At 40.6% G+C, this 72,089-nt stretch overlaps 1 long non-coding RNA gene and 1 pseudogene across 1 annotated transcript; both read right to left on the bottom strand.

The window, feature by feature from the left end:
* Positions 1 to 8,190: 8,190 nt before the first annotated feature.
* LOC105075200 (U6 snRNA-associated Sm-like protein LSm3 pseudogene) lies at positions 8,191 to 11,591 on the bottom strand (annotated as a pseudogene).
* A 23,955-nt stretch (positions 11,592 to 35,546) lies between these two features.
* Positions 35,547 to 47,592, bottom strand: LOC141575266 (uncharacterized). Its single transcript, XR_012502732.1, has 4 exons — positions 47,394 to 47,592; positions 44,342 to 44,491; positions 42,431 to 43,631; positions 35,547 to 42,006 (listed from the first exon to the last, which is right to left on the bottom strand). It is a non-coding gene; the product is annotated as an uncharacterized LOC141575266 (long non-coding RNA).
* Positions 47,593 to 72,089: the final 24,497 nt, after the last annotated feature.

Here is a 72,089-nt window from a genome sequence, read left to right as displayed (position 1 = left end):
TTTCCTGTGAACTGGCCCATTTCATCCTTATGGTTCTCAGACAGAAAGGCTGTGATTAACCCCCTTTTACCAACGAGGAAGCTGAGAAATAAAGATAGTAACTGGTCAAGTTCTGAGAGCTGGGAAGAAAGTGCAGAGAACATAGCTCTAGACTCTAAGGTGTGATCTGAAGGTCCGAGCTCCCTGCCTGGGTGGGAGCAGAGAGGAGGGAAAGTTGCCACAGCACAGGTCCGAGGTTCTCTCTCTTGATTCTGAGAAACCAAGTAGGATGTGTGTGCATGTGTGTGTGTGTAGTAACTGCGATATCCTGATCCTTAAGGAACATGGAGAATGCCAGCTTCCAAGGGCCATTTAACTGAACTCACCTACTCCTTTTAATCCCTGAGAATTTCTCCCCAGAGCTTTTGAAATAGGTTGCTGAGCACTTCCCACGTTGAATCTGCGCATACGCTGGTTTCTGACAAGGTCACGTGGAGGATAAGACCCAGAGCGTCCCAGGGAGATTATGCTCAAATTGCAAAAACCTGAAAATGCATTGATAAAGGCTTAGCCACATTACTCTGAAGACTGTGATGCTGTGGGAGATTCATACACAGCAAACCTCACAAGGTTCTGAGGCTTATATCATTTTCTATGCCCCTCTTTTCCCCCTGGAGATTCTGAATCCCTCCTGGAGATTAAAATGTAATGATACAGTGAATCGAAAGAGAAAAGCATCAAAAAAAATCATACTTGGAAGCATTATGGGATATTTATGACATTAAGCACCAAAGTGGAAGGGGATTTAAGTTCAGGAAACAACTCTGACTCACACATGTATTTGTATTTGTATACATTTAAAAATAACAGGATTGGAGGCAGCAGCTTTGCAAATTTCTAGCCAGAGCAGTTGAGGGGACAGCCCCTCGGGGAGGGGGCACAGGCTGGCCTTAAGGGGGGTGACTGCAAGGGAGAAGGCGGTGGGCAAGAAGGTCTGGGTTATCAACCGCAGCAAGTACAGGATTATCATAAATGGTTAAAGTTGCATAAAAGACATCATTTCATCACTGGGGACTTTCAGTAGTTCATTCATTCTGCACATGCTGAGCTTGATTCTAACCACTGGGGTACACTTGGCCACAAAACCTGCAAAGTCAGCTAGCTCCGAGCAGCTTCTCTCCTGAAAGTTAGTAATTTAGTCACGTTCACAATCTTATTAGCTTTTGCATTTGGTCCCAAACAACAACAATAACCAATGTGGAGGTGTCAAATGATGATAAAGACACACACAGAAAACAATTTAAAGAATTCGCTTGGGATGCAAGAGATAAACATCGTATCTAACAGGAACGCAGGGCAGTGACTCCACCAGGGCAGTTTTTCTCTAAGGAGAAAGACCTTGCCTCCTGAGGTTGGTTTAAAGCTTATTCAGTATCTTTAAAAGTGAAGCTTATTTCACTTAATATGACAATTTCTAGGTCCGTCCATGTTGCTGCAAATGACATTATTTCATTCCTTTTTATAGCTGAGCAGTGTTCAGATATATATAGATATAGATATCTATATCTATATATATACACCACAACTTGTTTATCTAGTCATCTGTCGATGGACATTTAGGTTGTTTCCATGTCTTGGCTATTGCAAATAGTGCTGCTATGAACATTGGGTGCATGTGTCCTTTCAAATTAGAGCTTTCTCTGGATATATTCCCAGGAGTGGGATTGCTGGATTGTACAGTAGCTCTATTTTTAGTTTTTTAAGGAACCTCCATTCCATCCTCCATAGTGGCTGCACCAATTTACATTCCCACCAACAGCGTAGAAGGGTTCCCTTTTCTCCACACCGTCTCCAGCATTTATTATTTGTAGTATTTTTAATGAAGCGTAACTGAATTGCTTTGCTGTACATCTGAAACTGACATTGTAAACTGACTATATGTCAATAAAAATAAGAATTTTAAAAATATGATAATAGAACACACACACACACACAAAACAAAACACCAAACAAAACTAAGTTTGTTCATGGGAAGAGTAAGGCTGCCTGGGGCAGGCGCAGCTGCCCAGGAGAAGGCACTCCAGGAGCAGAAGGACACCTGGGATCCGCCCCCAACCCATACCACAGCACACACAGGGGACCCACCCATGAAGTGAGCCTTCTTAAAAGTCTTGGATGGCAGCTTTATGGGGCACCGACACCCGATGACATTCCTCATGAATTCTAGTTTATCTGTTTATTTTTTGTCTCAAGTCAATATGCTATTGTGCTGTCTACTTTGAAAATTGTAACCTTACAGCCTAATTGTTGAGAAATATTCCTGCGAAAGGCGAGGTGGGGAAGTGTTGTCTAAGTGTGTGGGCTCCATCCTGACTTTCCTGGGCTTGTAAGCACTTCAAGAAAGATGATGTTTCCCAGTGCATCCCAATGGACTGATGTGTTACTTCTAATGTTGTGCACCCACCATTCAGTCTCCAGGCAGGGAGCTCGCCAGCCCCGAGTAAAAGCATTCGCCTTTGTCATAACCAGTTGGGAACTGGTATTGATTGAACTACATCTTTGGGAAAGAAAAAGCGAGGATGACACCCGGGTCTGTCATGCCTGATTTACTTGAGAAGTGAGAAAAATGCTGACCTGGGAAAGTGGTGACCTCAGAACTAAATACATGTGTGTCAGATAAACTGCGAGCTGCTCATTGCACGGGGGAATCGGCACATCTGGTGATGGGAATATCGCTCGGCGGGATGACCCAGCTGGGCAGGGGAGGGAGGACATAATTGAGCTTGTTTACGAACACTGCTTGCTAACTCAGCTCTTGGCAACTTTGGGGATGACCTTTTCCCCTCAGGCCTTCATGTTCTTCTTTCTTGTCTTGGCAGCTACCAAAATGGAGGTACTAGTTGTGAGATTAAGTCTGTCGGTCAGCAACGCTCCATGTGATTCCTCTTCTCTGAGGAGATACAGTTTTAGGAAACCCATGACTGCAGAGTTCCCAGCTTAATCTTAATTTCCCTACATAGAGGGAAAAAAAGAAAGAAAGAAAAAGAAAAAGACCAGACAGTACCAGATTTGAATGGGAGAGTAAACATAAGTAGTTTGCATTCTCCAAATGAAAATACTTGCATGCATGTTTACTTTTAAAACCTATTTCTGGGGCAGATTCCCTGCAGTGCCACTGGGGAAAACAAACCATCAATGGCTGTTTGGGGAGCCTTCTGTCCAGATGAAGTGGTTGTGATAATTCTGAGAGAGATGGCAAGGTGGAGGAGAACGAATAGGCGTCTATAGTTGAACATGCCTCTGCTTGAACCCCGATTCTGCTGCTTCTTGTGGGACATTTGACAGATTCCCAAACTTCAGCTTTCTAAGCTGTAATATGACACAGTAATACGTGTCTCAAACAACGGCCGCGAGGAGGAAGTGATGTGATACACGGAAAATGCCAAGCAGACTTGCTGCCCAGTAAGTGATGACCATCATTCCTGCTTTTGAAAGTGGAGGGATGGATTGAAATCCACAGAGCCATGAGCTGCAATCTCAGTATTTACCTTAATTCCAGACAATACATTAAATGTATCGGTAAAGAAGAAACTTGTTTCAGAGCGTACTTTGTGGTTTAGAAATTGAGATGTGTGCTGCTTGTCTGTCTTAACTGAAGGCAAACAAGTGTCACAGTGGCAGGTACAAAGCAGGTGGCTTAAACAGGTCAGAACTTGAAGCTCTGCTCCATATGTCAGTGGTGGTCTAACACATTATCAAAATAACACGCATTCCTCCATTGTCAAAGATTCCAAAAATACTGTTTCGTGACAACCTCCCTGGATTCTCAGTAGATTTTACGCAAAAAGGCTCTACCAACTCACTATGATTCAACAAAAGTTTAATTCCATTTTTTAATCAAATGATTCCTTTTTTATAATTATAATTGAAGGCTTGTATAAGATGCCTTAATTTGTGATCATATGCCATCCTCACACTCTTCTTTGATCTTGTCATATTTGTAATACCATGACAATTTGGCCAACAGCAACCTCTTTTTAGAAAGGTAAATAAGAATAATTGGTCTCATGGGACAAACAGGATGCATCTGGACTACGGAGCAATTTTCAGACATGCTGGAGAAATGCTGTATTAGAGAAATAACCCGGAATATTTTCCTCTCATCCCAGCAGAGAAAATCCCACCATCAGGAAGGGACCCAGTCGAGATACGTACCCTGCTTATCCTCAGATAGCTTTGATTTTCCGCTTCCATGTTTTATAAATATTGATGACACTTGCAAAGTTCTGTGCCTTTGTGAATTACATTTAATATCGTCTCCATTACTGTTGTTATTTTGCTACCATGGTGAAACAATTTTCTTGAAATTAAGTATCATGAAAAATTTGAGACTAGGTCTCAGCTGAGCAATTGAGAAAGACAGATGTGATGAAATTAAAGGATGATGAATAAACACACTTGTGCGATGATTTAGAGGACACCCGTTTCTTCAATGAAAGAAGGAGACTCGATGCAAAGCATTTGCTTTTTGTTTAGCGATCTCTCTTACCTCTTCACTCATTGTTGCTTCCTGACACAAGAGCCATATCCAGGCAACAGTCTGACTGTGTTCTGAATAAGCCGTATGAGATACCAGCAAGCCACGATTTTTCCTTTTGTTACTAATTGGTCATAAATTCTTGGAATGTTTATGAACTAAAGTAGCAAGCTCCTTTGGCATTATACGAACCTCATCCGGAAGAAAGAAGAAATTAAGCACCATGTGTTTAAAACCTATTATATGGCAGGGATGGGACAAAGCCCTGTAAAACCATTGTCTCCCTCATCTTCACTGCAGTGGTGGGAACCAGTATTATTTCCCCCTTTTATAAAGGAGAAAGTGAAGACAGCAGGGGCTTCGTCAAAGTCTCATGTATAAGATTTGAATTCTGGTTCCTCTGATCTTAAACATCATGACCTTTGCCAAAACTGTTATTGAAACATCAGTAAAAGTGGATGTAGGGTGTAGATTTGGTTACCATGAACTTGCACATCTGGGAAGGTATGGGGCAATTTGTAATGTGAATGAAATACTTTTCATCAAGAAATAGGACACGATTACCTAGTTTCTTGGAGTTACACACATTGACCTTAATACTAAATTGGATTGCCTCTATCTTAAGGTAGCAAGTTCCTGGCTTGCCACACTGGGAAACCTCTCATGGCCAGGGTGCTGCCAGCAGCCTCTGGGAAGGCAAAGTGAATGGACATGTGGGAACTAGAGACTGGCCCTTCACGAGGCAAACTGTCCATGCATCTAAATCTTCAACAGCCAACCGATGCTAACATGAGTCTCTGAAACATGAGGTCATTGTGGGAAACTTGCAGGTAGCTAAAGAGTTAAAAGCAAAGAGGCCGAGACTGAAATCCCATGCTCTCTCATAATTCCTGCATTTCTTTTTAAGACAGGTAAGAAGGGGACAGGATTCGTTTGCAAAGTCAGTGGAACTTTCCAATCACCTTTCTCCCTATACAAGGATCCCAGCGTCTTGCTCAGTTTAAGATTTTCAGCACAATGAAAATTCATTCCACTGGACGGGCAGGTAATGCAACTTCTTTTCACAACAACAGCCTTCTTTCTTTGGAGGCATTTCAGCCCGGCCATTCAGGTTCAGGAAGTATGCGAAGCAGGTTGGTAGGATTTCAAGTTTCAGCAGTAAACTCTGCAGGCAGACATTGCATTAAGCAGAGAAAGTCAATGCACCATCCATCAGGCAGCAGATTCTGGCATACGCCATTTCCTCACTGGACCACAATGTATCAGAAGTATAAAATAAGTTTTCACATGAAGTGGGATGACATAAATGAAGAGTGAGCCATATGCTCAGCAAGACCTTCTGATTACAAGAAGGCTGGTTTTTATTTTTTTCCCCAAAAGTCATTCAAAAAGAAGAAGTAGCTCCCAGTTATGGTATCAAGTGATGTAACTGAACCGCAGTCCCCAGTGGAACCTGAAATGTCACATACTCAGCCCATTCGCTAGTCAGAGCAGGTACATGCCTGTGCAGACACGGCCACCTTGGAAGAAACCTTGCGAGGGCTTGGTTTGTGGGCTCTGAGTTGACTTGCATTGTGCATGCACGTTGAATAATGATTGCAATCTGATTTCATTCCGAAGAATTACCCTTTGTAAGTTCCAGGAGGTGATAATACCATGACAGCTTCCTTCAGCATCCTGCATGTGCAGAGCACATCAGGTGTGCAAATGCCATGAGGTCCAGGGCCCTGGTCCTCACAGTGTACAGTCAAGTAGAGTCTGAGTCCCACAGAGGATGCCTCATAGGAAAAGGCAGTTGGGGAAAGTGTTTTAGATCTTAAATGCCAATCAAGTTCCAAAAGGAAGTCATGACAAGGCTAGGGAAATCTAGAAAGGCTGGCAGATGAGGTGGGATTCTGATTTTGCTTTGTAAAATGGGTAGGTTTAATTAGGAAGAGAAGGAAGAGAGGACAGAATGAAGTCAGGCAAGAAAGCACAGGTATGCTGGGCAAGTGGAGAAGCAGAATTTTCTGGAATCTTGAGTTACTTTTGAAGAGTGGTTAGAGACTGGACTGGAAGGGTTAACCAGGGCCAGCTTGTGAGTGGCTTCGGATGGAAGGCTATGGAATTTAAGCTTTATTCTGTCTATAAAGGTGGTTGAATTTACATTTGTGTGCAGGACAGATAGCAGGGCATAGGAGAAGCTGTTCATCCCCCAAGTGTCACTGAGAGCTTAGCGAGGGATAGACACTTGGGATGCAGAGAGGAACACATCGGTGATCATCTGTAAGAGCTCACAGAATAATAAGATGGATGCATATGAACACAGTTTTGCCATACTTAGCATGGGCTTTAAGAAGGAACCAGAAATGAAGGGCTATTAAGGGACCACCATGGTCCAGGTGGGATGGAATTCGAACTTGAACTAAACTGGAGAAACAGGAATGTGTACCAAAGAGGGCTCCCAGGAGTGACTCAAAGTCAGAACTGACATTTCAGAAAGTCCGGAGCAAGAGGTCAAGCAGGAAGAGAGGGTTGGAGGTCGCCTGGGTGGAGCTGAATGGAGGCGATGCTGGAGGTCGCTGAGTCAGCAGGCTGCGCCTGAACTTGGGCTTGGAGACCCCAAAGGGGAGAGGAAGGAGAAGCAGGAAAAAAGGCCGCAGTGAGGGAAGCGACAGCCACAGAGGCCACCACGAAGAGAGAGCTCAGAAGGGAGTGGTCAGCACGGATGCATATTTGTCCCCTGTCCAGGGGTTGCTCCACTGGCCTGGGTCTGGGCGAGGAGAGACGTGCTTGCTCTCAGTAGCTTCTTTTCTGCATTAAGAAAAACAAAGGCTGGGCACAGAGAGGGTCGCTGTTGTCCACGCAGAGCAGCTTCACCTTTGCCTTGTCCTCAGAGCCCACCTAAGGTTTGCTTTTCGATGCTGTTCCTCTTCCCAGTCAGTTCCTCTCCACTTCCTGGAAGAAGCTCTTTCTGCGCACGCCCACCTCCTGCCCACCTCCCACCCACACCCCATCCCCTTCTTTCTCACTCAGCGGTAACCCGGTTATGTGAGTTTGGATTTTGATATCGCATTACATTACCAAGATGTCTTTGAGTCCCAGGTTTCTTACCTGGAGGAGGAAAAAAAAAAAAAACAAAAAGAAAGAGATAAGAATATTGACAAGAATGAAATTGAGAAAAATCTTGATTAGATGCTTAATATATTGTCTGGACAATTGCAGGTTCTCACTAAATATTGATGACTCTCTTGCTTCTTTGCTTATTAGCTTTTCTTTTCTTTTTCGCTTTCTTTTTCTTTTTTTTTTCTTTTTCTTTTTCTCTTTTCTTTTCTCTTCTTTTCTCTTCTTTTCTCTTCTTTTCTCTTCTTTTCTTTCCTTCCTTCCTTCCTTCCTTCCTTCCTTCCTTCCTTCCTTCCTTCCTTCCTTCCTTTCTCTCTCTCTCTCTCTTTCTCTCTTTCTGAGTGCTGCATTTTGGTGATCACATTTACTGGAAGGGTTGGAGAAAAATTAAAATGCCATTTAGCTTAAGAATTTGTGCATTATCTGAAAATTAACTTCTTTCAGGAATGGAAGAATTCTTGGTTATTTCTTAATATCAAAATGGACACAGGTATCTCTCTTGAATATCTTCTCCATTTAAAGGGGCCATCATAGAAGTTCTCCTATTTTCCACACAGGATAAATTCTTTGTTTCAGCCAACACTCAATGGCGGGGCAACTAGCACAGTGCCATCTCCCCAGACAGAGAGGGTTGGAATATTCCATTTTGTTGATTTACGTGTCTCTGCATGTTTCTTCATCGATTCCTATAGTTGTCACAGAGTCCTCCACATCTCCCAATATCACATTTAAATGTTGATCATCATGTAACCTGCCTCTCTCTGTCATTTCTCATTTTCACATAGACTCGCTCATCCAGGCTGAGCCTGCTGGGGTCCAGGGGCTCTTCTGCAGTGTTGGTACTTTGTGGCTTGTCCACGTCGCCTGCTGTGTTTCAACCGCTGTGCCCCGAGGTTTTCAATAGCTAGTGAGTTAGCATACAGAAGACACTCAATGCTCTTTGAATTAATCCTCCTTCTTGTCTCTATTAAAAATTAAACATTTTAGGGCAGGGTCCTCTCTGGGTCTGGTATGTAGAAGCTTGTGCATGGTGCCCACTGATAAAATCTTTGTTGAATAATTGAGAAATATTGTTAGGAAAGCAAGGGAACTTCCAAATGAGAGCTGATTGCAATTTTACACTGTGCGTGTCTGGAGAGGAATTGAGTTTGAAACCCTACGTCTCTCCCAGCACAGGCTCTGGACCCAGATTCTCTCCCAATCTCCAAACAAGTCCCTGCTTTTATAGTTTAACGAACCGTTGCAGTGGCCTCAGGAACACAGAAGGAATCATTAATCAGAGACACATATGCCACATCTTTGGAATCTGTCAAACCCGTACCTAAAAAATCATCTGTGTATATTCCACAGTGACAAAAGCAATACATCCTAATCTCCTACAGAATATTAAATCCCACCACCAAAACAAATGCCTTGTGACAGGTGATTGATAGGTGTTTCCCCTGACAGCTGCTGGCACAGAAATCCCCCCTCAAACCCGTCTCTGAAAAAAAGTAGAAGAGCAGTTTGAATTCCCCAGCTAGCGCCCACCCCACACCACGTGGTGCGGCGTCTAACTGCCTCACCATAAAAGACGTAACATTCAATTGACCTTTTACTTATCTATAAATGCAGAGTGAGCTGCGTGGACCCCGATCCACCAAGGAACCATTTCAGGAAAATTTATTTCCTTTTACTATCCATAAAAATAAATCGCTCCTCACAAAGGAGAGACAAAAAATCCACTCTCTTGTCCTAATACGATTATTATGAAAGGGATGTTTTCTCTGAGCAATCATAACGAGGTGGCATGCTGTCAATTTTTTATCAAGCTTTGTTGCCACACTCAGATTGTCTGGGGCTCCAGGGAGAGAGCATGCAGTGGGCTGGCTTTGTTTTATTTTTGCTGATGTTGTGATGGATCAAATGTTTCTAATGCAGGTAAATTTTTATCATTGGCCTCCCAACTTTTCCCCTGATGCAGGATGAAAGATGAGGGGAAGTGTGGAAGCAGCTTTAGACGAGGGAGAGTGATGCTGGGGTAAAAATGTGCATATGCACAAGTGCACATGTGAGTGCACACACTCGCGCTGGATGGTGCTCCGTGCTCTTCTGGCCCGCAACAGTGGGAAAGAAGTTCTGCCATTGTGATAAGAAAAAAAAACTATGTCCTCCAGCTTTGGTATTTCTCAATAGTCTTCACTTTAAGGGTCTCTGTGACACTTTGCTCAGCTCACAGTTGGTCAGGGTGGCTGTGCTGCACGCTGTGTTGTGCTCCTTTGAAGCCAAGGATGAAATTAACCGTGAGTATAGTCAGTATCCACTTCGTACCAGGAAAGACACTCTTTGCTTTACAGAAAACCCCATCTTCATGAGAGGTTGCTGTCTCTTTTTGAAAATGAAGAAACAGGTTTGGGCAACCGAGGAACTGGGCTAAGGTCCCACAACAAATGAAGAACAGAGGGGAGAGAGCCACCTTCTCCAGGGTTAGTGGGGTGATTACTCCCTGGTAAGGTGTGAACTGGAAGACAGGCAGGATGGTGTTCTCAGCACCTAAGGCAGGTGGAGACACGGGACCCACCGGATGAAGTGGGACAGTCTTGCCAGACAGAAGTTTAAATGTGGTTGAGGCTCCAGGAGAAACAAATAATTGTCTTTCTCATTGGATAGGCTGTTGTGAGCAGAACCATAGAGGTACAGTAATATAAGCTAAGAACAGACAAGGAACAAAATTAAATTAAAAAAATCTTTAAAAATTACTTTCATATATAAAATAGATTTAAAAAAACAAGGACTTACTGTATTGCACAAGAAACTATTTGAAATTTTCTAATAACCTGTAATGAAAAAGAATCTGAAAGACAATAGATAGAGATGTTATAACTGAATCACTTTGCTGTACACGAGAAACTAACACTACAATGTAAATCAACTACACTTCAATTTAAAAAAGTAATAAAAATTAAATTAAATTAAAAATTACTTCTATTATTGTGGTTTACTTATTCTTGACATTATACTTGTAATAAGTTAGAAAAAATTTTATGTAATATATATTTTAAAATGCCTCTAAGCAAAGAGAAGCATATAAAACCACGTGTCGGTTAATTATCCACATTTTAAAGTATATCCTTATATATATATATATATATATATATATATATATATATATATATATATATATATATCCATCCTTATAGCCTTATCGTTTTGAATTAAATGGCTGAGCTTTGACGGCATGAAATGTATTTTTTAGTCTATTCAAGTTTTTATTTTTAAATTACAGTTAATTCTGGTAAAGTATAATTTACTAAAATATTATGGGCGTACATTAAGAATATTCTTTCATGGTATTTTAAAAAATATCTTTTATACCTGTAATCATGTCTCCTTTCTCTTTCTAATATTGTGTGTGTGTGTGTACACCTCTTAGGTTTGGTTATTCTTAATCAGTTGTTCATCCTAGGAGCCCTGGTTTTTTAGTTAAGAGACCACATTTGAAGATTTGAAAACCCTTTGCTATGGGGTCGGTCATAGCTTTCTGTTGTTTTTCAGTGAACTGAGCTATGAGATGCTTTTAAAATAAAATACTTGATGGGTTCATACCGATGGATATTGCCAATTCACATTCAGAACCACCAGCAATCTTCTTAACCTCACCAATATGCCAATGTCACCCACACTGACAATCCCACTGATCAACGAAACTGACATCATCTCTCATCTGTTTTGTCCAAAGAGGCACACACCACGGTCTCAAAACTGTGATATAAATGCTGCCATCACCAATGTTTTCTGAAAACATGTCAAGACTCTTTATTTAAAATCAGTTTTTAGGAAATATCCCACTAGGAACAAATAGTCAAATAATGAAATTTCTCTGGGTGGTTAGGTCACCAGCTGACTCTTGGCAAGTCCTAAACAGAAATGACAGCCTCACTCACAAACTTAAATGTGCTCATCCCTTCTCCGGTTCCTCACCTCGGTACACCATGGTCTGGTCCCACCTCCCTCTACAGGTGCCCTCCCTGCAACTTGCTGGGCCATTCCACCCTGTGGACTTGCTGAAATGTTGGCTATTCCCAGAATAGGCCACGGTGATAAAGACACCTGCACTTATGCCTGGGAGTTTGGGACTTGTCAAGGGTCAGATGACTTGGTGCCATGAGCTGTGCTTTTGGGAGTATGTCTGGGGTTCCTGAGAAGGGTGTACCTCACCGCAGCATTTAAGCAGAGGGAATGAGGGCTTTCCAGACTGACTGCTCCAGGACAGGGAAAGGAGTGTCTGAGGAACCACAGATGTGGGCATGGAGGTGTCCCATCCACCAGCTGATGAGGGTCAAGCCTGAAAAAGCTTGTGGGCTGCATCTGGAAGCATCTTTGGTATCCTCAGAGCCTACACTTGATTGTGAACAGCCTAACCTGAAAACCTTGAATAACCCTGGGGTTAGCAATAAACTTTGGGGGGTGGTGGTGGTAATTATGCTTATTTATCATTTTTTAATGGAGGTACTGGGGATTGAACCCAGGACCTCGTGCATACTAGGCATGCACTCTACCACTGAGATATACCCTCTCTGCCAGCAATGAACTTAAAAAAAATCTTACTCAGCTTATCTTGTAGAATGTGTAAGAGTCAACCATATATCTATACTTTCTAAGTCAACGTCAAGTAATGATAAAGGACTGAGTGTCTATGTGTGTTTGAGTGCGCATGCCTGTGTGTATGTGTGTGTGAGAGAGAGACAGAGAGAGAGAGAGAGAGAGACAGTTCCAGAGCCGCCTTGAGCCCTGTGGACGGGAAGCAAGGATAGACACTATCTTCAAATGCTAGAAACATTATTTACAGATCCCTTTCCAAGAGCAAAGAGCTCTCCCAAACATAGAAGTAAATAATGTATTCTTAACGGAGAACCTGCCATAGAATAAACATTTTTTAAAAAGGAGAAAGATTTTTAAGAAGAATACAAGTAAATCTTTTTTGCAAAAATCCTGTCAATTAGGAGCACATTTCCTTATTTTTTCCAAAACCGGACTGCCCTGTCATTACAGGTGCAGCATGTTGGTTTCTCAGCGCTTACGCTCTATTTGTTTTTCTGTTAATCAGTGTCAGGCGTCTATAAGTCAAATATGACTACTTTAATCTAGGCTTTCAATGTGTCTCTGGGGTTCTTCTCACACTTCAGTTGGACACTTAAGCAAGGGCACCACACGCTGTTCATCCTGCCACACATCCCAGTGAGCCCACTGACTGACACTGTGCCCAGCCTGGCCCACACTCAACGACCAGTGTAGAATCTGAATGACCTGTCTACCACGTGGATAACTTACTGACCACAGCTGTCATGCCACCATGTTTTTTTTTTTAATTAAAGTTGTATTTTATAAAACGTGTGGACGTAGGATTGCAGAGAAAGAAAACCATCCAGCTTCGTAGCATTTCATGGTGTATTACCTAGAGTCGTGAGGAAATTAATCACCCCGTCTGAAACTGTGAGACACCCCATTAAGCAAACCTCCAGAATGTGCATTCTCTGCCCATGGCTCCCAGCCATGCACTCCACATCTGGTTCATTTTAAACGTGGCTTGTGCATGTTAGTGTGAGATGAGTGAACAGGCACCATGCCTTACAGGAATATTAGAGCCAAGGTGCCTCTGGGTTGACCAGTTATCAACAGGTCTTTAGCACAAGAGGGGCGACCAGGAAATTGAGTTAATATTTATTGCTCGATCCCATCACTCGCATGACCTTTAGCCCAAAATGGACTCCAACTACAAAGCTACGTCCCTAGAGAACTGAAACTCGGCATTGACTTGGTATTGCTATGACTGTGATTTGTGTATTTATACATAGAATATATATATATGGCTTAATACATGTCAGAGCTAAAACTCAAGTGGCGATTGGTATACACAGTAGGAAAAGATAACTTGCAAATTCTCACACATGTGGCTTTGATTAAAATGTCAATTTCTAAAGATAATTGTTTCCTTAAACGATGGTCACAATGACTTAATGTACTTAGTAGTAGGTATAACTTTTTTCTGGTAAATATGTTGGAATTTCGTATAAGTTTTTTTTAAAATATTAAATCTTGAATATTAAACAATCAAATGTTTGAGTTCTAATACCATTAATTAATGTAAGATTATTTATAATAAATTTTTATAATAGACAGAAATAAAATCAAACATAAATGTTTTAAAATTTTTTCTAATACAGTCAAATAATAGCATTAAAAAGTTTTGGTCATAATAATTTATTTAGACAGATTCCATGTAACTGGAAAAAATTAAGTTTTTAGTATCTATGATGTAAAGATAAGGAAAACACAATATTTCATAAATTGCATAAATTGATACAACCTTTATCTTTATGCAGGGCAATTTGACAATGTGTTTTGAATACTCTAACTCTGTGAATACTGTCTCAGTAAGTCTATTTCTAGAAATTTAACCTAAGAAAATAATGAAGAGTGGGAGAAAACTTTCAGATACGTGAGAATTAGTAACAGCCTCATCTGTAACAGGGAAAATTTGGGCACAACCTAAGTGTATAGCAATCTGAATTGGCTAAATAAAAAATACATATATTCTTCACATACATTGTCTATATAAAAATATGTAGGTTACATATATACCATATATAGTAGTATATATATATTAAATATATCAGTGATTTTTGTCCTAGTTGTGGTTTATAGATCTTTATAAAAAAATATTTTGTGTTGTCTAAAGATGCACTTGCAACATATTTTTAATTAGAAAAATAAAAGTTTTATATTATGAAAGAGAGTCTAATTTAAAATTATTTTAGATAACTATTTTATACAGTGGTTAATTGGTGGGGTTCCATTTAAATTAGTCGTTCAAGAAATACTTGAGCTTATAACTGTGTATGGTCAAAAGAAGACAAAATTTATAAAGGAAATGAGTCTGATTTCAGAAGGCATGGCTCAGCAAGTGAAAAATGCTGCCAAAAATTAAAAGAGAAAAACCCAAAATATTATGTTCCCGAGTTACACTTATCTGTTAAAGGCAAAAACAAACAAACAAACACCAAAACCCACAACAGTTTTCTTGCGCGGTTATCGTGTTAACAAATGTCAGGACATATCCTCAGACATCCTCACTGCAAGCATCAGGAATGAAAATGCTTTTGTAAAGGAGTTCAGACTCATGGGACATAGTGAAGGTTTTATTATCTGTGGTCCAGACCGGGTCAGGGTGACCCTGCTATGTTTGATTTATCCCAGGTACAAAATGCCTTATTTTTTGCCTACCTGTGGTTTATAAATTTCTTAGTCATATTGGAAGCAGTTCAGGTATTGTGTTTTCCTTCTACAGTCCCTTCTCACAGTCAATTTCCTGCCATCAACTTTTGTGGATTTGACCACAAAAGTTGCTTAGAAATTTTATAATTTTGTATTATTAATTTGATAGTGTGAATCTTGAAGAGGTTTTAAAAATACAGTGTAAAGAGAAATGCTGATTGACGCTTACACATTTTTGTGTCAGTAACAAACTAGGGATATATGATATTAAACTTAAAAGTTAATTTTGATCTGGAAGTTTAAAAAGGTTCTGGATTTATCATTTCCTTTTTTTTTTTTTTTTTTGTATCAGAAGTATTGTACTGTCCACATCAGTTTGGTTGAGATTAGGAATCAAGAAGGTTATTTCATCAACCTCTGTCGGTTACACCTGCGGACCCCTCCATGCAGGGGTGTCCTTTTTCTCTGGGTACCCCAAGTTCATTTTCCTGGAGTGCCAGGGAGTGACATTCTTTACCACCTACGAGTAGATTTTATAAGCATGGGGCTCCTGTTAATTGACTCTTCCTGGAGTACATTGTAAATACAATTTCTTCATGTGAAGCATGTCCCTTATTCCTTAATATTGAGCATGCTTGACTTATTTAAATAAAATCTGGGGCTTATATCCAATAATACTCTGAGAGGAAAGAGGATAAATTATTCCTGCTTGCACTCGGGTAGACTTTATCTCAGTAGATTCTCCAGAAGTCACTGCAAAAGGGAGTCTCAGAGTCAGAAATTTTAAGAGAGTTTATTTTCAGTGTGTTCAAGAAAGTAAGATTTTGGAAAGACTAAAATCTTGCATCACCAAGTTTTTTAAAAAAAGTATTTAGAGTAAAAGCAGTTAGATTTCCAAGATTATTATATTTGTTTTAGTCTGTTCATAGTCAAAAAAGAGCAACTGATTCATATGATTGATTGAATTTGGGTTAATGGGAGATACTCAGAGGTTTATTATTTGGGGAAACAGAACTGGTCAGAGTGACCCTGTTATTTTTAGTTTATTTCAGAGTTCTCAGAGGACAAAATGTTTTTGGTGTTTTGTTTTGTTTTGTTTTGTTTTGTTTTGTTTTGTTTTGTTTTGTTTTTCCTAATTGTGACACGTGTAGGATTTAATGATATTGAAAACAGGGCATAGTATTTTTTCCTGCAATATAAAATGATTGCTCTGAGTCTCTTAGAGCAAAAATACTATATGCGTATTAGATATGGCGTAGAGATTTTCAGCACCTAGTCACACACATTTTCCTCCACTTGCACTGCTGGGAACGCGTTTCTATCTCAGTACTAACAGTAATCTCCTCAAATGTACTTTATTGAGAAAAAGGAAAGGTGCCTTTCAAATCTCCTAGGATTTACTTAGAGCTAACTTGTCAGCCTTGGGTAAGTTCAAGGGTTTGAGCAATAGATTCAGTTCCTACTCCTTTTTGAGAAAATTTGGCTTTTATCTCCTTGAGTGATATGAAACAATAAATACAATCATGTCATCATGAAGAAGGGCATACATGGCCACCGAGCAGCGCAGCCTTCTGGGAAGGGCTCTTGGCCAGTTACATAGGAGATGGGAACCCTCTGGAACTGATCAGTTCGTTACACAGGAGATGAGAACCCTCTTGAACAGGTCAGTGGGCTTAAGGAGTGGCTGTAGGAATAAGTGAGTAAAACTGTAGTGGTCTCAGTGGGCACAGCGAACTTTACGCCTGGAACTAAAGAAACAAAGTAAGTACATCAACCCTCAAGACCAGACACCTAGATCTTCTCCCCAATGTAGGTTGTTTTAAGATTAGGAAGTAAGAAAGGGTGTTCCATAAACATCTAACTGTAATGATCGCTAACCCTCATGTGCTAATTTTCTATAAATGGCAAAAGCCATTAAATCCTAAATGACTCTGGAACTGTTGGCCTTTGGCTGGGACTGTGGCTGCAACATGGCTTACGATGCCTGAATCTTGTGCACGTCGTGAAGAAATACCATTGAATGGGTTGACAGAGCAGCTGCAAAATCAGATGAAGGAATCCTCTGAGCCTGTAATTCTATACTGCAGGCATGGCTTCCCCCACCTCCTCCACTTCTGGCCATTAGCTGAGGAATTTGCAAGTAAGAAAACAATTCATTTAGACCCCAAAGCTAATTGGAATCAATAGTTAATGTTTCTGCTCAATTCTCCAAATTAATTACAAAATGATGTATGTTCACTTTGATGCCAGATTATAGATTTCTATCTAAAATTTCCCTCCAGGGGCACCTTTTCTGCAAGATGTCAGCTCTGGGTAGTTTGTCATGTCATCCCTTCCCCCATTCACCTTCTTAGCTTTCTCCCCTTGAAATTTTGTGTCGAGGGCAATGTTAAAATGGAGGTAGTGAATCAGCTGCCCTTGAGATGAAGAGAATGTGCCTGGAGACACGCTCAAGCAAGCACCGGGAGGTCATGAGGAAGGTGAAGGCAATCAGAGCAGCAGGAGGAAACCTTCTCCTCAAGGCGCTGCCATTCCAGCCTGAATCTTTCTCCTACAACATCAGCTAGGGAGGCTCCCTCAGATCAGCACAAGTCAAAGGCATCATAAAAGGTGGACTGCAGCCAATAGTTCTGGTTCTGACCTCTCAGTGAGAAGTCTGGATTTCAAGGAGTAGAGGAACCTCTGCTTGTCATCTGGAGGCCTTAATGTGGGATGTCCGAGAAATTTCAGGCAAAGACGGCAAAATACCTGTTAGATGGTATCATTGGCAAGGCAACTGGTACCCACAGGACACTCAACACACTTGCATTTTTATGACACTGTGATGTTTAATAAGACATATAGATTTGATCTTCATCTCTGTTTCTGGGGCAGAGCTGCTGAAGAGCTTGGATCCCTCCTAAGGATGGGGGCTGGTTGCCAGGCAAACTAACCATGTGATTCGGGGGTTTGAACTTTCAGTTCCACCCACCACCTCCAGGGAGGGGTGAGGGGAGAGGGGCTGGAGGTTGAGTTAACTGCCAATGGCCAGTGATTGAATCAGTCGTGCTTAGGTAATGGAGCCTTCATAAAAACCCCAAAGGGCCGGGTATAGAGAGCTTCTGGGTTGGTGAACACTTGGAGATTTGGAGAGCTAAGGAGAGTAGCACTGGGAGATGGCATGAGAGCTCCACACCCTCGCTCCACACCTTGTCTTATGCATCTCTTCCACCTGGCTGTTCCTACGTTATACCCTTTTCTAATAAACTGTTAATCTAGTAAGTAAAATGTGTCTCTGAGTTCTGTGAGTTGCTCCAGCAAACTAATGGAACCTGATAAGGAGGTCCTTGGAAACTTCAGTTTGTAGCCCGTAGGTAGGTCAGAATCACAGATGACAATCTGGGCTTAAGACTAGTGTCTGAAGTGAAGGAAGTGGGGTCAGACAGATGGTGCTCAGCCCTTAACCTGTGGCATCTGATGCTACCTTTGTGTAGACAGTGTCAGAACTGAATTGGATTTTTGCTGGTATCTGAGAATTGCTTGTTGTTGAAGGGGAACCATGCCCCCACTATACACACACATGTCGGAATTGGGTTCAAGAACCCCAAAGAGTTTTACATGTCTTTTACTTGGTTTTCCAATACAGGAGCCCTACATTAAATCTGGTTGTCTCTAAGCCTGTACATGTAGTAATGTAGTAATGTAGAGAAGAAATAAAGAAAAATAAATTTGTCACAGTGGGCTTTTCTTGTGGGAGAGTAGGGATTTGAAGTGGAGATAAAGTCTTGTCTATTCTGATACCGCTCAGAAACTGAAATGTTAGGGGATGGTGGGATGCACAGAAAGTCCTCGGATAACAATAGTGTTGACAAATACTAATGGCTGATGCAAGGTGGTGGTCCAGGGTCTTGGGTCAGAAGACCAAACTGTTCCTCTGCTGACAACATCTTCAGGACTCTAGGTATATCACAGGTACAAGAAATAAAACTACTGAGTGACTTCTTCATGCTGATACTTTACATATTACCTCATTTAATTCATCTATCAGTTCTTAGAGGCAAGTAGTATTACTCACACTTTCCACAAGAAGTAATTGGGAAACAGAGGAGTTCACTGACTTGCAGCAATGACATAAAGGAGGAGGTGCATCTAGCTCCAAATCTTAGGCTCCTTCTGCCCTTCTGAATTCCCAGAGGGGCCCTCCCTGCATGATGCAGCAGATCCCCCTCTTAGATTTCATCGAGGCAACGTTTGCTTGTAAGCACAACACTATATTAAGAGATGCGTAAGGCTTACTCCACTTAGACGATCTCCAGGTGCATCCATGTTGCTGCAAATGGCATTATTTTATTCCTTTTTTATGGCTGAGTAGTATTCCATTGTATATGTATATCATAACTTCTTTATTGAGTCATCTATCGATGGACATTTAGGTTGCTTGCATGTCTTGGCTATTGTAACTAGTGCTGCCATGAATGTTGAAGTAAGCCAGAAAGAGAAAGAAAAATACCATGTGATATCACTTACATGTGGAATCTAAAAAAAAAAAAAAAATGTACGCAAATGAAAAGGAATGGAGGAGGGATAAATTAGGAGTTTGGAATTAGCAGATACAAACTACTACATATAAAACAGATAAACAACAAGGTCATATAGTATAGAACAGAGAACTATACTCAATATCCTGTAATAAACCATATTGGAAAAGAATTTGAAAAAGAATACACACCTATATGTATAAGTGAATCACTTTGACGTACACTGAAAACGAACACAGTATTGTAAATTGACATACTTCAATAAAAAAAATAAAATTTTTCTTGATGGAAAAAGAAGAGATAGTAATGAACTAGGGCTCTACCTCTCTTTATTTTTTGCAGTAGAAATCAGTCTTTCTCACCATCTTCCTAAAATAAAAGAAAGCAGTGCCTCCCTTCCACCATTCCCTACAGGGTTTGGAATTTTCACTTTCCTAATTTGTGAAATCAAACCCTTGGTCACATTTAAAACTGATGAGACCCATGTTAAACCCACCACCTTAGTGAGTAATACTTCCATGAAGGGAGCAAGGGGAATTGGAGCCACACTGACAGGGGTCCCCTCTTCCACACTGTGGCATCTGTGGGTAATTGGCAGTGCACTGAATCTCTGAGCCTCAATTTTCTAATTAATAGAATGGGAATAAATGGAACATCATATAATTTTTGTAACTGTTCATTCAGAGCCTCACGGGAACAATGGTTTGTTTGTTTGTTTGTTTGCATGAAATATTTCTGATACATTCTATTTATATATCACAAATATATTCTGTTATCTTTGCATGTCCTGGGCAGTGTTTATCAGCCACATGAAGCTTGAGTTCATCCATTTAAAGGAAACCATCCTGAGGGGAGTGATGGTAGGTGGCCCCATGGGTCTCCGGCAGACTTCCTGTGTACAGAATCATGTCATGCACCAGGGACTAGAAAGTCAAAGGGTAAATCTGGAACAAATGTCATAGAACCAGGAGGGAAAAGGTCAATAAAGGAAGAGAAGTTAAAGATTAGAAATGGTCATTGAGAGATGAAGGCCACACTGATGTCTATGATTATTGCCAGGAAGGATGGACTGAACGATTATACCAGGCTAGTGTCCCTTTGAAATGGCACCTGTGACATCCAGGTGGAGTACTGAACACTGTGGCCAGCAAACAGTTTGATTTTACCAGGATTGACCTTGCTTCGGAAAGGCATGCAAATGTGTGCTCCAAACAAACAAAATGTTATTTAAATTGCCAAGACACAAGAAGAATAACTACACACCCATCCCAGTGAGACAGATGTTGCAGTGGTGAAAATTATAATCTGAATACAACTTGTTTGTTGTTGTTTTCCTCGCCAACTTGGAAATAACACAGGATTCCAGGGTTCATTTACAGAAGGTGAAGTCAGAGAGAAGAGTGGCGTAGACTAGCATGACGCCCATAGGATGTGAATTCAGGCAGAATGCCTATGAATTCAGCGGGGCTCCTAGTTTAAGACATGGGGTCAATCCAAGATTCAGTGTTCTTATGGCTGAAAAGAAGGATGCAAATGGCAACTTGGAGTGCTGACTGAATAGGATAAAACAGCAACAGAGAACATTTGGGAAATATTTACTGTTACAGGCACGGCTTTAAGCACTGTATGTGTATTCTTTTGATCCGCCTAATAATCCTCGCAACTCTCATGTTACAGTTGAGGAAAAAGAGCACCGATAGGTTAGCTTAGCTTCCTGAGATCACTCAGCTAGGGGACACTGGGGCAGCAATAAAACCCGACAGCCTTCAGCAAATTCTGTGATCCTTTCCCAAGGACGTTTCTAAAAAAAAAAAAAAGAATTATTGAAGTACAGTTGATTTACAATCAGGTGTACAGGAAAGTGATTCAGTTATACACATATATTCTTTTTCTGATTCTTTTTCATTTTAGGTTGTAAAAGCTATTGAATACAGTTCCCTGTGCTATGCAGCAGGTCCTTGTTGTTTATCTATTTTATATATAGTACTGTGTATCTATCTGTTCGTCCCAAACTCCTGATTTATCCCTCCCTCTTTCCCCCTTTGGTGACCATAAATTCGTTTTCTGTGTCTGTGAGTCTGTTTCTGTTTTGTAAATAAGTTCATTTGTGTCATATTTTTAGATTCCACATTTAAGTGATATCATGTGATATTTGTCTTTCTGTGTGTGATTTACTTCACTTAGTATGATCATCTCTAGGTCCATCCACATTGCTGCAAACGACATTATTTTCACCCAAGTACATTTACTAGAGAGGAGGCCAGGATGCTGAGTAACACCGAGCATCTTCTTGACGTTGGTCCTGACAGATTACACGTAAACGACGTGTGCGAAGGGCCTGGCGGCGCCCGGCACACAGTAGGTACAACAACGGGAGGTGGGGGGAAAGCCCGTTCTTGAAGGTCTCAGGATAAAAATAAAGAATGATCTTAAAAACTTCAGAAGTTCCTTTTCAGTCTTTAAAGAGGTCTTCCACAGGCGAGCAAGAGGAAACTACAAATCTTACACGTTAAACATGACATGCTGACTTTGTAAAGGTAAATTCAGTTTTAGCTTGGAAGCATGAAAGTGAAGTATGTAAAGTTCATGCCGCCAGAGCGCAGAGGGCCTCAGACAGCAGCACACCGGGGAGCTGGGGCGGCGGGGTCGGGGGGAGGGGAGGTGGCCGGACGGCGGCTTCCAAGGAGCCTGGGGGGCCAGGAGTCAGTCTGGAGTCAGATCCTGAGTCAGATCCGGCCGCATGGACTGTTGCGTCTCCAAGAAACAAAGCCCCGCGGACCTGGGAATCCGCTCGTGGCTGCACATCTGGAAAACGAAGCCCCGGGATGAATTATGCACGGATTATCTTGCACTTGCCCAGGAATTTCTGTTTATTCACAGTCGAGGAGCATAAAGAAGAAAACCTGCTTCACACCTGGCGTTTAATTTAGAAGGGATTGCTTCTCGAGCCAGAGGAAAAGCCATCTGAACTGCGCTGTCTGGCTCGGCTTCAGGGCTCCAGCGGCCAAGCCCAGCGCTTTATTTCGCAATGCGCCCTGTAAGTGTGCGCTCCGGTGGGAGGGGCGGGTGTGCCCAGGACCACCCGTGTGTGTGCAGGCACCAAACAGCCCAAGTGGCAGGGACCCGGGGCACGTCCAGCCCGATAGATCGCTAAGCTTCTCCCTTTTCCCAGATAGCGCCACCAGTGTCACCAGGATCAAAGGCACAGCCCAGATCTACACCGCCGAGGAACTCCCCAAGCATCCCTTTAATTTTGTTTGAAATTCATCTTACTCTTTGGGGTTGCTAAGTGTGGAAAGTTCTTGCAGAAACCAATCCATTCTGTTGGCCCCAAAGCAACCGTTAGTTGTGTATGTCCAAGCACGCATCTCGTCAAGCACTGCTTTGGGGGTTTTAAGTCAAGTTCTTCCTGCTAAAGAACCCTCTTTTCCTCCAATGAAGTCCCACCTCCTCGTTAAATATAAAACCCCTCGTCGTTTGTAGCTCACCAATGTCCAAGCCGCTTAAAGATACTCCTTCAATCAAACCAGACGTCTGTTGTCTGCACAGACGCTTTCCAGGAGGCACAGGGCACTTATGTCACTAGGAAAGGGACTTCTTCCAGAGCAGGCAAGCATGGGAATTATTTTCTTGATTAGAGAATTGGTTCAACCTTGCCAAAGATTTATTAAAATATTGGTTTTAAATCAGTGTTTTCTCTTAGCATGTCTGTAGGAAGTGTCCTTTTAAAAAAACATTTATTGAGTTATAGTCAGTTTGCAATGTTGTGTCAATTTCCAGTGTAGAGCGCAATTTTTCAATTATACATGAACATATGTATATTCATTGTTGCCTTCATTTTCACCATGAGCTACCACAAGATCTTGTATATATTTCCCTGTGCTGTACAGTTTATTTATTCTATATATACCTGCCAGTAACTACAGATTTCAAACTTCCAGTCTGTCCTTTCCCACCCCACTCCCCCCGGCAACCACAAGTTTGTATTCTATGTCTATGAGTTTGTTTCTGTTTTGAATTTATGTTCATTTGTATTTTTCTTTTCTCTTTTTTTTTTTAATAGGAAGTGTCCAGAACAAAATGAAATTAAAACCTTTTTTTCTTGTTAACAGGACAGGTGTTGGCTAAGTTCATAGTTGCCTTCCTTTATAAGACACCTCTCTAGGAGTCCAGTAACAGTACATCTAGCAAATACTGACTAAAATCTACCATATTCTTACACACCTGTTCACTCTCCCATTTGGTGCTCACTGCTTTGCACTTTTAGCCTAGTCAAGTAATGTAACAGTGGCTAAGAAGTTATTACTTGTAAACACAGTAGTCTCAATGAGTGACGTACGATATCATTTTTATCAGTGGGAAACTCTACTTTTTTAAAAATCACTCTTCCATGTACAAGACTGGGGAAGGCATGAGGAAGGGAAGGTTGCATTCAGCATCCTTGCTTCTGTGTTGTGAGCTGGTGGAGGTAACAGAAAAACCCCTTGCGCAGCAAAATTCACAATTGTGCCTCTGAGGATGCACAGTGGGGCATTAGTGCAGAGCAGGTAGGGAAGTAAAATGCTCTAATTGATGGAGTGGGGGAGATTGACTGTCTAGTGGCATCTGGAAGAAGGGAACCTGGGCAATCCCATGGAGAGAGAGTTGAGAGATGGACAAGGTGCCTGGAGGCAGCAGAGGACGGGTCCAGTCCGTTCACATCAGGGAGGCCGCTGGGCTTGTAAAGAACAAGACCAAATCTCTAGTTCTAAGTTATTTGCTTTCCTGCTAGGTGAACTCCAAATCTTCAGTACAAATCCCTATATTTACAGATGCCATGAGTGTGTTGTTTTGGGGGGAGAAAAGGAAGAGGATGGAATTCCTTGTGTGTCCTTGTGGGGCAGGCATGTCAAAGGCCAAGGCCCTGGGGAGTTTATAAGGCAGAGTAGGTCATTGGATTTCGCACCGTATATAGGATAACAAGTTTGGTACAACTGGGTTTTACTTGCTTTAGAGACAATGATCTTTGTCTCAATGGTGAGCAAACAATTGGAGCCCAAATCAAGAGATGATGGTTAAATATGCAGAAATTTTGCAAGGCAGTTGTCAAACCACAGGTAGCTTGAAATTGGTCCCGGTGGGAGGATTTGCCCTGGGATACCAGCAAACGCTGCAAATCAAGGCTTTTTATTTCAGAAAGACCGTTTGCCAGCACATGGCTGGTTTGTGCCCTAGTAATATCAACTTAATTTCAGTTCCAGATCATACCAGCCTCATTCCCTGAGGCCTCCTGTCTGTGCACGCGATGCTTGTTCTGCCGGAAACATTTTCTTCCATATTGTGTTCCTGAAAAATACCTATTTCTGTACAAAATGCAAGGCTCTCTTGATGAGATGTTAGCAGCTCTCCCAGTGTCTTCAAGACATATTTTCGCTCTGCATAGAGTCTGTTTGATTAGAGAGCCTGTTTTTCTATTCATGGCTGTACCAAATTGTCATCAGATTGAGGTCAGGATCCTAGTCTCCTCTTAATCCATGTGTGTTCAGTATCTCCCATAGTACCCGGCGTGTAGCAGACTCTCAAAATTTGTATGTTGAATGAATAAGTGAATGAATAAACAGCTGCTCTCTCTGTGCTGGGCAGGAGAGAAAAACATGTGACTGAAAGACACATTCTGAGTGAGCTCACAGTCTAGTGTTTCCAGAGGAGGAAAGGCAGTAACAAAATAAAACAAACAACCCCAGGACCAATTATTTTACAATGAAACCTCATGTACCAGGAATTCCTCATCTATGAATCTAATTTATTCAGAGCATCAGGGAATGGAAATAGCTGATTGAGCCTCCTTGACGAAGGGTCTGAGAAAGTTCATGTCTTGTGCACTTTATTCCAGGAGAAACCCTGGAACCCCTGCCTCTCAAATCTACCACTTTTCACACGCTTCTAACAGTCTTTGTCAGTTTTTAAAGCCACAGTAGTTTTAAAAGAAGATTAGAGAGAGGTGACTGTTAGAGGTAGGCATATTGATAGCAAAGAGAAATGACAGTTGTCACTGTGACAGGAAGGAAGAAACATATAAAAATTATAAAAACAAACAAATCCAGACCTGAGAACCCTTCATCCGCAGCAGCTTCTTAAAACTACAAGATGTTCTTAAGCAAACAGTCTCAGAAGGTTGATTTCCAGGCACATTTGGTAGAGAAGAAAGAATTTCAGTCTGATTATACGCATCCATGTCCTTGCTCTGTTTCTCATTTCCTGTGTGACCTTGGGCAAGCTACTTAACCTCTCTGAGTCTCAAGTTTCCTTATGTAAAACAAGTGGAGATTGTAAACACTTCCCTACAGGGTTTTTGTGGACAATAAATAAGATTAAAACTGTAAAGATAAATAAAAACATTTATATATTTTGACAACAGAGTAATTATATATAAATAAATATATATAATTTTATATATTTATATAAATATATGAATACATATTAATTTATTTATAAATATGTATTTGAAACCTCTATATATTTTATATATATAAATTTATTTTATACTTATAAATATATATAAAAACTGGGGAAGAAAAGGACTTGAACATAGCTCTCTTCTGGAGATTTATATTTATGTAATCTGGAGATTTATGTATGTATATCTTGTCCATATAAAATGTGGTTCAGAGAATTAGATGTAGAAGTGTGTTTGGGCACCCATTTGACTGTACTTCCCATTTTACAGATAAGAAAATAGAGGCCAAATGTGACAATGAATATATATATGTTCATGTAAAACTGAAAAATTGTGTTCTACACTGGAATTTGACACAACACTGTAAAATGATTATAAATCAATAAAAAAAATGTTTAAAAAAAATGAAAATGGAGGCCAAAGATTCAGATCTTCCCAGCAGAATGAGGAGCTGTTTGTCTAGATTTGTTATTCCATCTTATGTCGCTTCTCAGAGGTAGGTCAGAAAGAATGGATTTACAAAAGAAACTCGTCACCAATGTTTAAATCAAAAAGAGAGAAAATGATTAAAACAAAACTTTAATCTTGACAGAATCCTTAAAGATCATCTGATTGTGGTTGATGTAAGTGGCTCAGATAGGAGTTACAACTCATAGCTTTGCTTGGCCTTGGAATCAGGGATCACGAACCAGTCAACTTCTATTGTCTGCCCACCCTCTACAGCCTGAGATCGGGATTGGCTCTTTCATATGTTCCATCTGATATCATTCTTTCATCATTCTTATGAAGCAGGGATTATAATTCTTCTTTTTTTAATTGAGGAATTGAAGCTTAGAGATTTGTTTTTCAAGCCTTGCCTGAAGGCACTCAGTCAGTTGGTGATAAGGATGTCCCGGGACTGCTAGATCAGGATTAAAATCAAGTTTATCTCAAAAAAAAAAAAAAATTACTGAAACACATTGTATGTGCCAGTTCCTGGTCTGTGTTAGTCCAATACTTGTTCTGGTCCATATTGTTTTCTCAAATATGCCCCAGAGTAGCCAGCTTTGTAAAAAAAAAAAAAAGAACAACCTTGAGGTGAGATGACCATCATTGATGGAGGTTTTCAGCTCCTAAGCTCATGGGAAGAGGACCTGAAACACAGTCCCTTGCTACAAAATAGATTTGCTCAACCCTAAATAATGGCATGCCATTTTCTTAGGCAAATTGAAATCCCCAAGTATGAATTTTCATAGCATAAAGAAAAAAATGATTTTGGAATATTCCATATATTGTCAGAATTTTAAAAAACTACTCACCATCATAATATATAGTTTGAGTCGATTGCTTTATTGCAAGAGACATTTTCTTCACAAATTACCTCCAACCTGTTTTACCAGAATTGCTTCTCACGAGATTTCTAGATGCATTCCATTACATAATACTTCCTGCTGGTCTCTGCTTACTGCCATAATATTCGAACTTGCTTATTACTGTCCCAACGTGGAATCCCTTCCATCCTCAACTTCTCCATCTATGCAAACTCTTCTTTCTTTCAAGTTTCCATGAAAATGCCCTTTCCTGCATGAAATTCTTCTTGATTCTCTGTCTTTGAGAAAGAGGAGAGGAAGGCAACATTTATTGACCTCCAACTTTGTACCAGGACCTATGCCAAGAGCGTGGTATCTTTTATCTCATTGAATTCATCCCAGTTACTAACTGGTACATATTATAAGTATGGAAGGAAAAGAAAGGAATGTCTTAATGAGTTTGTGTTCAGAATCCCAAGTGTTCTAATTACAAAGGTTCTGATGTAATAACGTAAAGACATATCCTTTTTGTGGGTGATGGGGCATCTATATATAATTGATTTAAACACGTTTGCTAATTATCTTTGTTCCACATGGCACTGCTGATGGAGAATTGTCACAAATAGGTGGACAGCTAGATACTCAGAAACAATTAAGACTCAAGCTCTGCTGTGTGTATTTCAAGGATGAGTTTATCTTCTATTTTGGAATATAGACATTTCCTCATATTTTATCTCAATATTATGCCCACATTCCCAGCTCAAGACCATTCATTCTTACAAATCCAAAGAAATGCTATCATTTTGGCAAGCAATATGTTCTACAGCTGAACAAAGACTATTTTTTGAAAGCATCAGAGATCTACTGAAAATTACTGTCTGCAGAGATTTGGAGAGTTAGGTTAGGAAATGGTGGATGCAGAAGGGACAATTCTGATTTTTCTCACAGAGCAGGTTTTGAAGGCTGGAAAGGGCAGAACAGATCTGTTGATTAGCTCGCTGACTTTGGAAATTTATGTTTCTTACCAGGGCTGTCTATGCTGGAGAAGGCTGTCTAAAGGAGCCTAGCCCATAGTTTGAAAGGGGAAATGTTTTCAGCCTAAGCATTTTTCCCCCACCCTCATTGGTCTTTTCCCCAAGAGTTCATACAGGTCATTCCCTCATTATTCATTTCAGAGCAAGCAGGGGCTCTCTGCCACTGTCCAGATGGGTGCATGCCCTGTGCTCTCAGTCCCAGCCATCCACCCTGGACCTTCACACACATAACGCAGGGTAGTTCCTCCCGAGCCAAAGGCATGGTGGGAAAAAGATGTCTGTTTCTCCAAAGACATGGAATATCTCTGAGCCTGTGAGTCTCCCCCAGAACACTGCTCTTAAAATAAGTGATGTAAAGGCAAAGATTTTTAATTTTAAGGGTCTCCGTTTAAGAATACAACTTTTGCTGAGTTCCAAGCAAATCAGATGGCCACAGTTCCTCCTGTGCAGAGTTGCTGCTGCCGAGATCCTGTGATGATCCGCAGTCTGGATGCACTTAGCCTGGACTGTGCGTCTCAGACCTTCATACGCACACACGTGGCCCCAGGTCTTGTTAAAACACAGGTTCTGATTCTGTAGGTGTGGCTTAGAAAATAGCACAGTCAAACTGAGGTTTATTCTATTACTGAACCAAAACTTTTCCTTGAAATGGATATAACGGACTAGAAGGGGAAAGCCAACAAAAATTATTGTTTTTAAGTATTTTGCTTCAGTATGAGCTGAATATACAGACAACTGCTTTGTTAGGCTCACCAGGGGAGAGGGGTGGCATTCAGACTGAAATAACCTGGGCAGAATTGTCGACACCTTTATGGTTTAGCAGAGACTTGGGTGAGTTTCATGTGCAGTGATTGAGGTCACTGGGTCAATGATACGGTTCTAAGCATCTGTAAGCATTTGGCAAACATTTACTGTACTGGATCCATGCCTGGCCGGGCTAGGCTTGGGAAATCCAAAGGGCTTTGCCCTAAAGGATACCATTGTCTTTTGGCCAAGATTTCAGCATTTTGACTTTTGCTTCTATTGTTCCCTCAGACATCCAGACATCCTACCTTTATGTTAAGGAATCTCAGGCTATGGGTTTGCATTCCGTTATTAGCCTGTGCATGAAAGTTAAGTGTATCCACCTGTTTCACTGAGTAGCCATGGGAAACGTTTTGTGCATGTGCTTTGGGAGGGAAGAAAGAGGAAAGACATTTATCTTAGTTCTCTGCTTCCTATGATGACCTGAGGCTTTCATTTTAATAAGGAATTCCTCTCTTGGCAGAGAAGGAAAGCAGATGGTGTATCTTTAAGTACATAATGTATGCTTCCTCCACATATTTTTTTTTTTTTGAAGAGCATGAAGTCTGATTGAGGGAAGTGAACTCATGCTGTGATTAACAGGCATTGCAGTTGGGGTGCCTGGGACAGCTTCCATATGCACCAAGGTGATGGCTTTTCCTGATCCCCACTGCCATCTGCATCCTCACAGGATTTGTAAGAACAACTGTTACTCAAAGAGAGACCATATGATTCCAGTCAGCACAATGACCATTTCATATAACCTGCAAGGGCTTTCTGAGAACTGTAAGTAAAGATTAAATCTCTGCTAATATAGTTTTAGGTAATTCTGGCAAACTCATTATCAAAGTTCTTATATAAGCTGCTGAAGAAGTAATTCTCCCATTTTTTTTTTCCTTTGCTTACTCTGAACGTAAGGTTATTGTTGTTTAAATATATTCGTTTAAAAATACACCTTTCTGTATACACGCTACTCTATATAAAATAAACAACAAGGTCCTACTGTGCAGCACAGGGACCTGTATTCAAAGGCTTGTAATAACCCGTAATGAAGAAGAATATGAAAAATTGTATATACGTGTACCTGAATCACTATGTGGTACAGCAGAAACTAACACAATATTGTAAATCAATTACACTTCAATTTAAAAAATACCTTTCTGCAGACAATATACGGGAGAGCATCTTTATAGCCTTATGTGGCAGGATCAACCTTTTCCAAAAGGTGATTGTGAATTTTCAGGAAAATGCCGTACATGATTGCAACAAATACTTATTCAGAGGATGTCAGGTAGAGTCCTTTGGCCTCTAGAAAGCAAAATCCCAGCTCAGAATTGTGTAAACAACGAGGGACCGTCTGGGCTCACAGGATTGGAGACACAGAAGAGTCGGCTCTCGGGGGAACGTGATCTAACCGTCCGGTCCTGTTTCTCTGTGCTTCTCTTGGCTCTGCCATTTCCTCGTGAATCGGCATCAGTCTCAAGCTGAGCGCAAAGGCTGGGGCAGTTCCAGCTCGTATATGTGCGTTTGGATGCTCATAGTGTTGGAGAAAGGGCTACTCCTGGAAAAATCTCTCAGACAAAAAACATTCCCACTAAATGTCTCCTCAGCTCCTGCCCGACCACTGTTCTTTCCCCTTCAGGCCATGTGGAATTCCGTGAAGTTTTGTTTGAGAGTCTGAAAACCCAAGTTCATACTCAACCTCATGTCAAAGGATTAAGGAAGATTGATTACACATATGGGCCACTTTTCACAGAGGAAATAGTGTATCTGTCAACCACAGCAAGTCCAGCCTGGCTGTTCAAGCAGGCACACAAAGGCCACTGATGACTTCTTTCTGGCCCTTTCTGTTTGCTGTTCCCAGGTCTCACCTCCGGAAGGCTCCGAGGAGAGAAAATCAGAGCCTCTAGTTCTACTGATCAGGAAACATCCAACCTTTATCTCTAAAGCCTGTTTCATTACGTGCATCAGATTTAGAGTTTTTACAGAGCAAGAGGGTATCCCTGGGCCTTTGGTTTATCTGAGATTGTAATGACGTTGCCCCTTTAATCAAGATGCTGGGGTGTGGGGAAGTCAACTCTTAGCTGAATTTTAAAAGTAATGAAAATCTCCTACCCTTTGCATCTTGCTTGCCATCATGGATACCTAGGGAAGTGCCCAGCCTTTCCTGTATCTGTGGTTCTGGAACTGGCAGCACTGGCCTTGTCACACTGGTCCACTCCATGGAGAGTATGGGGTCAGAAACGTCGCAATGGGATGTCAGACCAGAAAGGCTATGTGTGCGTGCATCTGTGTGTGTCTGTGTGTTTTGGTATATCTGACAAGTATAACAGGCCTTTTGCAACACTACAAAAGATCTTATGAGAAATATGTTTAATTAACTTAGAGGATATTGTAAATCTAAGGAAAAGTTAAAGATTTTCAAATATATTTTTTAAATTATGGTATAATTTACTTACAGTGAAATGTACAAATATTAATCACACAGTTTGATATATTTCTGGGTATTTGTTTTAACTGAGGCAAAATGGACATAACGTGACATGCATGGACCTTAAGAACAATTTGATCCATTTTGATAAATTAAACCCCTCAAAATATTAAAACATTCTGTCAACCCAGAAAGTTCCTCAGGTCTCCTTGTCCATCCCCATGAAACACAGGCAGCCACTCACCTGATTTCTGTCAACATAAAGGAGTTTTATCTGTTTCTGAATTTCATAAAAATAGAATTATACCCAAGGTACTCTTTTGTGTCTGACGTCTCTCGCTCAGTGTAGTGAATCTGAGATTCATCCATATTTTTACATGCATCAGTAATTCACTTTTTGATGCTGAATGACATTCTGTGGTGTGATCATATTACAATGTGTTTACACTTTCTCTTCCAATAGGCGTTTGAGTTGGTTTCAGTTTTTGGCTAGAGCACATCAGAATGTTGCACCAAGTGATGGCAAATGTTACATGTTTCTCTTGCCTGAGAAAGGTTTGTCCTCTGGAATCCTTGAGACTCCCTTTCGTCCTCATTCAATTGTCCCATAGAAAACTGACTATTTTTCTCATCCTGTTACCTGTTGCTACCATGGAAGTAAAGGCTCTTTGCATTCTTTGCATCCTGACTGTAAAATGAATTTTTCTCTAGGGATTGTTTGTTGAAGGTGTGTGTCGTTACAATGCATCTGCATTGTTGTGTATGTGTGCGTAGTTGTGTGTGTGAGATTTCCAGGAATTAGCAAGAGGAACCCATACATGTGTGTGCATAGCCGTGTGTGTGTACACAGGTGTGTGTATTCCTTCCAGAAATTAAAGGGAGGAGACTGCAGGAGTTGCTGAAGAAGACATGAAGTGTGTACCACAGAGGAGAAAAACGTAACCATAGAATATGAACATTTTCCTGGAAAATGCTGCTGGACTTGGAGTGCTAATGCATTTATCATGGCCAGCCCTCTGCACATTTTATTAAAACAAGCTGAATAATTTGCAGTGGGGGAAAATGTATGTTAGGGAATTTTACTACTCTATATTCTTTGATTGGAAGAGTAAAATGGATCTTAGGGGAAAAAAAAAACTCTCCAGATAGGGGCTGGAACTTTTCTAAAGAGGGTAAGAAATCTTACAGTTAAAATATGAAAAGCATGGTTCTCTATTAGCACGTAAGGGTAAATTTCAACTCCACAGAGATGCAATGCTCATATTTGAGGGAGCTGAATGTGAACAGGTTTCTAATAAAATGCTTAAGTGTCCATCTTGCTCAATCTTTCTAGCCATTCCCAGTCTTACAATAAATTATGTAAGCTGCATACAGTTTTGGCTTAGTGGCATTTGGGAGAAAGGATCCAAGGAGCAAGGACGCAAGTACTGTCCAGGGAAAGATGAGTGATGTTTCATTGGAAGATGAAGGGGAAGGTATAGAAGCCTAGGATGTGGAGCCAGCACAGCCAGAAGGGTAAGAAGAAGGAATGAGACACTTCCCATCCCCGATGTGTGACAGGGAGAGTGCCCTCGGGGAATAGAAATGCTGATGTGTGGGCTACGTATTTGGTGGGGGAGTTTATTTTCAAAACAAGTCAGTTGATTCTTTTCCATTATATGTTATTACAAGAAATTGAACATATTTCCCTGTACTATCCAGTAGATCCTTGTTGTTTATCTATTTTTTTAATTTTTATTTATTTTTTATTGAAGTATAGTCAGTTTACAATGTTTTGATTTCTGGCATACAGCATAATAGTTCAGTCATACATATACATATATACATTCATTTTCATATTCTTTTCCATTACAGGTTACTACAAGATATTGAATATAGTTCCCTGTGCTCTACAGTAGGTCCCTTTTGTTTATCTATTTTATATATAGTAGTTAGTATCTGCAAATCTTGAGCTCCCAGTTTATCCCTCCCCACCCACTTCCCATCCTGGTAACCATACGTTTGTTTTCTATGTCTGTGAGTCTGTTTCTGTTTTGTAAATAAGTTCCACATATAAGTGATATCGTATGATATTTTTCTTTCTCTTTCTGGCTTACTTCACTTAGAATGGCAATCTCCAGGGCTGTCCATTTTACTGCAAATGGCATTATTCTATTCTTTTTTCTGGCTGATTAGTATTCCACTGTATAAATATACCACAACTTCTTTATCCAGTCATCTGTCAGTGGACATTTAGGTTGTTTCAATGTCTTGGCTATTGTAAACAGTGCTGCTACGAACATTGGGGTTCATGTATCTTTTCAGATTAAAGTTCTCTCTGTAGTGGGATAGCTGGATCAAATGGTAAGTCTGTTTTTAGTCTTTTGATGAATCTCCATACTGTTTCCCATAATAGCTGCACCAAACTGCATTCCCACCAACAGTGTACACGGGCTCCCTTTTCTCCACATCGTCTCCAGCATTTATCATTTGTAGACTTTTTAATGATGGCCATTCAGACTGGTGTGAGGTGATACCTCTTGAAACTAACATTGTAAATCAAGTACACTTTGCTAATTTTTTTTTAATTTAGAAAACATACAATAAAGTTAGTTGATTTTTCTTTTCTGCATGAAAAATAAACCCACCAGAACCATCCATAATCTTACCTATAATTATGGCCATCCTTTTATTCAATTCTTAACAATAACAGTGAGGTAAGTTCTGCTATATTTCCTCTTGAAGTTAAAAAAAACTTTTCTGAGGCAGAGTAGGGGTAAGAAAAGTTATATTTAATGGCCACAGATCCTAGGTTTAGAAAGAAAAGAAGGAGATTGAGGGTAATAGAGACAGAAGCGGTTGGATCTGAAGACACTGTCTTTCTTCACTGCATTCTTAGTGGCCAGGACCACACTGGGAACAGGATATTTATGAATAAATACATGAATTACTTGCCCCAAAGTCACACAGTGAGAGATGGAGAAGTCGTTTTCTGCTGCTTCTGTTAAAGGTGTGCATTTTATTTCTTATAACTGATCTAACCTTTTTCATAGCTCCCTGAATCCCAGAGGGGATGGGCTACGAAAGGGGAGCAGTAGTGTTGGTCAGAAGCACCAACTTGATAATGAATATATCTCAGCCTCTTTGGATTTAAACAGTTTCATTCAGATAACCCAGCCCCCCTTCAGATAATTACTCAGCCTTTCCAATTCCCTGCCCTTTCGACTGTTCTACCAAAGATGACCTCAGGATCCATGGAGGAGTGGGTGCACTGGACCTCACAGGAGTGACGGAGAGGATGTCCAACTCTATGTGCATGGACTCCAGTGCTGTCCTCTGGGCCTGCTGGTCTCCAGTGTGTTGTCTCTTGTCTGTTTTGTCAGGACATCCTTCTGGGAACACCCGATAGGGAACAGGGGCCAGGACTGGACTGCATTATCTTATATTACATCATGCTGGCCTTGCCCTACGTACTCTGGATTTAATACACCCTAATGGCTATGGAGACTCATGCAGGATACAGCTCTGATGAACCCTTATAATCAGCAATGTGGCTTCTATTACAAGAAATAACCACTTATAGAAGCCAGAAAGTACACAGGCCAAGACTTTTAATAGTCACTTGGAGCTACCCCACTCTTTATTACCCACAATTCACGGGGCTAACTAGGCCCTTGACAGTGACCATGTGATTGTGAAAAGGAGTTCTGTGACTGTACTCAGACCCTAACTGGTGCCCACCCGCTCCAGGATTCTGGCCAGAGGAGGACATGAGGACCCAGGATCTCTTGGTTTGCCTCCCTGCTGTCTCCTTTCCTTTTCACACATTCAGTGATCAGCAGGGGCAGATGTTTCTATTTATTTCTTCTCGTATGTTCAGAAGTGCTCAGACATGCTGTGTTCCTTAGGCCAGGAGGCCTCATGGCCTCTCCTTCATAGGCATGTGATTTGAGTACTTCAAACTAATTCTTCATATAAAACCAAAAGACAAGCGGGAAGTAGGGATGTCCTAGGATTAAATGCAACAGTTGAATGTTTTCAAAGGATGAAAGTTCCATTACGAAACAGTCGTACTTTTCCTCTTCATAGAAGGAGACAGCACAATTGTATTATTTTTCCACTTGAGACCCACTAACGAAAGAATATCCTTTGGAAATTTTTTAAACATTTTTTATTGACTTATAATCATTTTACAATGTGTCAAATTGGAAACTTTTTTAAAATTTTTTTGTTTGTTTGGGGGCAAGGTAATTCGGTTTATTTATTTATTTATTTAAAAAATTTATTGAAGTGTAGTTGATTTACAAGGTGTACAGCAAAGTGATTCAGGTATACATACACATACATATATGTTTTTTCTTTTCAGATTATTTTCCATTATATGTGACTACAAGACATTGAATATAGTTCCCTGTGCTGTACAGTAGTTATTTATTTATTTTTAACAGACATCCTGGGGACTGAACCCAGGACCTCGTGTGTGCTAAGCACGCACTGTACCACTGAGCTATACCCTCCCTCCTTCCCACCTCAAGGAAAAATATTTTTAAATATGCTTCAAATCAGACTCAAGCTCACCTCAAATATATCTGTGGTTATAAGGGGCTGAGGTTGTTCCTTTTTTATTTCCTTTAGGTTATCATTAGATAGTAAAAACCGCAATGCTTGTAAGGGTGGCTTTATAGAAGGTCCTAGAAAAGTTCAGTGGGTCTAAGTCCAATGCTTAATACACACTCTGAATGCTAACATTTTTGTGTGACTCTGCACTTCACCTTCAAATTAACTTAAAAAATTTCTTTCATATGTTAGCAAGCAGCTGCCTGCATGCTAACCATTGAGATGGATGGGTAATCCTTCCAAATTGTGACAGCATCCCCAGGGACGACTTGAGGTACACCACAGGGGAGGTTACTGATGGGAATGATTTTAGATTACTCATGCCGACTTCGGAGAGCCCCACCAGCTGCGAACAGCAGTGAACCATTAGTTTTAAGTGTTACTGGGTGAGTTTAAATCTGAGATTCTCTTCGTGGGATGAAACCCCTGCAAACCGAGACTGTGGGCTTCCATCGGTTCTGACCTGCCAAAAAAGGAATCTACGCAGACAAAAACCAGAGAGGCATATGGATACTGGAAATAAAGTGTTTTTACATCTAATTGTAGTTTAGTTTTAACTCTTGATTTAAATGGTTCTAATTTCCAAAATACTGATAGACCCTTATGGAGGCATATGTGCTAAAGCATCAAGGTCAAAAACACTAGTATCTCCAAATTAGAGTCAACTCAAGGTGGTGGTTACCCTACTGTAATACTGCAGTTCATCGCTGCTACTGCTTTAAGCCAGTGGTTTTCACTTTGGCTATATATTGGAATTATATGGGATGCTTTAAAAATATATGAATGCCTGGCTGTAATCCAAAAGATCCTGATTTAATTTTTCTAGGGTGTGGTTTATGCAGCAGAAGTTTTAAAATTTTTCCAGGTGATTACAATTTGCAGTAAAGACTGAGCCTCACTGCTCTGAGCAGCAACAGGTGCTTAAATAGTTGGGTGGATGACATAAGGGCAGAGATGCATGGCTACCAAATAGCTTACCTATTGAAGGTCAAAAAGTCTTTGGTCCTTTTTGCACCAATAATCTTGATTCTAAATAGGGTCATCAACCATTTTGGTTTGCCTGAGACTGTCCTAGTCCCATACCCTGTGCAAACCAGGACTACAAGTCCCCCTCATCATAAGGCCTATGGGGGTTCCCTGTAGAGGAAACAGGAGAGAGACATGTTGGTCCAGAGCAAAGGAGAGTCTGAACTAGTTGGACAGAAAGGACAGCCCTCTGTCAGGAGGATCCCAAAGCCAACTGGTCTGGACTAGCCAATATCAATGTCAGAGGGGTCAAAGTCAAGGGGAAACCTTAGCTGTGGGACTTGTTGGCAATGCCATTTCTTGCTGTTGGCACATGCCTTGGCCGTGAGTCCAACACAGCAGGCCAAGTTCTTCTGAGAGATGCCAGTGTGGAATCAGTTTTGTCTGCCTCCTCAAGTTCATCGCTTGCTGTGGTATCTTTGCTCTTTGTTCTCCAATCATATCAATCTGGGTGGAGAATCCCTGCTCCCTCCTGGCCCTAATAATGCCATTCCACCTCCCTCCTTGAGACCTGCGCTCATGCTGGTCCTGCAGCCTCCTACTCCAGCATCACTGCGGAGGAAGAGCCATTTTTTTTTTAAGATTAATCTAATACCGTGTTTTCCAACCATTCTGATTCATTATTGTCCTCCAAAAGACACTTTTAAGACATTTTAATTTTCCTAATTGTTACCTCATGAAATATTAATAGAACAGAGGCACTGTATATCTGTTTATGTGATGCAGCCCTTTGGAGGGCCACAAGCCATTATAATCTCTAATTTTTATTTTTTGCTTCTCCCTCCCCAGGAATCAATTTTTGCCCCCTTGGGGGCTATCTCCTCTCCACTGAGAATGCACGAGCTATGGTCGTACTCCCATAGAATTTTCTACTTCACTTTGTCTTGCTCCCACTGTACCCTGTAAAGAATTCTATCATTACATCTGTAATATTTCATAACTCATAGTTCAAATTATTGTTGACTCCATTTGTAAGGGACTAGTTCTAATTATATCCCCGGGGGGTGTATATTTATCCTTTAGCCACTGATAAGTGCCTGTCTCATGTTAAGTCTTCAATAAATATTTTGATGAAGGAATAAATATGTGGCCCAGATTTTTCCAGTCCTCATCATCTTATAATAACTGCCCCCAAGACACACACAAACCACTAATTCAGGTCTTCTGGGCTCTCTATGTCCTTCCCAAGTGATCAGGGAGTCATCAGGGAATATCCATCATTTGCTTTAAACAAGTTTTCCGATTCCTTCTGTTAAGTTAGTCCCCCTGCTCATTTGTCTCAGTGACTGTATTCTCTGTAGCACATTTTCTAAACTGCAGGAGTGTCATTTAAAGCTCTGTTTTAAGGGGTGGAACTTCATCTCTCCAGCAAACTTCCTTTGTTGTAGGAAAAGCAGCAGTACAGGTTCTCTGCTGATGAAGCGAGTAACCATCCTTTGGGCGGGGCCTCAGGGATGCGCTGGCCGAGGAATTCCTGCCACTCCAATCTCCATACCCATTAATACAGGGAAGTTAGAAGCCATAGGGCAAGATGGGGCAAATTTCAATAGCAGCACTTTGACCTTCGGATGGAATGAATTCAAGACCCAGACCACTTCCGAGAGATTCAAAGTAACTGAAATGAGTCCTCTGAGGTGAAGTTCTCCAAGATGATGGGCATGGCTCTCCCCAGTGGATTAGGCAGTCAGTGAGGTGGCTGGTGCAGGTCACAGAATGAGACAATGCCAGGATTGTGACCCGGCCGCTGGGACAGGATTGGGGAACCTGGCTCCAAGTCTGACCGGAAAGTATGATCTCTCAGAGTTGCCAAAATGGAGACTCTGGTCAAAGAGATGCTGAGCATCTGTGGTGACTGAACACAGGTAGGGAGGAGCTTCCACAAGGAACCCTGAGAAACCAGAGTGGGAATAGGGCGATGGGTGTGAGCACAGGTTTGGAGGGCACAGGGACAATGAACGGGCTCCAGGATTGGACAACCCAGTCTCTTCTAGTTTGAGGATTGCATTACTTTCTTAGAGCTGATGGAACAAATTGTCATGAATTTGGTGGCTTAAAACCACAGGCATCTATCCTCTCGTAGTTCTGGAGAGCAGAAGTCCAAACTCACAGTTTTGCCTTACATAATTCAATGCTGTTGTTAGAAACATATACACTTAGCATTGTTACATCTTCTGGAAAATTCATCTATCATTGATAATATCATTAAATAATGTTCTTCTTGCCCCTGATAATTTTCCTTGCTGTGAAGACAATTTTATTTAAAATGAATATAGCTACCCTATCTTTCATTTAATTACAATCAGCATGATATATCTTTCTCCACCCTTTTACTTTTAATTTATATTTGTCTTTATATTTAACGTGGGTTTTTCATGAAAAACCTGTAGTTGGGTCTTGCATTTTTATACTTGGATTAATACCTACCATGTTCATAACTGTCTTCTATTCATTGCATTTGTTCTTTTTTTTCTCTCTTTTTCTGCTTTCTCCGGTTTTAACTGAGCATTTTATATTATTTCATTTTATCTCCTTTCTGAGCACATCAATAAGACTTCAAAAAATTTAGATGTTCTAGAGTTTATGATATACAGTTTTAACTAACCTAAAATAATACTTTAGTACCTCATGTGAAGTACAGATACTTTATAAGAGAGTATTCCCAATTTATCCCTCTCATCCCTTATAACATTGCTACCATTAATTTCACTCATCCATACGCTATAATCAATACATTGTTACTACTATTACTTTAAGCAAATAGTTATATTCTAGATTAATTAAGAACTTTAAAAATCTTATTTTAATCTTCATTTACTCCTCCTTCAATGTTCTTCCATTTTTTATATAGATCCAAGTTTCTTACCTACATCTTTTTTCTTTCTTGAAGAACATATTTTAACATTTCTTTCAGGTCTGTTGTCAATAAATTGGTTTTGTTTTTGTGAGAAAGTACTTCTCCTACACTTCTGAAGTCAATTTTGCTAAATATGGAATTTTAAGTTAGTGAGTTTTTTTTTCATTGAACACTAAATAGTTCACTCTACTCTCTTCTTATTTACATGGTTTCTGATTAGAATTCTGCTGTTATTATGGTCTTTGTTCCTCTATAAGTTCTGTCTTCTTTCAAAATCAATTCTTTGGTTTTCTGAGGCTTGAATATGATAGTCCTAGCTGTAAGGTTTTGTTTGTTTGTTTGTTTGAAATAACATGTAAGAACCAAAGAAATCACAACTTGAATGAGAAAAAACAATCAAATGACATCACACTGAGGTAAATCTGATGTTGCAGTTATATGACAAGGATTTGAGAACAGCTCTCATAAAAATGCTTTAATGATCAATTATAAATTCTCTTGGAACAAATTAAAAATAGAAGATCCCATCAAAGAAATAGAAGTTATAAAATATAAAATAGAAATTATAGAACCAAAAATACAGTAGCATAAATAAAAATTGCTAGAAATCTTGATAGTTGAGTGGAGATGACAGAGGGTAGAATTAATGCTCAAGAAAAAAAGAAAAATCAGCAGGACAGATGAAGCCAGATTGGCATGATATTGATAAATGATGAAAGTGTGTGATGGGTACATGAAATCTATCATCCTGTTCTCTCTACTTTTGTTCCAACTTAAAAACTCCCATAATAAAACATTCTTTAATTTTGGTTATAGAAGCTTTGTAAGAAAGAAGATAGAAAAAATGTACATAAACAGGGGGATAGATTGGTGGAGAAAAGCTGATACATGAATACATTTTTTTAAGTAAAGGAAATATGAAATACTCATATTCGCTCTTGAATTCCATAATCATGTAAATGATCACTTTTTAAACTGATAGATATTGAGATACTTCTGCTATGGACTTAAAAAAATTCTATGTATTTTTATACAATATTTGTATAAAATAATTTTATACAAAATATACAATATTTTTACCCAATAAAACCTTTTTAAAATTTAAGAAAAACTCATCTACACGCTCAAATCTGCTTTCTTGGTCACAAATACCACAGAACCCCACCTAGTTTCTTCAATATTTGAAGGAATCAACAAAATTGACCAAACACAGCAGAGAATTGTTCATTCTCCCTGTCCCTTCTTGCTAATTAAATGCTTTGTGTTTGCCATGGGAAAGGAAGGTGGGGGAATTTTGCATTTCCAATTAATTGCAGATGCAGGAACACACCAGTTGTGTGATAATTTGCATCACTGGTCCACTGGACAGCTCTGGCCAGTGGGTGGGGATGGGTGGGGTTCAAACCCCTTTACCCAAGGGGCTTCCTCTTCGTCCTTGCCACAGAGCTGACATTTGTGAAAACCCTCTACCCTTTCTTTTGTTGTCTCTATTTTTCCTGACCTCTACATATCCCTCTGATGTATTTCTTGTGGTTGTAGGCCTCCTAGGCTATTTTGAGATCTAATAACTTTGTTGTTGGTGTGGCTCAAAGCTATAGAATAAAGACAGAACGACAATCAAGAAAGCACCAGCATTTCTTGGCTAAAATACTAACTCCTTTTCCATAAATCATTGACAGGACCTTCAGAAAGGCAAGGTCGGCTGGTGGTAGCTTTCAGAAAGGGCTCATATTATATAATCCCCAGGCCCTGAGGCCACCCAGAGTTGATTGTTTTCTCCTTGTTTTGGGGTATGAGTATGCATGTGTCAGAGTGTGGGAATTCAAACACATGTGCTGGATGCTAAAACACACATGTGGCCTTAAACATTCAGCTCTGTCTGCTCCACACCCTGACATTAAAACAAGTTGTCTTTTGGAATAAGATTCTATTGCCTAGACTCTTAGTTGAACAGGATTTTAAACTCGTGAACTTTGTTTACTTTAAACGTTGAAAAAGATTAAGAACCGTCAAATCAACCAGGTAGTCCTTGTTCTCAGCATCCTGTTAAATTTCAAAATCTGAAAAGTGAATGTTGCAGATGAAGTTAGGGTCCTGGAGGTCAGCCTGTGGATGCCACAGCATGCTGTTGTGAACTGACCATGTTTGCCTGGAGCTCTGTCACTGGGCTACATGGAGAGGAAAGGACGGGAGACAAGCCATTAGCAGCAGGTCAGTATAAGTCGAATGGTGCTTATGCAGTGCTTTGACATGGATTTTCTCATTTTATCCTCACCATGACTCTGCACAGAGATGAGTAAGACAAAGAGACCTAAGGCTGGCTAGCCATTTCATCGATTCATTCATTTATTCACCTATTAATGCATTCACCATTTACTGCATCTTATTCTGTGCTGTTCACTGTACTCCAAGCCTGGGATATATTTATTAGAAAAACAAGCATGGCTCTTCCTCTCATGGAATTCATACACTAGTGGAGAAGGGTATATAATCACAGCAATAATTAAATAATCACAGACTGAGATAAACAACATGAAGGAATGTGATCTGCTTTTGGAGACCACATCACATAAGAACATGGCTTAGACTCACCAGGTCATGGAGAAGGTGATGACGAACCTAGGATCTGAAGGGTGATTAGAGGCAGGCAGACCAACAGGGCTGAGTAGGGAAAGAGCTTTCCAGACAGAAGTTCCAGTGCATGACAAGGTTCCGTAGCTGGAGGGATGACAGCATTTCTAAAAAACTGAAACAAGGGCAGTGTGGCTGAGGTCGGAGAGTGATTTGGAAAATGAGGCAAAAGGAGAAATGGGTAAGTTGCAGATCACGCAGAGCCACCTTGCGAATTTTGTCACGAGCCTCAGAGCAATGGGAAATTGCTACAGAGATGTCCTGGTTGCCAGATGGACGAAGGCTTGGAGGTGAAATCCATTATTATCGTCAGTTTGAGCAAGAATAGTTGATAGCTTAAATGGGCTATTGGCAGTGCAGACGGAGACATCTGGACGGGTATCAAGATTATTTAGGAAACAAAACCAACAACACTTGCGTGATGAATTGGGTATCACAGTTGAAGGAAATTAAAATGACAAAGACGATTCCTAGTTCTCTGGCCCATGCAACTGAATAGATTCAAGTGTTATTCACAGAAATAGCACCAGAAGAGGGCTGGGCTGGGGTGCAGAGAAATTCAAAGATTGGTCCTGGCTTCGGACGTAATAAGATGCACGTGGCATGCAGGCCTCCAAATGGAGATTGTGAATGGCTAGTTGAATACATCGTTGTGAAGTTCAGAGCAGAGGTCCTGGATGAGACAGACATCCCTAAATCATCAGCATTTAGATGGTTCCTGCAGCTAGGGGTGCCGATGACTGTCTCGGAGAGGGGTCATGAGGAAAGACAGGAACTCAGACACAGCTTGGAGGAACTCCATCAGGTCAGCTAAGAGCAGGAAGACGAGCCTGTTATGGCTACTGAGGAAGAGACACAGGAGGATGAAAGGAAATATGAAGAGTGTCCTATGAACTGTGACAAATACTTTGGTCAGGTGAGATGGGGACGTGAAGGAAGAGGTCCTGTTAGATGTGATGTGACGACGTGGTCCTCAGCCTCTCCACCGGATCTTCCCAACTGACATGCTAATGAGCATGTGAACAGGGTGCTTAAAGCTTAAAAGGAGGGACATTTTTTTTTTCATTTCATGGCAGTAAAACATTTACTGCCTCATAATAACCTTGTGACCTTATGAAAAAGGACTTAAACTCTCTTCGCTTTGGTTTCCTCATCTATAAAACTGAAACATAAAATGCAATTATATATTTATTACTATATATTATATTTATATACGCAATACATGTTATGTATACACAAAAATTGTGGTTAGGTGTCCTGAAGCCTTTTAATGCTTTGGCTTCCTCATCTGTCCTTATCAGACTGTCCTCACCCTACATTGGTTCAATCATGCTCAGGACCCTTGGCTTTGCCATTCACACACCCAACTTTGGACTTTCCTGCTCCTTGAATCTGAGACATCAGCTTGTTTCCATGTTTGGGTACCAATCTCAGCCTTCAAAGTGGAGGAGACAACCGAGACACCTAGGGCTAAAGTTCATGTAGCAAGAACACTGGCGGAAATCAGCCAAGACCTCCACAGACAAGGACACGCTGTCTATGTTTCCTTCACATAAACCAAAAATCTTTTCAAATAAAATTCTTCAACTTCATGTCCAAAGGTACAAACAATGTGTCATGACGGATGAGTTTAACCAGTTGGCTTTTAATATTACCTTAGACCAGACTTTCTCAACTTTGACATTATTACTATTAACACTTTGGGTAGGTTTTGTGTGTGTGTGTGTGGTGTGTGGAGGGACTGTCCTGAGCATTGCATGATATTTGTCAACATCTCTGGTCTTTCCTCACTACATGTCAGTAGCTATGACAACCAAAAATGTCACCAGGTATTGATTGCCACATGTCCTCTGGAGAGGTAAGCAAACTCACCCTTGGTTGAGAATCGCTGTCTTCAACACTTATCTTCCTGTGCCGTGTTGCTGTTCTTTGCAACCCTCACTTTGGAAACAAGTAGCAAATCCCTGGGGCCTCACGTAAAAAAGTGCTTGCCAGTCCCCTTAATACTTCCATTCAGGATTCCTGGGTGCACAGCAAAATAGAAACTCATCAGTTTCGTTTTGTTTTACTGCCATGCCGTAGGGGAAAAGCAAATTTATCTGGGTGTGCACGAGTGAGATAGAAAGATGTATTTTTGTAACACAATTAAGAGTGGGGAGAAATCGCATGCAATTAGGTTGGAAAATGCCTTGTTTAACATGCATTTGGCATAACATAGCCAGGAAGTTGCAAATTATAGAATATAGATTTTCATTATCAGGTCTGCATAAAGACCCGGATTTGCAGGTGGGTGGAAAGTATGTAAATTGTTTGATGCTGTTAACTAAGGCTTAATATTTTTCTACCTCAATTTTTACTGCTGTTTCTTTAAGCACATCTGCTATATTTGCATTTTTTTTCAATTGCTCTTTTTTGTAGTATGTTCCTATCATGGTCTCTGCCATAGGATATCAACAGCGTATGGAAAATAATTTCATAGTCTTCAAAGGCTGGAAAGAGTAGAGAAGGGACATTTGACTGTCTCTAGCCTGGGCACACCCAGTGTGACTGGGAAACCATGGAATCTGTTTTCTCATTGGCCAAAAGGGAAGGGGGGGGTGTGTGGTCACTATTCATTTTCTAGTTCCCACAGGACTCCCTGACTTTTTAAAAAATAATTCATCACTTGATCATTTTAAGGATTTTTTTTTTTTGGAAATTCAGTTCATCATGTCTATTGTTTTGTACGACACATTCCATCTGGCCTTTATTTTTTGCCAGTAATCTGCCTGTCTTAGTGCAAACCCTAGCTTACCATGGAGTAGCTGGAAAATTTAACTCTATATTCAGGGTGATGAGCAAAATATATAAAATTGGTGCTGCACGGACCAGATGGGAGCACAAACCAGGAGCAGATACTGGTGACTCCTACTGTGCAGAATGTTAAACTCTAAGTCATTGGATCCTGGAAAAGCACAGAGGTTGAGGGTGGCCAAAGGGGGTTAAAGGGGAGAGGACCAAGAGCGGGGCCTGGAGCAGTGGGAGGCCAGGAGTGTGTCAGGTAGCAGGCTCATCGCTAGTATCCAACGTGGCCGTATTTTGATATTTTAAAAGCAACACACTGTGTGCACCAAGCCTGATTGCTCTACAACTACACTTAGAGCTTTTTTGCAAATATAAACTAAAATTTTTTATTTACTTTTTGTCTATTTTGCTGCAATGTTCAAGGAAAGACCAGATCTTAAAAAAAAAAAAAAAAGTTTATTTAGAAAGTATCATAGCGTAAACAAATTGTACCACTTTTTCTTTTAAAACAAGACTTGTGATGCAAAGCTGAAGCCACTCATGAGGACTGCGCTTTTCTAGAACGTTGGTTTTATTTTAAACAAACATCTGTGAACCATACGTGATTAATAAAGATTTCCTTTAAGGCAAAAAAAAAAAAAAAAAAGTAGTGGCGAAAACCCTGAAGTGTTAAGACCTGAATCCAAGACTCAGCTCAGCCACTTGCTAAGTAAGACTTTGAACAAACCATTTCTCTAACCTTAAGTTCCTTGCCAACAAAATAAGGGCGATGTCCTAGATAACAAATTCTGTTGCTTCGAGATTAGCATCTCATACTGCTAAGTCATCCCCGCATTGCCTTCAGAGACTGTTGAAAAATAATCAGCAATCAGAATGCTTAGTCACAATCTTCAATTATAAGAAGAAAATGGATCCTTCTATAGGCCTGGCCCATTTCGGGGCAGGATGGAGGAGGAGGCAGAAGGAAGTGGAGGGTGTACTAGGCGGGGAGGGGGGCTATCTCTCCCAGCTGCTCTTATGATGAGGAAATAACTACTTAATGGCTGGGCGATTTATAAAGCAGCTGCCGGTGGTGTAGGGACACAGCTGTTGTAAGAAGAAAAAAAAGCACTCGACTTTTTCTTCTCGATATCCCACAGCAGACAAATTAGCCGTGTCGCTTTGAAATAAATGATTTAACTCCCGGTGAGGAATGTTCTTGAGAATCCCTTGATGAGTAAGGGTCTGAAGGGTTGATAAAGTTTCAAAGCTCACATTTTGGGAATAAATCTTCAAAGCATGAGAACCTGACAGAAATAGCAGCTCATAGGAAGTATATACGGCCTCCCCCCAACCCCGCTTGATAGTGCTATAATTGATGGTCATTATTTTTACTCCCAGAGGTAAAATAAAATCAAAGTGATAACATGTCAGAGCAATTTTTCCTTTGTTTCTGGGCCAGGAAGTTGAGAACAAAAGAAGATTCCATTCTCTAATGGCATCGGCTGGGTAAGCAGGGAGTCTGGTTGGTCAGCGCAGGAGAAGGTGGCGATGGAGTGAGAATTAGATGCTCCCTCACTAAGTGTCTGAGAGCAGGTAACTGGATGAGGGGCTTTGCCTGTATTTTCTCACAGGACCCTCAGAGTCATTCGAGAAGGTCTCACGTGTCTTCACCATCCAGATGACAAAACCAAAACCCAGGTAACTTGCCGGAGCTCATCTAGCACTGATGTTTGGAATCATGTTGAGAAGTTAAAATAATGGTTAAGGGATTTCAGGTCAGCCTATTCGAACCTGGAACTGTCACTGTGTGATGCAGTGACTTGGAAAGACTTGCCCTTTGGCACCTAAGTGCAGTTCCCACTTAGCCCAGTGGCCAGCAGACTAGGAGTTCAAAGTCAGTGGCTTTAATTCTATCTGACTTCAAAGCACTTGCTCTTTGTGCCGTAATTTTCTATGCCGAGAGTAACACGGGTTTGCAGGGAAAATTGAAATAAAATAGGTAAATACATCCAACTATAAGAAATCCACTTAATACTGAAAAACAGGACATGTTAGCTTTCCTAATAGTACATTTCTGTTGTTAAGAAAGAAATCTGAATCAAAGGAAATATAATTCTGATGCTTTTCAAAAGATGGTCATCGAACAGCCTTTACTCACCTCTCGTAATTTGGAGAATTAACTTGTGTGTTGTCAATGGTCCAAGCAGGACATGTGCAGTATCTTGCTTTGTGAAGAGTTGCAGGAGTCCATCTTTCAATAAATTCCCCCTGGAAGGAAGGAAATAATCACCTAATCTCATCATCTCCAGATTGAACAGGATCTGCTCTATTACAAATCTGCTTGGACAAGGAGCAGCTCCAAGGGCCAGCCTTCCTCCAGCTGTCTAAATATTTCTTAGCTCCAAAACCTGTCTTATTCTTACTTCCTCCACAAATCCTGCCCCAAGGTCTCTAGGCCACACTGACCTCTTTCTCCCTTCCAGACTTTCCAAGTCCTCTGCTTCTGTGTCACATATTTGGGAACGTGTTTTAATTATTTTGTGTTATCTTCTAGTTCATTTTAAACCAACATTTGTTCCTTGAGATTGGAGACCATACAAGAAATAATTTTTGGTCCCTGCAGAGTTCAGCCTTACAAAGGGAGGATAACAGAAGAATGAATAATACACATTCGGTTTTTAAACCCTGGAGTAAATGTTCCCATAGCTGTAATTGCTTCTCCCTCAAAAGCTGAATTTATTAATTTAATTGAGGCTGTATGAAGTCATGATGTATCGCTGACAGAGAACAAGCCTGGGTTCTCATCTTGGCTCTGCCAATTACTCTGTGAATAACCTCAACCTTGTGATCAGCTCCATGGGAAAAATAAAACCTACTCCAAAGGTGGTGGGGAAGACTGAATTACATAATTAACGAACTAAATCACCAATTTCTGATAACTAATACATGTCATTTTCTGATCTTGTTTTTTTCCTATACTGATTATTGAGACAAGCCAGGCTCCCTTGTCTATACTGAAGAAAGCGTTCTCAAGAAGAATTTAAATCTTTGGGGTTTTGACATGTTTGTAAAGCTGGGTTTATAATCCAGAGATGTGGTTTTAAAGTAGGAAAAAAACCCCACAGAACAAATATTCTACTGATAGAATGCCTCTGTGTAATGCCCTGTGAGTCATAAAAACCTATTAAGAGTCGATATTTAGGAAGGAACTCAAATATCACCTGGGTATTAGGCATCTGTGCTCCAGGTTGGTAGACTGAAGGATAAAGCAGAGAGAGATGAGACAGAAAGATGGGGGAAAGATGGGAGACCTTGCTAAATTTCTCTGATCAGACAACTCTTCTATTAAACACAATGTCTATGTCAGACTATCTCCAGTCTGGATATCTCACTCCACACTATTTCCTCAATTCTCAGCACTTGAACTTGCTTCCTAAATTAGAGTTAAGCAGATCCTACCCTAAGATATATGCTTTAGGCCCACAAAACTTGGATTTGCTCCTGGCTGGGGGAAGGAAAATTTTTAACTGTGAAACCAGTTTGAAATTTTATTATTTAACTGAACATATTCATTGTAAAAATAAGTCATTTTATGTTTAAAAGTGGCCAAGTTTTTTTTTTCTTTTTCTTTCCCTTCTGAGCTATGAAATGGATTCATCTATCCAGAGTTATAGAAAGAATCAATTATAGGTCATGGAAAGAACAGAATAGCCTATTAGGATTGAAAAATGTTAAACATGCTTATGTGTGTGTGTATTTGTGTGTATTTATACCTTATCTACGTATGTATGTATGTATGTATGTATCTATCTATCTATCTATGCATCCATCCATCCATCCATCTGTCCATCTATCTGTCCATCTGTCTATCGATCCATCTGTCCATCTGTTGATCTATCAATCTATCCATCTATCTATCCTTTATTGCTTAACACGTGATCCTTTAACAAGACTTGTAAAAAGGAGAATAATTATTTTTCATTTAAAAGTGTATTTATCATTTAAGAAAGTGTTTATGAACACTAGCTTGTAGTTAGAAGACTTAAATTTTGATCTTTGGTCAGTTTTTTTGACTTGGGAAAGTTGTTTTTCCTCTAAACACCTCAGTCTGTGTTTAATGTTAAGTGGAGATTATAGGATATATTTTAGGCTTATAGTAAGAACGAAATGAACTAATTCAAGTAAAGGCCTTAGCATAATACCTGACAGGTACAAAATGGTAACATTCAAAGAAGGGTTATTATTATCATCTTTCCTATTACTTGTTAAATATTTAGAGAGGCAAATAATTTGGTTTACCTACTTTATAGTTGGGTAGATTGCGACCAAAAGTTTAAATGTTTGCTCATAATTACTTAGGAGTTGGATATAATATAGTTTGTAAAATGTAGAAATTATCAACATCTTTCATCTTTCCCTCTTAAGAATCATTCGTTAAGAACTACAAATTATAAATATTTCCAGGCTCCGAGCTGAATATGCAAGATCTTCTGGAAACAGCAGGCAGGTGGGGTTGGATTTGGAACTTGCCTAAAAATTTAGTCCTTTTATTGCTCATGTTGCTGGAAAATCAATGTCTGGAGCCAAACAAGTTGTTTTCTTCTCTTGACAAAAAGCAGATCAGCAAGTTTTCATATTGCACTATTTTCAATGGCAGGAGCATCAACATTTTATAACAAGAAAAAAATTTAAGTTCTTCAATATTTGGAAAAGAAATGCTTGTAAAATTTTTCACATCCCTTCACCATCTGGAAAAGCAAGGTTTTTACAGTTGGTCCTGATGATCTTCAGAGTCACTAAGCATCTGGGAAAATGACCTCTTATTTAAGATATTTCCTCCACAGGACATCACAGTGTTCAACTTTCTATAATTTTACACTTGCTAAGGACTTATCATGGAACGTTAAGACAAATATATATGCATGGCCAAAACTAGAGCCTTTTTACTGAGGAATGCTTTGGGGTCACAATGAATTACAGGTCCATGAGTAAAACCCAACAAATCTTGGCTTTTTATTTCTCTGCTAAATTCCACATTTGAAGTACTTATGAACAGCTTCTCATGTGCCAAGCACTGGGCTGGAGATGGATAATTCAGATGGGAACCTGTATACCCACACTCTTCTAAAGCGGAAACCTTGCTTATACAAAGTCCCTCGCATCCTTCCCCACACTCTCAGAGCTTGGCCAAGTGCAACATGCCTTCTCCCCACAGTAATTCAGGTTTGCTCACATCCAGCAAAGGGGTCCTCGGACTTATGTTAGAATAGTGATTGATTTCCCTATATATGAGCAAGATGGGTTTTACTGGATCTAGACAGACTTGTGCTGAGGGAGATCACCTATCCACACTTAAATTGAGCCTAAACTGCTATTTTTCTAAGCCAAATAGTTTTGCAAGAAATTGTGCTAATTAATGTCTTCCTTTTCAATTTACACATTGGAGTTTTGACCTCAGTATGCAAATGTATGCAAACTAACCTAGTAAGTCTTTCTTTACACTCTCCCCAATTATATGAGCTTATTGCCTGGCCATGGGAGGTCACTCCTCTGGGCCCAGTTAGATGGTGACCTGATTAAGGGCACATAGAGATTCATGTAGTTCATTAGTGATTATCGTAAGGTTGAAAGCATGACCTTTCTTTTCAGGGCGTATTTTGGTGAACTAGATATTTAAATTTCATTTTCTCCCAGAATGAATACATTTTTAATTGTCCTGGCTGTGTTTCCTTCACATTCTAAACACTGAAAGCCCCTTTTGAGCTTGTGAGGCATAAGCCCTTGGATAAAGACTGTCTCCTTCCCAGGGGACTTCAGTTCAGGTCACAGGGCAGCGCGATCATCTGGCAAATGCTCAATGGATGTTTGCTACTGAACTTCTTCCCTGCCCCCATCTAAGAGGCTCTCTTCCCCTGGGCCTGGAGACCATGACATTTCATACTTCAGCTACAATTTAATGAACAGCTATCCCTTAGCAAGAAATAAAGTCAGAGGAATCTAACAGGTTCCTACTCAGTCCTATGGAAAAATGAAGCCCACCTATTATGCAGAAAGCTAGTCCATATACAACTCAACCTGTGGTGTCACCGGCATTGGCAAGGAGGGACAGCTGCTTTGAGCTGTAGTGGAAGGAGAGAAGGTACGGGGAACTAGTCTGTCTCCGGAGGTTCTAAAAGTGTGGCCCCTGGATCAGCGGCATCAGCATCTCTGGGAAAACATTTTATGACTGAAGTTCTCAGGCTCTACCCAGACCTACTGAATCAGAAGCTCTGGAGTGGGTCTAGCAAACCTTGCTATAACCTTCCAAGTGATTGCGATCTACTCCCAAGCTTGAGACCTATTGTCCAGATGGGCCATGCATCACGGTATCCCCGCAGCATGGCGCCATGTGAGAAGAGATTGGTTACTGTCAGCCTTTGGCCAATTTAGGCTAAAGTTTACCAAAGTAAAATGCCAGACAACTCCTGGTACCCACTGTACGGGACCCTTATCTTATATTACCCACTTGTGTCCTGGCAGTTCTTTTTATTTCTTGGAAAACAGTAAGTGATTAATACATAGCTATACACACACATATACTTCTGTGGAAGGGTGGAACAGAGCTATGGCTCTGCATATCTCAGGCTCTGAGGTGACTGCAGAACATGAGAGAGGGAACTCTGCAAGAGAATGGACAGGAAAGCAAACTTCTCCTTTGTGCTCACAAAGTCAGTTTCTAATGCCAAATATTGCTTCAAACATGACCCCACTGGAACCTGGATTGTTACAACAGCATCCAGGATCTTTTCCTACCTTCAGAGCTGGCTTATTCTAATATGTTATATAACTAACATTCAGAATAATATTCTTCTGGGGTCCCCATTGCTTGCATAACTTCTTTTAGAAATTCTCCAATTTGTGGGTTGGTAGCTCTCTCTGTGCTGTGTAGCCAGGTCATCACGGGAACAACTCTACACTAATGTAAACGTCTCTCCACCTAACTGGATCCTCCTCTAAACTAGAGATTATCATGAAGAGAAAAAATTCATTAATTACCTTGTGAGATTCTTTTATCATGTTCCTGAGATTTAGCAAGTTTCCTGAAGCTGGCTTATAAGAATGTGCCAAGCATGTTTGTTTAATATGTGAATAAAATTCGTTCCTGGCCATGAGGTTTATGATCCTCCTGTCTCCCATCCTTGCCCATTTCCTCTTCTATCTGTCTCATCGTTGGCTCAACAAATCCCCCTGGAGTCCATTTCTTGCTCAACTGCTTGTTCAAGACACCTTTCAGCCATGCCTTCCATATCTTGGGGTTGACATCACATTTAGGGGTACACAATTAAATTCATCAAAGCTGGCCGTGTTGCGGAGAGCCCAGTTCACACTTCAGGGGCTTTGTGCTTCCTATTGGCTCCGTCTCCAATCTAGAAATCTGAGAAATTGGCTCCGTGAGCAGCTGCACACTTCCCTGCTTAAAATTTGCTCATCATCGAGCTTCAGCTAATGATTCATTTTGTCTTTTTAATGAGCTTGACAGCCTGGTGAGATGTCAGACAATGAAAGTTCAGTGACTTCTCCCGCTTTTAACTCTCAGAGGAAGCATCATCCACTTAAAGTTATGGACCTCTCCCATAAAGCCTACACAGCCCTTGATGCAGCTCTATGCGTCCACGCTCTGCTTACAGGCCCTCTATTGTAGAAAACAGCAACATTTGTTTTGGTTGCAGCATTCTAAGCCACACTGAATGCCTATAAAAAGTTAACCAGATGTCCTATGCTAATGAACTCACCCATGATGGGTCTTCCAAGGGAAGTCATCTTTTGAAGGGGTTCCACACGATTATAATTTTATTACCTCTGACTGACACAGCCACAGCTCAAGCCAAAAAGAGAATAGAGGTGGGGTATGATGATTGTTTGTCCCCATTTGACTGAGATGCTCCTCTCCTTTGTGGTTGATTCCTGTCCTGACTTATGTGGCAAGGTCCCTCCTAGAGATTTCAAACTCTGGGGGTGGATAGGAAAATGCAACTTGGCCTCATTCCCTTCTCAGTCTCCCATCTTCCACTTAGGTAACCATGAGGCGTCTTCAGGAGCTGCTGGTTCTTGAGCTCATGCTCATGGTATTGCAAAGCAGATAATGCAAGTTTAAGCACACCAGTACTGCCAACACCCACTAACTGTAAGCTTCATACATAAATATCACTAATTTTTTTTGCATTTGTTTGTATTGTTTTCACCTTTACGGCTTACATTCATGTCATATGAGCTCCTTTTAAAGCATAAGACAATGTTTCATAAAACCTGAAAGCATAGGTTTGGGAACAAGGTAGATACGCTCTATTATTTATTACATTAAGGACTGTCGAGAGTTTGTTCTCCAATCATCAGTGTGATCATGTGTAAACTGAAGATAATGACTTCTACCTGAGGGAACTGATGTGAGAATGCACTGAAGATTCATTCATTCTACAAATATTTTTAAACACTTCCAGGAGTTGGACCAAGGGAAGAAGATACTAACATGAACAAGACAAGAGTGTTCTTCAACTCCTCCTGGGGCTCCTGCCAGGAAGCTTCCATAAACAAGTAATTGCAATCAGTGTCATGAAAGAAAAGGTGAAGCATGTTTTAGGAATTCACAGCATGGCATCTACATAATCTGGGACCATGGAAGGAAACTGTCACAACATACAAGTTCAGGGGATACGTCCAACTGCCAAAGGAGGAAATCCCCGGTTCACCTGCTACCAGACATTTTGGTTGAGAGCCGGAAAGTGAGGGGTGGCCAGTTAGACAGAGGGGGTTTGGGGGAAGACAAAGAGGGGAGACCATACCATGTGAGTAAAGGCCTGAAAAAGTCCAAGGAGCTTCAGGGGACTCTCAGGAAATCAGCATAGGTCAGGCTTGGCCCGAAGGTGGAAGGCCCCGTGGGACCTAGAAAGGCTGCATTACTACATGCTGGATACGGGTATGTTCTCGACAAATGGTCACTGCTATATTTATCATTCAAAAAATATGTTTTAATTGACTTCTAGGAAGTAGGTAGCATTCTGGTCAGTAAGTACTTTAGCATTTATGTTTTTTCTACAAGATAATTAGCAGATCCATCCCTCTGTGGGTATAATCCAGAAATGTGAAGTGGTAGCCTGAAATCAGATTGTCCCCAGCCAAACAGCAGATTTTTTTTTTTTTTTTTTTAGTATTCTATTCTATTCTTTAGTATCAGCCAATAGCTCCACTACTCCCATGGGACACTGAAGTCCAACTGTTAATATATTAGCAGCTACACTGTCTCCCCAGGGCAGAAGCATGCCAGTCACCTCAGACAAGAGGTTTTGACAGCTTGGCAGCTTTTAAATGCCTCACTTTGAATAAGCAGGGTACTTTTCTGCAAGGATTTAAAGCCATGCTATATGAGTTGCAATTAGTGGCTTCCCACAAATTATACATCACTCCGGCAAGTGCAGTCTTCCTAAAGTGTTTGTTGACTGGCTTATGGGATTGCACTTCATTGTTCTTCAGTGCTCAAGTATTTCCCTCCCCCGTTTATTCCCACCCACTTATTGCCTATCATCCTAGGTACGTTCCCAGGGGGACTCCAGCTGGGTGTTCACAAGGCCCCCAACTAGGGACAAGCAAAAGCGATGTCACCTGTTGCCTTCAAAAATTACTTTATTTGCTTGGCAGAAATATTTTTCCATTTCATTTTCAGAGGGTAGGTGATACCTAACCTACACTGGTTCATCACATTTATTATAGTAAATAAAAGATGCATGCTGATGAAGAAAATGTATTTACGGTAATTCAATACAACATAGTCACCAGGACTGAGCAAAGTCATTTTTTTCACAGATAGTAAAAGCAAAGTTGGTAATGAAACATCAGAGACTGATTCTTGAGGCACAAAACACTTTCAGTTGCACTGACGCGCCATCAGACGCTGAATCCATACCATTGAACCTGGGCATAATTTTGCCAAAGGCTTTTTGCTGCTGCAAAAGAGGTTCTGGGGAGATTGCAAAAGAAAAAAAAAAAAATTTAGCAAAGGCAGGGTATGCTTGATCATTGCAGGCAGCTAGCTGGTTTGGCATAACACCGCCTTTATGTGGAAGGTGGGAGCATTGCAGTAGGCGACCCCCTAAATGGAGGCTGCCCAACCAGCGAGTGTCAGCTGGGAATTGATTTCAGGCAAAGTGCAGGTGGGGCATATACGTGACATCATTTCATTGTGAAAAGAACAGAACAACATGCTAGATATTTAGAAGTCTCAGACTCTGCCTGCCTCTGCTGTTTCCCAGCTCCCAGACGCGAAACAGATCACTTGAACGCTCTAGGCCTTTATTTCCTTACCTGTCAAAGGAAGGAACTAGGTAGATAACCTGCAAATTCCCCTCTGGTCATAAGATGCACCTTCTCCAGATTCAAATTCCAGGTCATTCTCTAATCCTATGTCTTGGGACACCATTACTCAACGTCTGGACCTTAGTCCCCAGTATCCTAGAATAACAACAACAGGGCACATCAAATCATGTAATTTGAAGATTAATTGAGATAATGTATGTGCAAATCCCTAACAAAGGGCCAGACACATAGTAAATCTTTCAATACATATGCAGGAGCCTTGCTAGTGATGACTTGGAAAAGAAAATAATTTTTTTTTGAAAAGGGCTTCTGGGTACCAGGCAGATCCTTACCTAAGTAAGTGGTTTCTCATAGCTAACATTTGAAAAGATTAGCAGGGGAGAGCAAGCTCTGAATAAAGAAGAGAGGGTAAGGTTTAAAAGAGCCTTTGCAAGGGGAAGATGTAGCTCAGTGGTAGAGTGCCTGCTTAGCATGCAAGAGGTCCTGGGCTCAATCCCCAGTGCCTCCATTAAGTAAAGTTAAAAATATAAATATAAATTTAATTACCTCCCCAATTTCAACAGAACAACAACAACAAAAATAGCCTTTGCAGCCACCTGGCAGCCCTAGAAGCAGCAAGGTGGTCGCTGACAAGGCTAGTTTGTCAGGTAACTGCTGTAGGAGAGGTGAGACCCTGCCTCAGGATCCAAGAAGTGCAGTAGGATTTGTGCTTCTTGTCGTCTCACAGACACACTCAGTAAAGAGCCCAGTGTTGAGGACTGGAGTCAGACATGGCCGAGATAAGTAGCCTTCCATCAAAAAGTCACGCCCTTCCTTCCATGGTGTGGAGTGACCGCAAGAATGAGGCTGCCCACCCGCGGCTTAAATTTCTACCTCTGTATATACAGTATATACACATGGCCACATGGCCTGACCACCCCCCCCCGCCGCCCCCAGATGGCGCATGCATAGAAGTGATGCAGGGCACTTCAGGGCTGGGCATGCGTAGAAGTGATTTGTGACCCATCTCAGGGCTGGGCATGCGTAGAAGTGATGTGTGATCCCCCTTAGGGCTGAGGATGTGTGGAAATGATGTGTGGCACTTCGGGCTGGATTCTTAAGCAGTGGAGGTTACCTTCTGTCCTCTCTTTTCTCTGGATCAGCTGTCAGATGCAGATGTACCAAGGCCTCAGGAAAAGGTGACACTACACATGACAGGGGCCCGAGGTCACCAAGTTCCCCTCACCCTGGAAAGCTGTCTTTGAAACTAGGATCATCTATGTTGTACCCTGACATGGGTGAGAAATACATTTCTATATTAAGTGGCAGAAATATCAAGGTTTATTAGTTTTTCTAGCAAGCATATGCTGACATGGCAACATGGGTGAGCCTCAAACCGTTTATGCTGCGTGAAGAAAGCCTTGTGTAAAAGTTATAGACTGCATTAGGACAGTCACATGATATTCTAGAACAGACAAAACTAATGGGAAAATATCAGGCCACCTGCAGCCTCTGGAGGTGTGGGGTGGGGTTTGACTGGAAGGACGCATGTGGAAACTTTCTGGGGTGATCTTAATATTCTATATAATAAAATGAATCACATATAGTTTATAGGTGAACTACTGAAGTTGGGAGAGATTAAGAGTAAATAGTCCAAATTTTCACTAGAAGAATGAAATTGAGTGGGATTTGAATCGAGCTCTGACTCACTTGCTCGTTCCTGTACTGGAGTCAGTGGACAGAACATCTAGATGACTTGGTATGAGTCTCTATGAGAAGACAGATTCAGGGGGTAAAAAAAAAAAGACCTGCGAGACTTTGAACTGCAAAGACAAGCCAGGTAAAATTCATACAAGGTTCCAACCATGTACTGCCAATTAGCACTAATGCTTAGATCTAATGTGGGGTTTCGGAGGGTGGTGACATTCACAGATGACTAATTAACCTGGGCAGCAGATCTGTTTCATTTACTGCCATGACACAGCCAATCAAGACTGGCTTAGTGTTTGCTCGTTTGGAAAATGATTAGGATTCCCATTTAGACTTAATTACAGTGCAAAGGTTGACAATTATCTTCTCTCTATAGAAGCATCAGATGCTTCCATATCTCGGTGAACATGTGCCTATAATTATGTCTAGCAGAAAATGTAACCCAGTCATTACCTGGATCTTATGCCTATAATTAGGGATTATAAAAATACCAAATGGGAAAATTGGGTTGGTGGGATGTTAGGACTGGTACAATGTAGGAATCTGTGTGGAGCTTTTAGCAAGAACTCAGTAGCAACCAACATCTCTTGGATTGCTGACCTCTATTAAAAATAATTAGAAAGTGTGAGAGAAAGGTGAAAATTATGGTACAGTGAAAGTTAACAGTAATTGCTCTTCTAGGACTTGACTGCAACCACTGAAAGTCCCATGGGCACCTCAAATTCAACACAACGAAAAACAAACTCATTAACCATCCCTTGCTCCTCCTCTTGTGTTTGTTTCCTGCCCTAGATAATGGCTAGACACACAAGAATCATCTGGAACAATTGTTATCTAGCTCCTTTTGTCTAACCAAAGAGATGTAATTCTAATCAGTAAATGTTCCTGATGATGTTCACTCTTCTTTATTAGGTGACACTTCCATCCTTCTGCCTTCAGCATTGCTGTACAGTTAGTTTCAAGACGAAATACAAATGATCTGCCCTCCCCTACCTTCTCTCCTCTGAGGCTCATCTTTCACATTTTCCCCAGAATGACTGTTTCTAATCACAGATGGAACTGTGTCATTCTGCTGTTCAGAAGAGTCCACAAAGTCTACTGTTTCCTAGACAGTGTTTATGAGGGCGCACCAAGCATTTCATACTTTGGATTTTGTGCCTGTTTTGCTCTCCTGCCCCACTCTTCAATCTGGCAACTAACTTCACCAAATGACTTACTGAGTATGTCATGTAATATGCTCATTATTTTAGTTAGCGCTTGCAGTTTCGGCAACTACCCCAAAATGCAGCCACTAAAGCAACCATTTTTATGTTGCTCATGATTTTGTGGGTCAAGAAAGCAGGAATAGTTTGACTGGGTGGTCATTTCTGACGAACATTACATCGGCTGAGGCAGAAGAATCTTCTTTCAAGATGGCGCCTTCACTCACATTCTGGTGTCTCAGAGCTCCTTGGTCTCTCTCCTGCAGCTTCTGGTCTCCAGAGTTTCTCCCCTTGGCTTAGTTTCTTGCAGCATGGATATTTAAAGGAAGTCTCACCTTTGCCATAGGGGCTGGATTCAGTGAGACGCGATAGAAACTGCGCAGCTAGTGAAGGACTATGACAGAAAGTGGGTGTGGCAACAGTTCCGCCATAATCCTAAAATCCTAAAGAATAACAACCTCCATAAGGAAGATCATGAAACCAAAATGCAAGAATGCCAAGAAGAGATGGCAAATTTAGCAGGAAGATATGAAATGCGAGCTGGCAAATTTCAGGAAAGAAATAAATGAAAAAATACAATTATTGCAGAAATCAAGACAAAGTTGAAAGGCATACGAGAGAGAGAGACTAAACACAAGAGTCATGGTAAAGACATAGAAGATAGAAATGAAAAAATCAGACATGGAAAAAGAAAAAGTTTAAAATGTTTAGAAAGAAAATAACAAGCTATGCACTACAGACAAAAGATATCTAACACGCATGTCATTTAAGTCCTGAAAGAAGAAAGTCAAACTATAAATGAAACAAATATTTAAATAGGCAATTAAAAAAATACTTCCTGACACATAAAGGCTATGAACATACATACTGCAAGGGCACACAATATATCAGGGAATAGTGTTCAAAGACAATTTTCAACATGAAAAATCTCAGAAAACATTGATCCATGAGCCCTTCTTGACAAAACTAAAAAAAAAAAAAAAAAAAACTTCAAGGAGCTAAGCACTGCCTGGGAGGTGAGAGCAAAGGAAGTGGAGGTAGCCATTATGGTCAGTGCATCTGAGTGGAAAAGGAAGACTAAATCATTGTGCACATGAGGGTGGGAGAACAGATTCACATGTTATATGTCCTGACGATGTAGACATGACCCGACAGATACAACCTGGGGAGAAAAGGAAGGTGAGATGTAAAATAAGTATGCTGATTACCTCAAAAAATACCTGAGTTAGAAGTAATTTTACTTAAAGCTATTAGAGCATGTAAGAGAAAAAATAAGTGTATTAAAATTTATTATTGCTCTTAGCAAGTAACTAGTAGCAACCATGTAAAGAAACAAAAGACTATTAAAAAAAAGGTTTAATTTATCTGTTGCTCCATAATAAAGTAGACAAAAAATAAGTGAAGGTATAGAGTATCTAAATAACTTAATTTAAAAAGTGGACCTAATGGATATTTACCAGACTTTGTACACTAGGAGATAATATACCTTGCTGACAGACCATACACAGAAATTGGCTATAAATTGCCACCCAATAAACCACAAAAAAAATTCTAAATAGTAAATATTCAGACAGCATTATGTCATTACAATTCAATAAAACTATTAACTATAATCAGAAAACAAATACTCCACCAGTTTATAAATTATATCTTAATAAATTTATACATTTGTAGTATATAAGTTTATAATTTAAAGTTTATAAATTATATCTTAATAAATCCTTGGTACCAAGGAAATATATAGTTTATAATCACAGCCCATCCAGAAGATTATAAAAATCCAAACAGTATTTGGGAGACAACTGGGGCTCAGAGAAAGCTCATACATATGCCCCGCTATTTTTATCACTAAGCAGAATAGACTAAACATCTGATGTGAGATGTTAGAAAAAGACAACAAAATAGATTTAAGGAAAAGCAAAAGGGACCAATGAAACTAAATTAAGAGATTAAAATGTTAGAAATCAGATTAAGAAGAAGTTAAACTAGTAATTTATAAGCTGATTTTAATAGATTATCTACTAATCCATCAAGACAAAAAAACGTACATACACAAAATAAAAATAATATGGGGGTAAGTAACAAGAGGAGGAAGAGAAATTAAAAGACTCATAGAAATGGTGCTACTCAACTTTATGCAGACAGGTTTGAAAATCTTTGGGAAACAGAAAAAAATTAGTGGAATTACTAAAGCTTACTCCAGAAGGGCTATAAAACCTAAGTCCAATTTCCAAAATAGACACAGATAAGAGGTGTCAAATAACTACTAAAAAATGATCAGGGGAATTATACCTATCTTTGAAGGCTAGATAATATTATTTAAATTATTCTACAGCCATAGATGAAAAAATTTTCAAATACTTTTTTTTTTAATTGAAGTTGGTTTACAATGTTGTGTTAATTTCTGGTGTATAGCATAGTGATTCATATATATATATTCCTTTCCATATTCTTTTTCATTATAGGCTATTGCAAGGTACTGATTATAGTTCCTTGTGCTGCACAGTAGGACCTTGTTGTTTATCTATTTTTTCCCTCCTCCCCCACTCTTCTCCCTGGTAACCATAACTTTGTTTTCTATGTCTGTGAGTCTGTCTCTGTTTTGTAAGTAAGTTCATTTGTGTCCTTTTTTTTTTTAATGGCATTGTTCTTTCTCTTTCTGGCCTACTCACTTATGAAATGAGCATTTAATTTTTACCAAAGCCTGATAAAGGTTATATGCACACAAAGAAAAATACAGAACCAGTCTTTCTTATAAATATTATAAATATCATACTGTAAAATATAATTTCAGAGGATAGCATAAAACATATGATATTAGCATGTTTTGTTATTAACATAAATATTAACAGATTGCAGCAGTATATTTAAAAACCATACTTAATGGTCAAGTAGAGATCATTCCAGCAACACAAAGAGAGCATATCATATAAAATCAAGCGTCCTCATCTGGCCTGCATTTCTTTACTAAAACTTTGGCATGTGGCTATGAGCGAACTCTTATCCAACAATGACAATAAGCCAAGCGTTGTTCTAAACATTTTGCATCTGTTAACTCACTTTATCCCCCTAAATGTTTATTTCCCCATTTTATAGATGTGGGAAAGCCGACAGAGAGTGATTAAGTCACTCGCTCAAGGTCATACAGCTGGAATATGATCCCAAGTAGCATGGCTCCAGAGATTATAATCTTACTCATTTCGCACTTCTCCAGGACCTAAATAAAGACATTCTTGCAGTTTCCTAATGCTTAGGTTACATGCTGCACACGCACTAGAAACGTTTGGTAATTACATCATTAACTAAGGGAGGCTGGTTATATGTCTGAGGCATCTCAGAGGCCATGTATGGTCCCACTGGTGATAATTTATGCAAGGCCTTTAGCACATGCCTGGCCAAAGCAAGTCTTCAATCAGTTTCAGTTGCCATCATGATCATCATGGAAGGGCATGGTGCTCTGAGTGTTTACTTTCCTGTGCATCATGCGTGGTGTCATGACTTCATGTCCCTTGAGCCTGAGTGTTTGTTATTAAGTCTGATAGTCTTCCTTACTCCTCAAGAGAATCCAGTCAGGGTGTTTGGAAAACTTCAGAATAAAGAAAATATGATAACACACACACACACACACACACACACACACACACACACACACACACACACAGGAATATTACTTAGCCTTTAAAAAGGACATCCTGCATTTTGTGACAATATGAATGAGCCTGGAAGACATTAGGCTAAGTGAAATAAGCCAGACACAGAAAGGCAAATACTACCTGATTCCATTTATATGAAGAATGTGAATTAGTTAAACTCTCAGAAGTAAAGAGTAGAAGGGTGGCTGCCAGGGGCTGGGAGTGGAGGAAATGGGGGGATATTGGTCAAAGAGCACAGTTTCAATTATACAAAGTATGTTCTGGAGATCTGTACAGAATGCAACTATAGTTAATACTGTATTGCGTACTTGAAATTTCTGGGGGAGTAGATCTTAAGTGTTCTCACCACAAAAAAAGCAACTAAGATGATAGATATGTTAATTACCTTGTTTGTGTTAACCATTTAACAATGTACACGTCTATTAAAATATCAAGTTGTACACCTTAAACATATACAATGTTTATTTGTCAATTATGCCTTAATAGAGATGGAGAAAGAAGAATTATTCCATTAAATAGATGACAGCTCACCAGTACGTGTTTTATGTATGCAGGTATGCATGCATTTCACTTGCAAGACAAACCCGTGCAATTTGAGAAGGCCAGAAGGCTCGGAATTATTAGGAACAACAACAACAAAAAAACCCTCAACCAACAAACAGAGAGAGGGAGAGCAATCAAGGGCATTGACTGAACCAGGGCTTTAGGGAGGAAAGGCATTTTGTTCTGTACTGATCACCCTCCAGGGACTCAAACAGCCTAATTCCAAATCTTCTCATTTTTCTACAGGTGACTGTCGGCATGAGGAGCGGTGAAACGAGACTCCCAAACAAGAAGTGGTTAATCCTTTGTTTTCATACGGCTACACAGGCTCTTGACGTTAATACCGGGAGGTGTCAGCTGCGCCCTCTCATCTGTATTCGTGTCAGCTTTACAATGTTACTCAGCGGTAATAGATCAGGATTCCGGCGCATGGAGCATTGGCAATATTCCTGGGAGTCAGGGAAGAACGCGCAAGCATCTTCACATGCGGGGAAAGACACTAACTCTTACTTCTGCCTCCTGCCTCCTAGCAAAGAGCAAGCTCTGTCAAGTGTCTCTGATTACACGGCACCATGTGGTCCCTTAGTAAATAGCAATTAGTGGTGACGATGGATGCTGAGGCCTCATGAAAATAAATTCAGAAGGCCAGCCCAGGACGGAGGAGGACTGAAACTCCCACTTACTATGAGACTGAATGCTTAGTTGCGTAAACAGTCACACAGGTTCCAGTATTGCTTATCCAGGAAAGAAAGAACAATATATTACTTATCCAGTAAAAGACAGCAAAGCACCAAATATGCATTTTTATATTCTAAATAAAACTATGAATGCAGGAAATAAATATATATACATATATATACACATACATATATATACACACATACATACATATATATATGTATGTGTGTATATATATGTACTTTCAAACTTTGGTTAACTACTTGAAAAAAAACTGAAAATCAAAGGAATCCTTTAATTTTTAGCCAAATGATTAAACTATAAACTAGAAATCATTCTTTCAAACGGCTGGAGAAGGTAGTGCGGGGAAGTGGCTGACAGCGTGGCATCTGGAGTCGGGCTGGCTTGCTTTTACCCCCACAACCTGTGAGAGCTGAGATGAGTTATTTAACTTGAATACGCCTCGGTCGTCTCACTTGTGAAATGGACGTAATCCTAACACTTTGCCCACTGATTTGTTGAGAAATCAAATGATACATCGCGTACAGAGAGGGGCATTCCGAGCAGAGTCAACAGCCTGATTTTTATGATGAATTCCATGACGAAATGAATACAAAGATGGAGAGTGTTCAGAAGCTTTTATGGCAGTTTGACAAAGTGATTTTATGTTTGTTGAATCAAATCATTGTTTTAAAGGAACATGTATAGTGAATGCTTCCTTCTACTTCAGTCAATTTTTAGGAATTCATTTTTATTGTATTTTATAAAAATATCGAGGGGAAAAAAATAGAATTGGTCCTTAACCAACAATTTGAAAAGCATTGATCCAAAGAACATAGCACAGCTCCTGGCCCACAGTAAATTCTCAGTAGATGTTGGTTGTTACTTTTGTTACTCATAATAGTAGTTATAACTGCATCATCATACCAGCTCTAAGTTTGCCAGGACCACAGTGGCCACCCCACCTGTCCCCTGTTCCAGCCATTGCTTTGGTGACCAGCCCTTCCTGGGCCCCCACTTGCTTCCTGACTCCACCTTGGATGATGCTCCCCTCGTTCCTGCAGCCCCCGATGTGGCTCGGGCTATCACAGGACCCCACTCAGTACGGGTGCATCTAGAGCTCAGAGGTGAAGGACGCAACGCTGCAATGGCTGAAGGTCTGCTCGCTGGGAGGCAGCCCCTAGAAGATGAATTTCTCCGCTTTCTTCCCCCAGACACACTGTCCAAGACTTGGTGAAATGGCTTCTCGGTGGACGGTGTCACAGGATAGAGCACTTGGTGGCTATCCCAGTTCAGCCCCCCATCCTCAGTGGGCTCCCCTCCCTTCCACCATGCTAGTGAACATCCCAGGAGCTAGAGCATCACACAAGGTCTGTAAAGCTGTTTCCCAGTGTTTCTAAGTTCAAACATACTGAAATGCCCACTGGTCATAAACATTCGCAGGCCAAGGTAAAGCTACTACATTCAGTGGTTGAATTCGCTTCCCAGGGCTGCTGTAAAAATGCACCACAAATTAGGCGGCTTAAACATTCACTCTGTCACTTTGGAGGCTGAAAGTCTACAATCAAGGTGTCAGTAGCACCAAACTTCCTCTGAGACTCTGCATGAGACACTTCCTCACCTCTTTCTAGCTTCTGGTGGTGACCTGACATCATAGAGGTCCCTTGGCTTATAGATACATCACGCCAGTCTCTGTCCCTGTCATCATAGGCTGCCTTAACCATGGCTGTTAGTTTCCGTATCTGATGCTTTGACATCGGTGGGCTTTGCTGACCCCGGAGGGGTGGCCCCTCCCCAGGTTAGCCAATTCCGAGACACACTAAAGGCTAGTGGAAGAGCTCCCGTTTCAAATGCAGACCGACCCGTCCAGAGCCCACATCCGCGCTGCCTCCTGTGTGGGGCTCCCACACACCAATCCACTGTCTACCTGCCCTCATCACCCCGGTGCCAGCTACCAGGCAACTAGGGGCAGTCGCTCTGCTCCAGCACCCACTCAAACTCTTCCAACTAGCTGATCCTTTACCGTGTCTCACCCTTCCCTTCGCATGGAGACCCCAATAACGGCTCCTCCCCCTGTTTTCCCTTTGGCCTCCTATCTCCTAACCAACCCAGGTTCTTCCCCATCTAGAGCATCCCGTGCCCCCTGCATCTGTAGAACTAGGTTATAGGCATCTTTCTTTATGATGGTTGTGTCTGTGTCTGTGTGACTTGCCACAGCTGATTGAAACAAATCCTGGGCACCCCTGTGACCTGTGTCTGTGTCTCTTCTCTGCTTCTTATAAAGGACAGTAGTCACCCTGGATTAGGTGGGCCCAAATATGGTATGACCTCTTTTTTTTTTCTTTTCTCCCAATTGGACTATAGTCAATTTACAACCTTGTGTTAATTTCTGGCATGACCTCATCTTAATTTGATGGCATCTGCAAAGACTTCATTTCCAAGTGAGGTCACACTCACAGGTACTGGGGTTAGAACTTTCACGTATCATTGTGGGGAACATAATTTAGCCCATAAAAACACTCTGCAGCCAATATTGAGAACATGTACTCTTATGATTTCTGCTCTTGGTCTGGTCTGCAGCAGGAGTTAGCAAACTTATTCTATTAAGGGCCAGGTCATGGCTATTTTAGGCTTTGCCACTGTATATGGTCTCTGTTTTTATGTATTCTTTTTCTCTTTCTTCTTCTGCCTCTCTTTTTCTTTTTGTTCCCCTTTCAACCCTTAAAAAATGCAGAGAAAAAAAAACTTAATTCTTGAGCTATACTAAATCAGTCTGTGGGCTGGATGTGGCCTGAGGGCTATAATTTGCTGACTGCTGATCTGTAGCAGGGATCAAATGAGAGAAGAGGGAAACTAAACAATGCCTAGCAGATACTCAGCACTCCTCGTGCTTATTGAGTTTGTCGGTCAACCTTGAACCAAAAGGTTGCCAGATAATTCTCATCTGTGCGGCTAACCGTCAGGCTACATCCTGTTTTCAAAAGGTTTTTTTTTTTTTTGCTGTCAACCCCCTAAGAAACAGAAGTTTAAGAGAAAGAAGATGAGGAATGGCATTTGACAACACCATGGTACATGCCCCGCGTGCTGTGCTTCCAGGGGTTGGAGGGGGCGGTGGCGATGCTGGTGGTGAGAGGGTCCCGATGGTGTGCTCTCTGGGGTTGCTTTAGCTGCAGGCCCACTTAGAATGTCAAGCACTGCCAGGCGGTCATTCAACCAGTGCTGTTTGAATTACCTTCTATTTGACCAGATAGTTTGTAACAAGAAGGATGCTCCTCCTCTAGGAGGGAGAAAACAGACTTGAATCAGAGCCAACTCTGCCACCTTTAGAAAAGGTAATAAATTCTTTTTAAATAGGCCCATCATTGATGAGGTCAGGAGGACCGAACAAAACACAGTACAGCAAACATTTGCCTCCCGGTTAGGGAGGAGTGCCAGGGGAGATTCAATAAAGCAGATGCCATTGCATCTGTAGTGCTGGGCAGTGGCTCTGACCATCTTTTCCAGGGTCACGGAAGAAGGTGTGGGCAGGTGTCCTTGATGGTGGTCCCTTGGTGGCATCAGCCCACCGCCTCCTTTTGTCCTGAGCCTTCATCACTCTCTCTTGACTGGGAGAAGAGATGATGTCTGTTTGCAGGTCTATTCGTGAAAGTCTGGGCTTGGCAGACCAGCCTCCCTAGGGAACCTGATAATTAAGATCGTTGCTTACTGGATATGATGATGCTTCCGTCTGCCTTGAATGCCAAGGTCAATAATTACTTTGTGAACTTTACCTGAGGTCAGCTTTCTAGGTATTTGCTCTCTCCGTAGGGATGGCAGGGCCCCTGCCTGTTCCTAACACATTTTAAATGCCTTCAACGAGTTGGAATGGCAGTGGGTTTTGGAATCAGGTGACCCGTTTTTAACTCACAGCTCTGTGACTGACAGGCAGTTAGATATGGGGAAAGATTCTTCAGCTCTTGGAGGCTCATTTCTCTTTTTTATTAAGAATGATTGCGCTTATATCAGAGTATTATCATAAGGATTACATGAATTTATAGTCACAGAGTCCTCGGAAAATATTAAGTGGCATTCCTCATCTGGAGTTTTCACCCATGCAGTTCATCACGAACATTTGGGTAGGTTTGGCAGAGTTAGCAAATAAAAATACAGAATGCTCAGTTAAATTTGAATTTCAGAAAAACAACAGGTGATTTTCTAGTACAAGCATGTGTCCGACTTACATGGGCCATCCTCGTACTAAAAATGACTAATTGCTTATCTGAAATTCAGATTTAACGGAACATCTTGCATTTTATCTGGCAACTCTATAAAGTTGGAGGGATCATAGAATCCTCTTTACAGAATACCTTTCCTTAGATTCAAGGGGTGAACACTATCAAAGTTACTTAGAACTTTCAAACCAAGCTGTTAAGCTCTACCCAGAGTCACCTGGCAGGATAGTATAAGCCTTAAACATTCTGGCTTCTGATATTCAAAACAGGAAAAATATTCTATAAGAACAGAGCCTTGAAAAGTGGAGGTTTGAGGATACTGTTACAGAGTTTTAAAATGAGAAGGAAAGAAAAAACACATTACTATAAAATAAATAAATAACAAGGACCTACTGTGTAGCACAGGGAACTATATTTAATTTCTTGTAACAAGCTATAATGGAAAACAATCTGAAAAAAAAATATATGTATGCATGTTTATAACTGAATTGCTTTCCTGTACACCTGAAACTAACATTGTACATCAACTACACTTCCGTAAAAAATTAAATTAAAAAAAAAATTAAGAGTTCTCCAAATTTGAGAAAAGCTCCTCTGACCTGTTTACACATGTCCAAAGCAATTTACAATCACCCATCCTGAGCCTCAGAAAGAAAAGGCAGGTACTTCCCACCTCTGCCAATGCCCTCCTGGTCCTAAGGAGCCAAGACCTGCAATTGAATATTTGGGCAATTCAGAGGGTCACATATTTGTCTAGAGAGGGGCTTCACTTGTCAGCATTCCCAGTGAAGTAACTTAAAAACAGATCACATGCTGGCTATCACTGAAACTCACAGCCTTCTGCCTGTCTCTGAGCCAAAATGCAAATGCTTTCCTCTAAGGTTAGAGGTGAGCAGGGGCAGAACATGAGACACTGTGAGTTTAATAATAACTGTCTCCTGGAGCTGTGAGGCTTAAACAGATGATGTGTTACATAGAAAACCTTCAGCACAGTGTGTAGCCCATAAATATCACGACAGAAGGAGATCAGAGAGGGGCAACTGAGAAACGGAAGTGCCTGGAGACGGGGTCCGGGGAACACTGGAGCATCTCCAGCTACACGTTATGAAGCACGTCCTGTAAAGGACACAAAGGCTGGTTTTTCTTCACCTTACAGAGTTTCATGATCGAGTGGTGAGAATCAAGAAAACACTCAGTACACGTGTTTGTGTAGACGGTTTCTGGGAGACCTGTCTTCTCCCCGTGCCCTCCTGCATTCCTCGTGTCTCTTCCTTTTCTTATCTTGACGCCAACCCTAGTGAATTAGGGTCCCATCCTTATGACCTCACTGAACCTTCATCACCTTTAAAGGTCCTTGTACCAAATATAGTCACATTGAGGGTTAGGACGTCAACATATGACTTTGGGGGAACACAGTTCAGTCCTTAACAGTCTTGTTACATTTTCTGAGTGCATCAGCCCCCACAGCAGCGCTGACATCTACTTGACAAGATCAATTTTCACATGACAGGACTGAATTCCTGCTAAAACAATAATTAAAATAAAATCATTGCTAATCAATATTTTATTGAAATATAGTTGATTTACAATGCTGTGTTAGTCTCTGTTGTACAGTATGGTGATTCAGTCATACACACACACATATATATGTGCATATATATACATACATACTTGTTTTCATGTTCTCTTTCATTATAGGTTACTACAAGATATTGAACATAGTTCCCTGTGCTCTGCTGTTTACCTATTTTATATGAAGCAGTATCTGAGAATCCCAAACTCCCAATTTGTCCCTCTTCCCCTTCAGAATCCTGAGATTAAATAACTTTCTGCCAAGTAAAAAGCAGAGTTCAAACCATGATCGCTTGGATCTAAAATTCATTGTCTTTGCAACAGGGATTCTGCAACTCCTGGTTGAAGGCCCGAGGTCCAGGTTTGGCTCACTGATTTACTGGCTAATAAAACTATTTTACCGGCTCACCCTGCGTTTACTGGGCTCAGAACCTGTTTCTATGAATCTAATCCCAATGGTTATGAATAAATCAGAAGAGCATACATTAACTTATACTGGAGGATGACACTGTTAAGATAACTGGCTTGGTTGGGTTATTTGCCCAAGGAAACTTCTCTTCTAGTAAGTCAACCCAGGAGATAAAACAGCAAATCAGACACTTGCTTGTTGCACGAAGAACTCGATAAAAGGGGAAGTGGATATTCTGAAGAAATATGTTCACAACTTGGATCCCTGAATAAATATCTCACGATGCTTAGACCTGAGCAATTGGCAGTGGTTCCCTAAGTCCGAGCAATTTCCCCCTTGGCCTGGAACACTAGGACAGTGTCAAGGACAGCATTCCATTTTGTTTTCCCTCAGCAGTACTTTATTGTGAAATTATCATTACTTTGATTTTTCACTTGACATTCCCGCCCTAAGGATTCCTGAGAGCGAATCCTGTGTCTCTCTTGAAAATATAATGACTTTACACCGAGCGTCATTGGGATGGAAACACTGGTCCCTCTCACGCTCTATAAAAATGGAATGCCCAGTTAGAACAGAAGAGAAATATGCTTTAAAGTCCCATATAACCTAACTCGTTAGAGGTCCCTGGGGCAGACTGATTAATTACACCGAGAAAGAGATTGCCCCTCCTTCTTCACCTAATCCTACATTCTTCAAGTTTGTGGAGAGAGGCACACACGTACAAGAAAAGAAATATTTGGAAATGAGTTGCTAGTTGATGGATGAAAAAAAGAATAACTATTTGCATTGAGAATATTTGCTTTTCTGACGTGTTAAAACACCCATTAATGCAACACAGAGACTCCACACCACTCCAGAGAGGCTTTCTGATATACGAGGGCAAAGGGGGCCTAGCTTTGTAATGCATGTTAAATTCAAACAAAATTTCCATCAACAACCTGAATATCTAAAAGGAATTTTGGGTCATGCACTTGGGGAACAGCATTATTAATACAAATCTTGCTATGTTAGTACTGATGGGACACAGACCCAGGGCTTTGTAAATCTAGCAGGAAAGGAGTGCATTCTGGGAACTCTGTGGGGTAGTAGAGAAGGGGTGCGCTACTGGACTGTGAGAAAGGCAGAAAGGACCACTGTTCTCTAATCTTCTTCCACTTCCTTCTGATGGTTTCAATTTGCAAAGCTGCCTTCAGACGCCTATGATTTTGCATCATAATTCAAGTATCAAATTCTCACTCCTTTACCACCATCCTCTCTTTTGATTGCAACATAACAAATAAAACCTGTATTTTAACAACTCTTCATTCAATATTTAAAAAATGCTGGTTTTACTCCTGGTTCTATCATTATGAATTACATCATTGTAATGTAGCCATGGACAAAAGCACCCTTCTTAGCCCCAATTGTATTGAAATAAGAATAACATTTTCCATGCCTAACCTATGGTATTTATTGCAAAGTTAAATGAATGACTGTAGGAGACATTTAATTTTATTTCCACAGGACTTTATTTATGACACATGGAATGATCATTACTGTTATACATCTATCCGTTAGAAAGATATCTCTCTCTCTCTCCACGTCTATCTATCCTTTTATTAGTTAATTATTTCATGCACTTGGTAACTAACAACTACATCTGTGCCAGACACTTTTATAGGCACTGGGGTCTTTTCGGACCTCTCTCACTGTCACTACTCAAGACTCCCCCGGGGTGATCCATTCACTTTCATTGCATTGTACAAATTTGTATTCCCAATGCAACTTCTCTTCTGAATTATCATCCCTGTGCTACAGAGGCATCTCCTCTTGACTCTCCTTCAGGTAACTCAGACTTATCAAGTCTAAAGATGAACAAGAAATGACATAATTTTCAACCCATTTAAAGACACTAAAAAACAAATAAAAATAACCTGAGATTTATTCTTAACTTATCCCTGCTTCTTACTCAAGCTCCCCATATAAATCCAATTACTATCATTTCTATCTGTTAAATATTTCTTGAATCTATCCCCTTCAATTTGTAATAAGGAAGAACGAATCTGACTCCATATTAGGTCTGTTCCTTTAGCTCTAAACCTGTGCTCTGTTTCCTGGGCTTAGTCATGCCAGTTTTGCACCTTTTTAAAAAAATGTTGCCTAGAGCCTGACATAGACAGAATAGCCCATTCTCAAGGCTCTGACCTTTAAGGGTATAACATTTTTCCATTCATATAGAGATAAAAAAGTTGCAGAAAACAGAATAATATTGGTCTTGTTGGAGATTTACAGGAACATCATGACCTGACCTAGTGGACAGCTGCAAGAACAAAGGATTCCGACACCAAGAAGTTTGCAACAACACCCTCTCCCCTTTTAGCATAAAAGAAGCCTGAATTCTACCTCAGGGAAGATGATTCTTTGGGACATTAGTCCACCGTCTTCCCAGTCTGCTGGCTTTCTGAATAAAGTCATCAGTCCCTGCCCCAATACCTTGTCTCCTGATTTATTGGCCTGTCGTGTGGTGAGCAGAATGTTTGGACTTGGTAACAAATTTGCTTTTACTATTAC

This window comes from Camelus bactrianus, chromosome 27 (genome assembly GCF_048773025.1).
Source record: "Camelus bactrianus isolate YW-2024 breed Bactrian camel chromosome 27, ASM4877302v1, whole genome shotgun sequence".
NCBI lineage: Eukaryota > Metazoa > Chordata > Mammalia > Artiodactyla > Camelidae > Camelus > Camelus bactrianus.
This window is presented reverse-complemented; position numbering and strand designations above follow the sequence as displayed.